At 30.4% G+C, this 67,868-nt stretch overlaps 5 protein-coding genes across 11 annotated transcripts; 2 read left to right on the forward strand and 3 right to left on the reverse strand.

Moving 5' to 3' along the window:
* The first annotated feature begins 1,710 nt into the window (after window positions 1–1,710).
* On the forward strand, window positions 1,711–9,049 carry LOC114178052 (calmodulin-binding receptor-like cytoplasmic kinase 3). The gene is made up of 7 exons (XM_028063732.1): window positions 1,711–2,746; window positions 2,884–3,096; window positions 6,769–7,028; window positions 7,213–7,378; window positions 7,461–7,550; window positions 8,039–8,337; window positions 8,444–9,049. Exons 1-7 carry the CDS (start codon window positions 2,485–2,487, stop codon window positions 8,651–8,653), a joined length of 1,500 nt encoding a protein of 499 aa, XP_027919533.1. The 5' UTR covers window positions 1,711–2,484; the 3' UTR covers window positions 8,654–9,049.
* A 371-nt stretch (window positions 9,050–9,420) lies between these two features.
* On the reverse strand, window positions 9,421–13,997 carry LOC114178050 (putative chloride channel-like protein CLC-g). The gene is made up of 7 exons (XM_028063731.1): window positions 13,682–13,997; window positions 13,370–13,570; window positions 13,091–13,268; window positions 11,941–12,203; window positions 11,045–11,314; window positions 9,809–10,940; window positions 9,421–9,692 (listed from the first exon to the last, which is right to left on the reverse strand). Exons 1-7 carry the CDS (start codon window positions 13,834–13,836, stop codon window positions 9,585–9,587), a joined length of 2,307 nt encoding a protein of 768 aa, XP_027919532.1. The 5' UTR covers window positions 13,837–13,997; the 3' UTR covers window positions 9,421–9,584.
* A 17,226-nt stretch (window positions 13,998–31,223) lies between these two features.
* On the forward strand, window positions 31,224–40,248 carry LOC114177991 (synaptotagmin-5). Of its 4 annotated transcripts, none has more exons than XM_028063636.1 (12): window positions 31,224–31,526; window positions 31,615–31,660; window positions 31,749–31,869; window positions 32,667–32,788; window positions 33,302–33,403; window positions 33,915–33,989; window positions 35,540–35,619; window positions 36,033–36,183; window positions 36,278–36,508; window positions 37,395–37,691; window positions 37,768–37,881; window positions 39,852–40,248. In XM_028063636.1, the coding sequence occupies exons 1-12, from the start codon at window positions 31,312–31,314 to the stop codon at window positions 39,996–39,998; spliced, it is 1,701 nt and encodes a 566-aa protein (XP_027919437.1). In that variant the 5' UTR covers window positions 31,224–31,311; the 3' UTR covers window positions 39,999–40,248. The 4 variants fall into 4 exon arrangements, with proteins under 4 accessions (XP_027919437.1, XP_027919436.1, XP_027919439.1 ...); XM_028063635.1 differs by having other exon boundaries at window positions 31,225–31,521; window positions 31,610–31,660; XM_028063638.1 differs by lacking the exons at window positions 31,224–31,526; window positions 31,615–31,660; window positions 31,749–31,869 and adding an exon at window positions 31,908–31,928.
* Window positions 40,249–43,228: 2,980 nt separating this feature from the next.
* On the reverse strand, window positions 43,229–49,838 carry LOC114178372 (bifunctional purple acid phosphatase 26-like). Of its 2 annotated transcripts, none has more exons than XM_028064226.1 (10): window positions 49,635–49,838; window positions 48,966–49,194; window positions 48,585–48,785; window positions 48,261–48,372; window positions 47,858–48,084; window positions 47,110–47,248; window positions 45,525–45,745; window positions 45,260–45,381; window positions 44,923–45,084; window positions 43,229–43,564 (listed from the first exon to the last, which is right to left on the reverse strand). In XM_028064226.1, exons 2-10 carry the CDS (start codon window positions 49,149–49,151, stop codon window positions 43,492–43,494), a joined length of 1,443 nt encoding a protein of 480 aa, XP_027920027.1. In that variant the 5' UTR covers window positions 49,152–49,194; window positions 49,635–49,838; the 3' UTR covers window positions 43,229–43,491. The 2 variants fall into 2 exon arrangements, with proteins under 2 accessions (XP_027920027.1, XP_027920028.1); XM_028064227.1 differs by having other exon boundaries at window positions 43,229–43,629.
* Window positions 49,839–54,184: 4,346 nt separating this feature from the next.
* Window positions 54,185–60,141, reverse strand: LOC114179756 (bifunctional purple acid phosphatase 26-like). 3 transcript variants are annotated; one of them, XM_028066201.1, is made up of 10 exons: window positions 60,015–60,141; window positions 56,898–57,097; window positions 56,600–56,800; window positions 56,406–56,517; window positions 56,110–56,336; window positions 55,877–56,015; window positions 55,566–55,786; window positions 55,207–55,328; window positions 54,966–55,127; window positions 54,185–54,455 (listed from the first exon to the last, which is right to left on the reverse strand). In XM_028066201.1, the coding sequence occupies exons 2-10, from the start codon at window positions 57,069–57,071 to the stop codon at window positions 54,419–54,421; spliced, it is 1,395 nt and encodes a 464-aa protein (XP_027922002.1). In that variant the 5' UTR covers window positions 57,072–57,097; window positions 60,015–60,141; the 3' UTR covers window positions 54,185–54,418. The 3 variants fall into 3 exon arrangements, with proteins under 3 accessions (XP_027922002.1, XP_027922004.1, XP_027922003.1); XM_028066203.1 differs by lacking the exon at window positions 60,015–60,141 and adding an exon at window positions 59,851–59,892; XM_028066202.1 differs by lacking the exon at window positions 60,015–60,141 and adding an exon at window positions 57,220–57,291.
* Between the last annotated feature and the right edge of the window lie 7,727 nt (window positions 60,142–67,868).

A 67,868-nucleotide genomic window follows, 5' to 3' on the forward strand; every position in this document is an offset into this window, starting at 1 on the left:
TTCACAGGAAGGTAATATTTTTTTTCTTGTTCTGAAGCCTAATTTAGGTACATGCCGAGAAACAAAACAAATTAAACACAAGGAAATTTCTTCTGCACCCCATACTTTCTGCACCCCTTGTTTTCTTTCTCCACCCCATACTTTTTGCTAAGAAAACTCCCCACTGGAAACCCGTCATTAGTACTGGTTGATAACAACTTTAAGCAATTTACCAATAGTAATATCCAATGTAAGCAATATATTTTTATCAAAGCAAACTTTACCGAAGTTTGGAAGTCAAATAAAAGCAAATCTTAAGCAATAAATAATATATTTTTAATTATTTAGAAAATTATTAGAAATTTATTTTCATAATAAATAAGTCAAGAAATTAAAACAAAAAAGTATTTGATTCTTAAGAACTTGAACTTAATGTGTTGTTGGATAACTCTGAATGGGCCATAAGCCCGATACCTCTGACTGCACAGTACATCTTCTTAGCCCATAAACTAAGCCCGGTATGAGCATTCAGCAGCAGCTCATCTTACAAAATGGGTTCCCACTCCAATTTCTTCCTGCACCCAATAAATTATAATATGTGTACGTTGGATCTCTAGGGCATGCTTACAAATATGTTTTTTTTTTTTTCATTTTTTTAAAAATTTAACTCAAGTCAATTAAGTCTTGTCCTCGTTAAAAAAAATAGTCAATATGATTTAATTCTATTAATCATTTTTATTTTTTCAAAATACCTTTCATTAAGTTTAACATAAAAAAGTAAAAAAACACACTCATTGAAAATAAATTTCAATTAATTTAAAATATTTTCTGATGATACTCTTAAATATGACAAAATAAATTAATTTTCATTCAGATGAATTTCTTCATCAGTTATTATTATAATAAAAAAATTATATTTTTTAATTTATACACAAACAAAATTTTTCTTGCAAAAGAATTGTTTTAACTTTTTCTTTTCTTTTAAGAATACTTGTGAAATTTTTGACCTAAATAGACCCAAGCTCAACTAATCTTGGACTTTTATTACTCTTAATTAAGTCTTAAGAAAACATAACAAAGTGAGTTAAGATTTAAATCTTTCACTGAAAGAAACATTCATACCTAATATTTGACCATGCCTTCACACGATTTTACTTCCCTTTTTGAAGTTGTAAAAGTTACAATTAATATAGCTTGAGAAGAACAACATAAGAGATGTTTTACTTAACTAAATTGGAGTAGCATTTTCAAAGACACGTGAAAACCCTTTTCTCAGAATCCCCAAAATGCCCTCCAGATACTTTCCAAGCAATTCAAGAACCTTTCCACAGCAACTTCGTTTTCAGCCTCAACGGTCAACCACGGCATCTTCACACTTTATCCCACAATAAGCTTAAAAATACATATTATGACAAATATCTGGGTGTTAAATCAACATAATACACAAAGTTTGGTAAAGAGAATTTTTTTTTCTAATTAATATCTTTGTTTATAACATTTAATGTTAGTTTCTATTTTTTGATGATTCATTGTTACAATCGAAAGATAAAGAAAAACCACACATAATCCACTATGGTGAATGTTAGAAAACATTAAATTGAGTTTTATTTTGAGCCAACAATAATGTTATAATTATTATCATGAAAAAGTTTATCTCATTTTCTTTTTGCATATGAGATGAAAAATAATATTATTTAAATAGCAGTATATTAAGTAGAGCCGGCAATTGGCTTTGCGTCAGAGTCCACAGCTGATTCTTTATTGTCTTTCTCTCTCTTTTCTTTCTCACTATTTGTGTGTTCAAACTAAGCTTGATATTTATGAAAAATAGTGTTGATTCTTATCTGTTAGTCTGCTACTGCATAGAACAATTGTGAAGTGTAAACCTGGGTTTACTTTTATTAATTATTATTTTCATTTTTTCATAGCCGCCTCTTCTTGTTCAGCTCCCAGTCTCTTCTTTTGCACGCCCCAGATTCCTAGAAACCCACCTTTCCTTGGTTCTCAGTGGAAAGTTTAGTTCTTTTGTCTTTTCTTCTTTGTGGGTGGATTGGGTAGTCTGAATTCTAACAACAATTGTTGAGTTCCATGGTCTTGTCTTGGATCCCTTGCCAGCTGGCACCTTGAGGCTTTTTGTCCGATTGGGTGGTCGAGGTTTTGGAGAAATTTAGGAAATACCGTGCAGCTGTAACTTCATCTAAGCAACTTTTTTTTTTCACGGTCATCTTTTGTAACCACTGTCAGAATTTGATCTTGCCTTTTTTCCATTCAGAAATTCAATTCAATTCATGATGGCCCAATTTGGTGAATTGGGCCAACACCTTTGATTGTTTGCTGGGTTCTTCTGGTCAATATTTTGGAACTGTGCAGATGGTTTGTGTTTCAGGCTAAATATGATGCTTGATCAGGACTCTGTCGGTTTTGTTAGGTAGTTTTATGCACCTGATTGCTTCTGTGCTGCTACAAGGAGATGCTTTCCTATTGGATTGCTGTGTTTAGTTAATAATGGCTATGTCTGCGTTATTCTTGGTTCTGCTGCTGCAACTGTCAACAATTTTTGGCTCGGAGGTTGTCTTACAGTCAAAGGATTGTGGCACTGATTGGGTGGCACATTCATATTCTAGTCATAGTCAGGAACTTTTCTACATAAACGGCAATGTAGTGGACAAGGTTGCTTTCTGTGAGGCTCTCCAATCGTATACTGAAAAGGGGTGTGATGTGAAGGACTACTTTGGAAGTGTCAAATGTGTGACGGATGTTTCTTTTGGTATGGTCTAGTATGATGTTAATTTGAGTTTGGTTTGAGAGATGGTTATGCACATTTTCTGTACATTTCCACTTGTAATGTCTATCCTTCACAATAGCGTTTCTTTTAACCTTTGTGTTTGCTTTTATTGTTTGCAGTGGATTTTCCTTTAAAGGCAGGGAGGAAACTTCTGAAAGAGGATTCAAATACCGAATCTAAACCGCAAGGAGATTCTAAGCCTCTGCCAGCCCACGTGGTTGGTATTTCTGCCGGGGGAGCTCTGTTTGCATGTTGTCTTGTTCTTTGTCCTTGTTTCTTTAAGAGAAGGAAAGCAACTTCTCATGCTGTTCTGAACAAGGACCCCAGTTCAAGTGAGTTGATGTTTTTGTAAACTTTTACCACCTTTTTTGTAGTTTCTCTAGATAACTTACATGCTAGGCATTTGCGTTCATGTTATGAATTTGAGAGATGTGTATTTTGACATGCTGTGATAAATAATCTATTCCAATGTTAACATAAAAACGGTTGAGGTGTAATTCAGTTTCAATTTTTCTCTATAAATGTGCAGTACATCAAACTCACATCATACTCACAGGTGTGAGACTATTACCATCAGACTATTGTGAACAGTGTATGACGCATTGTGCATTTTTTACAATTATTTTGTCTCTCTTTTCTCTCTTCTTCTATTTGTGTATCCCAACAATTGGTATCAAGAACAAGGTTTGGAGGGGCTGAGGTTGCAAGAATAAGATGACTTCCATTACTACCAATCTTCCAATTCTCACAATGAAGAACTATGACAACAAGAAAATACAAACACTGAGTTGTTGTGATTGAAAAGAAAGATTGCAAGGCGTTGTTCATCTTGTATTAGAGTGTTGACATAACAAACTTTGAGAGGATTGCACAAGCAAAGACATCAAAGGAGGCCTGGAGATTCTTGAAAGGGTTCATGGAGGTGCCACGAAGACCATGAAAGTGAATCTTAAGATGTTACGACAACAATATGAACCTTTGTCAACAGAGAGTAACGTGACAAAGGCTAAGTATATTACCCATGTTCAGACGATGGTAAACACAATGAAGGATCTTGGAGAGAAGATGGTTGAGTTCTAGGTGATTGAGAAAATATGTGTGCTTTACTAACGAAGTTTGATCACATAATTGCTATAGAAGAATCAAAGAATCTTGGAAGAGTTGAGTCTTGAAGAGCTTCTGGGTTCTTTAGAGTATTGAACAAGGAGAAGAACCGAAGAATGAGGAAGCTCTTCAGGCACATACCAATCCAGAGGAAACTTTCAATATGAAAGGTAAGAACAAAGAAAAGTGGAGGAAAGAAGTGAACAAAAATAACGTGAAGGAGGATAGCAAGAAGTGAGTTGATTTTCAGCAAAAAAAGGGACGCAATTTTTGTAAAAAATGTGGAGTTTTATAATTGTAACAAAATGGGAATTGATGGAAACCAATTCCAAGGAGGGGATGAAGTCCAAATGGCTCGGGAAGAAAGGGATGACGATTCAGAACATGCGTTGTTAACGGTGACCACTACTCAACTAGAAGGACTTGAAAATTATTGATACAAGATGCTCAAGATATATGACAGGAAGGAAAGATTGATTCACAAGTCTTGATGGATCAACTGAGAGCAAGGTGAAGTTTGTTGGATGATCGTGCTTTAGTGGTAGAAGGGGTGGGAAAGATAGTGATTAAAACGAAGAATGGTGGCCAAGGTTGTATTACAACTGTTTTGTTTGTTCCTAGAATGAAGAGAAATTTATTAAGTCTTGTTCAATTACTTGAGAGAGGATAGACTTCAAGATTAGAAGATAAAATGCTTCGAGTGTATGATAAAAACACCATTTGGTTTTGAAATCACCTCTAACCAATAATCAAATTTCAATTTTGAATCGGTGTTGTAGATCACGAATGTTTTGCAGCTATGATATATAAAGAGGATTGACTTTGGCATTATCGTCTTGAGCATCTTAATTTTCGAGATATACGAAACTTGAAGATTAGAAACATGGTACAAGGTTTACCTCATATTTTCCCCCCAAAGAAGTTGGTAAAGAATGACCAAGCAGGCAAAAAATTCTTTTCAGCGATATGTTTTATCAAAAACAAAGGATAAGTTACAAGTGGTCTACTACATGTTTGTTGTCCTATCTAAACCGAGTGCTCGGAGGTTACAAGTATTTTGTTTCATCCATTGATGTTTTTTTAAAGAAATCATGGATTTACTTGAAAATTTGTGTATTTTCAAAGAAAGAGTGATGTTTTAGAAATCCTTAAGAAATTTAAAGACATTGTAGAACGAAGCAATGGCCAAATTTTCAATGTTTTGAGAACATATGAAGAAGGTGAATATACATCAAGTAACTCCTCCATAACATAATGGTACTGTAGATTGGAAGACTTGAACCATTATGAGCATGGTACGAAGTATGCTGAAGACTAAGAAGTTACCAAAATATTTGTCGGGGGAGGCTGTGTCAACTGCTATTTATATTTTGAATAGATGTCCATCTAAGAGATTAGAATAGGTTACTCCAAAAGAAGTTTGGTCCAACAACAAGCCAAATGTGAGTGAGAAATGATGTTGTGTTTGATGAGTTCAATCTCATTAACAAACAAATTGTTAGTGAGAAATGATGTTGTGTTTGATGAGTTCGGTGATTGGAGTTAGACGTCATATGAACAACATAGAGGGGTTGTTATTGAGTCTGAAGAGGCTGAGACTAATGAAGAACAAAATGTTGAATCAAGTAAAGCATAAAGTACATCTATTGCTTTAAAAACCTAGTAATAATATGTATATATGTGGATGATCTTTTTATTATAGAGAATCATGAAGGTGAGATTGATGCCATTAAGAGGGAGTTGATGAATGCATTTGAAATGACAAACCTCGAAAAGTTGTCATATTCTTTGGGTTTTGAATTCACAAGAGTAAAGGAAGGAATGGTGACAACAAAGGAGGTATGTGATGGAGATGTTAAAGAGATTCAATATGCTTAGTTGTAATTCAACAGCTACTCCAACTGAGACTATTTTAATACTAGAGAAAGAAGGAACTAATGAGCAAGTAGATGAACTGAGTATAAGAAAATTGTTGTTGTCTCTTTAAGGTATCTTTGTCATACACTACCTAATATAAAATTCGTTGTAGGAGTAATATAGACATACATGCAGAATCCTATACATGCAGAATCCCAAGGTATCTCATCTTCTAGTTGCCAAATGAATTCGCAGATACATGAAAGGAATTATGGCAAATGATATTCTGTTTCCACAAAACACTACTTCAACTCCGAGAATTAAAGTTGTTCGATTCACATATGCAGATTGAGGAGGTGATAAGGATGATCGTAAGAGTACTGAAGGTTTTGTGTTCATTTTAAAGGGAGCCTCGACCTCTTGGAGCTCGAAGAAGGAACAAGTGGTTGCGCTGTCTACACGTGAAGCAAAGTACATAGTTGTTGCTATGCTGCATGGCTAGAACAATTGTGGATGGAGTTGAAGCTAAAGCATGATGTAGGAATGAAGTTGATCATTAACAAGTCTATAATAAATTTATCAAAGAATCCTTTAACTCATGGTAGGAGTAAGCATATTGTTCACTATTTGAGAGATCAAGTGAATGAAGGAAAACTGGATTTGATATGTTGCAACACTCATCATCAAGTTACAAATGTTTTCACCAAATCCACGAGGGCTGAAAGATTTAAATTTGAGAGATAAATTGAATGTTTTCAATGTTGAGAAACTGAATTAAGGAGTGATGAGTTGTATTTCAGTTCCAATTTTTCTCTATAAATGTACAGTACATCAAACTCACAAGTGTGAGACTATTGCCGTCAAACTATTGTGAAAAGTGTATTTTTCACAATTACTTTGTCTCTGTTTTCTGTGTGTGTGCATCCCAACAAAAACTTCAGTTTCTATGGTTATTATATGCTTTCTTTTTCTTTCTTTATTATTATTTAAGACTATGTTTCCAGTTACACTTGAATAAATTATGGACAACTTTGATCTTGTAGTGGATTCAGTTTCCTCCTTTGAAGCCTCCGTTACTGACAAGATTCCAGCCAGTCCACTGCGGGTGCCCGCTAGTCCATCAAGATTCTCAATGAATCCAAAACTCAGTAGACTTCAATCATTGCATCTCGATTTGAACCAAGTTACAAGAGCTACTAATAACTTCTCAGAAACATTGCAAATAGGAGAAGGGGGTTTTGGAACTGTCTACAAGGCCAAGTTGGAAGATGGTCTGGTCGTGGCTGTAAAACGTGCAAAAAAGGTAAGTAGCGCTGAGTATGTAGTTTAAAAGTCTGCACCTAATCTTAGAATGCTCAAGTTCTGGATTCTGTTTTGTTACAAAATTATGCATCAAATTTTATTATGAAATGCTTTGACTGTCATATACCACTGAAATGGTAGAAGTACTTACTTTCTCCGTGCTCTGATATGGCTAAATCGTATAGGAACATTTTGATAGTTTGAGAGCAGAATTCAGCAGTGAAGTTCAACTTCTGGCCAAAATTGATCACCGAAACCTGGTGAAGCTACTAGGTTATATTGACAAAGGAAATGAACGCCTCCTTATTACAGAATTTGTGCCAAATGGTACCCTTAGAGAACATTTGGATGGTAAGACTATGCACTGTTATCTGCCAACGTCTGTCTTTGAATATTGAATCTAATACAGAATATCATGTTATACTATTTGCAGGCATGCGTGGAAAAGCACTAGACTTCAATCAGCGCCTTGAAATTGCAATTGATGTTGCTCATGGCTTGACCTATCTACATCTGTATGCAGGTAGTGATTACTGTAGTACGTATATTTTGTTCTCCAACATTTTCTTTTTCCTACAAACCAACTGCAAGATTGTTCTTCACGACATCTTACACAACTATAGTATAAATAGATGCTTTGAAATCTTGAGTTTATGGAAAAATGCCTTAAGTAGGGTTTCATGTGTTGTTTGTTTATTGAAACAGCATTGACACGACATTACACTCTAGTAATGATCACCGAGTATGTTTCCAACGTATTACAGTGCAATCAATCTTATATTAGTGGCATATCTAGTTAGAGGTGGGGAAATTTAATAGCCTTATATTAACCGTTATGATTGAGATTCATTCATCATTCTCACTTCATAGTCTTCCTCTCTCTCTCAGTTTTTCACTTGTGTTAATTCTAGTATGTTCAAGCTGCATGCTTACCATAGTCTAATAATATTTAATATTTATACATATGCCTATTGAATCTTGATGCGTAGCCTTTGTGATGTCTTGGAACAGAAAAGCAAATTATCCATCGAGACGTGAAATCATCCAACATTCTTCTGACAGAAAGCATGCGAGCTAAAGTTGCTGATTTTGGATTTGCAAAGCTAGGGCCTGTAAACACTGACGAGACACACATTTCTACCAAAGTGAAGGGAACAGTTGGTTATTTGGATCCTGAGTATATGAAAACATACCAACTCACTCCCAGGAGTGACGTTTATTCGTTTGGAATTTTGCTTTTAGAAATCGTGTCTGGCCGCCGTCCCGTGGAGTTGAAGAAAACTGTTGAAGAGCGTGTTACACTTAGATGGGTAAGCTCATACTTTGTTTTCATGCATTGTCATCACAAAAGAATTACTTTGTGAATCTATTAAAAATTGTTAGTTTAGGTATAAAATGTGTTTGATCTTTATGCAGGCCTTCAGGAAGTACAACGAAGGAAGTGTAGTGGAACTGGTGGATCCTTTAATGGAAGAAGCAGTAAACACAGGTGTTCTGATGAAGATGTTTGATTTGGCATTTCAATGTGCCGCACCCATTCGAGCAGATAGACCTGACATGAAATCGGTGAGCGAGCAATTGTGGGCAATAAGGGCAGATTACCTCAAGAGTGCAAGGAGAAAATAAGTAGTGCTTTTTCATGATGATGATATAGTGAAGTTGGTCTTTATCTCTTTTTTCTCTAAGAATTTTCTTTTTTTATCAATCCTACCTAAGTATGGATAAAGAAATGATGTGATGTCATTTGAATCTTTCTCGGTGACTTTGCCTAATGAGTCATTATTGTGAAGTGTGAACATTACTTAGGAAGTGGCAACCAAATGCAACTGGCTCAGAAAGCAAGACCTGAATAAACATACTTCCACAAAAGAAAATATAGGGCGAGGAACTTCCTTTTCTTGCCACTGAAGTATTTGTCTGTGTAGAGTTGACAGTGGATTTTGTAAAATATGAACTTGTTCTTAAAGGATGGAACATATATTGTGTTACTTTTTATGTCCTAGTGAAAATCGGCTTCAAAAATGGGCGAGTTCCAGAACTTAGTTCAACACAACGAAATTTTACTACTTCTGAAATTTTACTCCTAAACATATCCATTGAAAAACTGAATAAACTACTATTTATGACTGCGAGGAGAAGCACCTTCAGACAATCACGATTAAATTATTAAGACAATATAATGAAGTTAAAGTAAAACGAAATCCCTTGATGAAAGGCTATTAATTACTGTCTTAAGCAGCTTCATGCAATTGACAATACACAATTTTATGGCAGGCAATTATATATCACAAATTATGTACAAAGTGCAACAATGAGCAATAGTTGAAAAAAGGGCTCACTGAATCATACAATTATTATTTTGCAATATGACTCAGCTCTGTATTCCATGGAGATGGAAAAAAAAAACTATTACTAGTAATCTGGTCTCATGAATAAGAATTGTTTCTGCAACATAAGAATAATTGAGCTGGGAAGCCTTAGTCAGATGCCCTAAAGCTTAAGCAAGAATATGTGAGCGTTGCTCTTTGACCAAATTTGTGTTCCCTAGACAAGGGTGCTAAAATCTTAGTATTTTCCCTGCCTTTCTTACCAGAAAGGGATGCAAACCCAAAATATGTTCCGGAATGAAGTCGTGCCGTGTGAGTATACCAACCACAGGTGATCTCTGCAGTTAGCATGCACAAAACTTGGATGAGTGAACATTAGAGAACAGTAATAATGAAGTGGTGACACAATTAACTTTCTTGATCAAAATTAACAAGGCATGAGAATTTTACTTACACTAGAAATCTTGGGTATCACAAGCAAATGCCTTAAACCAAGCGCCCGAAAAAGTGTAAGGGCCTTTCCCAGTGACATTGTCTCCACAACAGTATAAGGAGAAGTGTTAGTAAATGGATGTAGATCTATGAACATGTCCATCTCTTCCTCCAACAACTCTATATCCTCTATCTTTAGACGAACCTTGCTTGAACCCTTCTTTGCAAAATCATTGGCTGCAAAATTATCAAAGACGGCTCCACTGGTTGCCGAAGGCGAGGAAATGAAAGCTTTCTTCTTCAGCAATGTGAGAAGATGGTCGCGGAGGATTATGCCAAATAACACCGGAGCTTCCGACATAGGAGGCTCGTCAATAACAGGAAACCCGTTATGTCCTGTACTTTTGAGAATAAACACGATGTTACGAACCTTTTCGATGCCATTAAATGTCTGCAGTGGACCTGTTACTACATCACCTACTGTTAGCTGCCTCATATAAGGTTCAGCATGAGTTTCTAAATATGGCAAACCTTTGGCTTTCATTATAATGTCATATATATTTGCGTTGAAAGCATCTGCGACAGTCTTAGATATGAATAACACCATCATGATTAAGGGTAGCAACAAGAGGTTGTTGGTGAGTTCTAGAATAATTACACACAGAGAAACTGTCGTCCTCATGGATCCACCAAGAAAAGAAGCAGCACCGAGTACAGCATAAAGACCATGGTTAAGATTCGAGTTTTTGCCAAGCAGCATTCCAACAATGCGTCCATAAGAAGCACCAGTAACAATAACTGGCACAAAAAGACCAGCGGGAGCAACAACTCCATAGCTGAAGATACTTAACAGAAAACATGTAACAAAAAAGATTAGCATTGATGTAACCTCAAACTCATCATCGGTGTTCTTGCTAAATAGATTTCTAATAGCATCATCGTTTGTGTTGAAAATGAGGCTTGCAAGATCATTGTAATGATTAGGAGCGCACTGGAACTTCTTGTAGATACCAGACCGGCCGATTGTAGGACACGGTTCAGTCGGATTAGGTGGACAAGGTCGGCAAGATGTAAACCATGGCAAACCAAAAAGAAGGCAGGATGTACAAACGGAGATCACACAAGCAAGCAAAATTTTAAAAATGGTTCCTTTCCTGCAAAAGTAAATGATGGAAAGAATGAGCTTTGTATAATGTACCGTAAAATGTTAGGAGAAATTCAAATTGCTGAATGCACTTAAGGCTAAAAGATAGCTCACTCATTGATAAAATTGTATATCCGAAGAACTTTGCTCAGCAGCAAATTAAATAAGCTTCCAAGTAACCCCCCTATAACACCAAGAATAAACACTGGAGGAACATCCACCAAATGATATGAAATACTCGCTGAATAAACATCAAACATTATCAGTCCCCCTTTACCAAATAGCCCACATTTACCACTTAAACATAGGTCAATCATGGCACGGAGCAATATTGCAACTATTGCAGCTGTGAAGAAAGCTCTCCACAGAAGGGCACTTCTCCACCTGTAGAACAGAAATCAAACATTTACTAAGGGAACAAATAGACTTATGGAGTTTAAGATTGATAAGATAAAACATAACAATTCATCCACAGTAACTAAAGGAAAACCAATTCTAAAAAACAATAAGAGAAGACATTTATAAGAAGACAACTATGGGGAAACTGGGAGAGAATGAAAAGAAGCCAGTGCAATTGTCATCTGAAAGCTGAAGGACCTCAACCAGCCCTTGTAAAGAAACACATAGATCCGAGCCTGAGGACAATTAATCAGCAGCCTAACAATATATGCCTAACAAACCACCCAAACCCAATGAAAGTTATGCTTGATAAGAAAAAAGAGCTATTATAGTTTTAGAGGAGTTTGATTTAACATGTCTGTAAACAAAATGGTGCAGAATAAAATTATATTGGATCAAGTTTGGCCACAATATGCAGCTGAAAACATACAAGAAATAACATAATTCAAGACACATTTTTTGTCACTAAAAATAAAGGTAAGGAGGAAATAAACATCATTGACAAAAACCATTCATAAGAAAAAGTATGATTCCAATTCTCAAGAAAAAATCATGAAAAATTGAGAGTTTATAGGAGAAAAAATTTAATGTGTATAGATAGGCAAACAAACCAAGATGCCATCTCTTCTAGAGCAAACAACACACCACCAACAGGGGAGCGGAAAGCAGCAGCCATTCCAGCCGCTGATCCACATGTTATTAGATCTCTCCGATCACGGTCATTCTTAAAAAACTGTAACCATTTCCACGATAACCCATATCTCTTTGACCCACCCTGACCTACTAATGCTGCTACACATGCACCTGTATGCACCATAGGCCCTGCCTTCCCAATAAGAAGTGATGAAGAAACTGCTGTAATGCTTCCAATAATCTGTAGAAAGAACCAACATGAAAGTAAATATCTTCTCAGGGAAAACAAGAATTCCGGTTTGAGGATGAATTTAATAAAGGCATCCAGAGTACTTGTTAATTAAGAGACAGTGTTACCCATATCATGAAACAACATGATGTTGGAGAAACATAAAAATTTAATATTAGTTTCAGAATCCTATCACAACAAGTGCTCCATCAATTAAGGGAGGAAAATAAAAGAGAGAATATAGAAAGCACCATAGATGGTGGATAGGGGACAAAAATGATGGGTAATATGGCTAAAAATGTACTTGGAAAGATCATTTGCACACCACAAAAGTTGCATAAATTTTTCATCACTTCACAGCTCTTAACAACTTAGTAGTGTATGTTAAAAATTTTTGAAATGTGTTACTCAACTAACATTATCCAGAGATAAACAAAAGGTTATGTAAACAAAAATTAACAATATAGAATGGAAAGTTACTGACTACAGGAAAATGTTACAATATTTACACCACTTTGTGAAGTGCCAATAGCAATTTCAATGAATGATAATAGGAAAGGGAAGTGGCTTCCGTTTTGCACTTACAAGTGACTTCAACCATGGGTCCACCTGGCACCTAGAACTTTTAAAGTCCCCTGTTCCAAGAAAAATACTAGCAATATGCTTCTCAAAACACTCTTAAACTATTGGTTGGAATTTAATAAAACCTACTTCATTAATAATTGTGTTTTAGAAAATGTGTTGCTATTGTTTTCCTCTATAATTTAACTACATTTGCATGCAAACATAGGTCAAAGAAGAACATCAAAATCATATGAAATATGATCATCATAGGGACCAAGATCACATTATTGTACAGACAAAGCACTAAATAAGTGTCGTGTTAGTTCATAGTATACCTTAACAAAAAGAGTTTGCACAGTAAATATTCCAGGTGCATCCACCCCATTTAGGTAAGCCTTCACCTCAGGTATACCCGAACCTGTGGCCGCAGGTGCTATCAAAGCCGTAATTAAGGAGGCAAAAAGCGTGAGACCCAAATTAGAAACAAAAAATATGAAGAAGGCCAACTGAAACCTGCGAGAAATTCCAAGCTTCCAAAAGTCAGCCAATCCATGAAAATAAACTATAAATCGTCAGAGAGACAAATAAAACAAAAGAATGTAAAACATTGTTACCTCTTCTCCAACATCATATTAGAGGTGACCACAAACTTGATGCCAGCGAGATTCTCCACCGCGAGATTGTTGCAGAAGCCAATAAGGCTAACGATCACGCCAACGATAAGGCACAAGAGCCACTTCATAAAAATGTACTGAAATATCTGAGTCTTCCCTCTGCTCCTCCAATCCTGCTTGAAGAACTCGTTCTCAAAAATTCTGCATACCCAAAACAGAAAGAGCGAGACTTGAGAGGTGGGTCACGGAAAAGATTTTACCTTTGGACAAAAGCGCCACACCCAGATGAAAAAAAAATGAGAAAAAACTTACTCATAATCGAGACTCTCAATTGGGCTGACATTGACGCCGACAATAGCAACCTGCGATGTTGAGTTGACAATGGATCTCTGTGAAGAAGACAGTAGAGCTTGACGAAGGAGAGGTTCAGAATCTCCATATCCATTCCTGAGGTGGTTTGTTGACATGGCAGAAAGTTGGTGAGAAGTTAAGAGTGTTAAATTTGGAGAGTGAAGTGTGAAGCATGCGAGTTTGACTGAAACAAGCCTAAAGAAAATGGAAGAAAGACTCAACTAACCAGTGTGCAAGGGTAAGAATAGAGGCTGGAATACAAGTATGGCAACTTGTTCAGGGAAGAAGAAAAAAAAATATAAAAAATGTAATTTGTTTTTTCTTTTTCATTCACATATAATACCTCCAAAAGGGAAATTTCTCCTCCGGAAATAAAGGTTAAATAAGGAAATTTCCCTTCACAAATTCTGACGTGGCATGGTTTGAGGTCGTTAATGGTGTTGTGGAGAAGGCTTAAGATGGGAAGAGATGTTAATATGATATACTCTTTGATATTCTTTTATGGTTAAATTACTATAAATGATTCAAAATTTAAGAGTTTTATATTATTTTATTGTCACTTCCTCCTATTTTGTTATAATTTTAGAAAACTATAAAATGTCTATCAAAAGGATTATATTTGTTAATCCTCCTATAAGGTAAATTTATATATGTACTTCAACTTTTCTTCTCAAAAAGATATTGAATTTAATTGGTTTAACATGCCATACAGTATATTTATTTATTTATTTATTAGGAGGAAGTTTGAGTAATTTTGAATAAGTTCTTTTTTCTAATGTAAAAATATATAATATTATTTTTCCTATATATAGACCGAGTTTGTTTTTAGATTTTATTTTTTAATATTAACAGACATCAAAAATATATGAAAGAATAATTTTTTTTGTTTATTTGAATTTTTTTAATTGGTAAAAAAAATTACTTAATGTTTTAAAATCAAATCAAGATTTCATTTATATTAATTAACTGAATGACAGTTATTAAATCCTATACCTTCACTTTCACAGATTACGTTAGTGAATATTATTGCTGAGTAATTGGACAAGAATGACCTAATGAAGTTTTAAATTGAAGAAACAATATTAAGTTACTTAACCAATAAATGCACCAAGAAAACTAATTTAACTTATATCCATTTATTAGTGTAATATATTAATATTATTTACCTTGAAAATATATTGGAAATATATTTTGTAACATATATGTTGAGTTAATAAGTGTTAATTAAGATATAACCTTGTTTTGTAAATTTGGTATTTGTTATCAATATACAATCTGAGGTTAACAAATTGTTGTTAAAATGGGAAATTTTATATAATATGAAATAAATAGGTATAATATGAATGTGTGCTAAAAATAGGTGGGTGATTTTTTAAAAACTATGAAAAGCAAGTTATGTGATATGAAAATATATTGTTTATTTACAACTTATAATAATATACAACCCTATTCTGTATATATTCTATGTTTTAATTTTATCTTTAATTATATTTCAAAATTTAAATACTTTGAATTTTGAAATTATGTTTCTTATTTTTCTCTTTTATATAAATCGGTAATATGTATTACTTCTTTAACATTGTGCTAATCCATATTATAAACTGAATATCAAATATAAAAAACAATATATATATATATATATATATATATAATTAATAAATGGATTCATTTATTTATTTAATGATAACATTTTTTCTAATTTTATTCTCCTAATAAATATTTTTTTAAAATTATATAATGACTTATAATACTTTTCAGTTTTAATATTTTAATAAATATTTATTCATGATAAAAAATTATAAAAAATTTTATTTTTATAAGAATTTTTGTTGTAGTAAAAAAGAAGTGGACACATTTGCACATAAATATATGTAATTATATTTCAACTTATTTAAATAAGATAGTATTTGGTAAAAAATATGTATATTATCTTTGTTTCCACTAATTTTTATTATGTGAATTTTATAATGCCACCTAAATTCAAAATAGAAATTCACTCTAAAATTAGTTAAGTGAATACTTAATTTAGTGTTATAAATCCCATCAGAGTTAATTTGTTTCTTTCAAAATATCAATTTTATTTACACATACTTACATAAACATTTTACCAGGTAATTAATTTTGTCATGTAGATTTGTTAAAATAACGATAGTTAATTTGAAGTAGTCACTGCAAGATATCATATAAAAGCACGTGATGTGTTGTGAATAATCCAAACTTTAGTTGTCCTTCTCCTGTTCAATCCAATGAGGTAAGCAGAATGAATGCGAGACATCCTTAAAAGAAAACGAATTGGAATAAAGTTGACATTATTATTAGAATTTGAAATTATTCTTTTGAATCAATTCTAGTTTTAATGGTCAATTGCTTGTGTAACAGAAAAAGTTTGCTGATGAAATGCCTTTATAATAAAAATAAAATTATAATATTTTAAAAATAAGTGAATGCAAAAAATTGTTTTGAATTATAGACTAAATTGATATATTATTGAATTTTGTAATGGTGATTAAGATTTTAAATTGAGAATAAAAAATTGAATTCATTTCAAATATAATTACGATCGAAATTTGGTTTGGTGGTTTTAAAGTTAAAGAGGTACATGTAATTATTAAGAGTGAAGGATTAATTTAAAGTTTTTCAGATAGATCGAATGATTATTTTATTGTAAGATATCGATAAATAATATAGGTGTGACTATTATTTGCTTTAAATAGAAGTTGAAGTGATAACATGGTCAAGTATGCTTAGAAATGAGAGAGAGTGATGTCACATTTATCTTTTATCTTCTACATTTTTTTATCATAACTTAAGTATTGTAGTTAGTTTATTTTTAAAATTTTTAAAATCTCTTGAGCATGATTGTAGTTGGAGTAAATATTGACAGAATTAATATAAAATAACATAAATAAACTGAAGCTATTTAACATTCACAACCTGACTTACATTAAAATGTTCAATATGGTAGCATAATTGAAATTTGTATGACACAGGAACATTGTTGCTGAGTATCATAATCTTTTAAAAGTTTTGGTGCAAATAACCTATATAGTTGTGTAAAAAAATCAACCCTACAACAAGGGTTACTCGTTAAATGAGATTTCGTGAAGATAAGGATTAATATTTTGTTATGTATTAAGTTGTCTTATAAATTATATAAACAATTTAAATGTTAGGTTAAAATATTATTAATATTTTATGATATTGAATTAAAATGATTATATTAATTTATTTTTAAAAATTAAAAATTAAAATGTATTAAAATTTAAGACAGACTCAGATTTCACTTTTACATAAATTGTATAAGTTTAGAGACTACAATATACATATACTTAACCTATTCTTTAAAATTACAATTTTATTTAACAAGTAATATATTTAAGTGATAAAACTTGAATCCATTAATAATTTTACAAAAAAGCATAAAGAAACTTATTCTTTTGTTAACACCATATTTTTTTACTCAACTTTATTAAATAAAGATGGGAGAGGGACTTAATTTTTTCAAATTCTCTAATTTTAGTTACATTTTGTAGTCAGCATTTTTTCTTCTCGAGTTTTGACGAAATCATAGAAAAGATCTAACTCTTCTAATAATATTAATTCATAGTTGAATGTAAGTTTATTTGAATACAAAAAACACACACACAAGCTATTAATTTCCTTTACAACTTGAAAACATATCTTTGGAGAAGTTTTTTTTTTATTCTTTTATATCGTTTATTTTAATTAGCCAAATCCTTCATGTTATTTATTGTTAGCATAGGTACATGGTTTAATTTCATTTAATTGTGATTTTTAGTGTTACTTTATATATGTATATATATACACGCCTCTTATAATTAATATATATATATATATATATATATATATAATACACTTTTTTTTTATACCCAAATAATTATGAAAGATATATATATGAAGAAGAAGATTATCTCGTATTAATTGTGTATAAAATATTACAAAAGATGTGTTATATATATACAAAACTAATCTTACAAGTCACAAGTAAATAAGTCTAAAACAGAATTTATGCTACAATTTATAAAAAAAATAAAACATGTAACCATTATAAACCAATGTTACTTAACTATAACAAGTAAAAAAAGTTATAAATTAAAAATTATTTATATTAATAATATTAAACTATTATACTTCTCAATAACATCACACTAATTTAATATCATTAACCTATTGTTTTAATATTGGTGCAATTATTGTACAAAATCTAGTTTTGCAAAAGGATTGTCTTTAAAATTGATTTGTTTTCTCATGCGTAAATTTAATTTATTATTTTTGTTATATTGCGTGTTAATTGAAACATTCATTTAAATACTTACTGTTATTATTAATGGTGAATAAAAACAGATTCAATTTTTTAAAAAAAAAACATGTGTTTTATATTTCTTACTAAAGTGGGAAAAAGAAAACAATATATGCATCACATTACAAATTGTCTCAGGTAAAAACAATGTCTTTAATGTCACATGAATAATATGGGATTCTTTTGTGCTTTTTGTTGTCCCACCTTCTTTGATATTAATGGATATGTGGTTCACAATATTTACGAGCATGAACAAAGACGCAATTACACTGAATAAATAAACACTTTTTGTTTTTAATTTTTCCATTTTTAATTAATTTATAAAAAATTAAATCAAATTACAATTGGGAGCTTATGATCCATACAAATTTGAATCATATCATATCACTTTCTGCTTCTTCAAGTTCGACTCACATGGTGTCTTGATGCTCCTAATATGTGTTCATGTCAGTAACATGTCAAAAGTTTGAAACATCGTACACTTCGCTTCATAAGTTTTTCCCAAATGAAATGCTCACATTTACTTAACCATAGATGATGTCACATCGAGATATTATTTTTCCAACTCGATATTCTTCAGATTTTGGACTAATGCTCGAGTCATAGGAATAGGAATATGAGGTGATAAGATTGCAATTTTTTTACGGTAATAAAAGTTATAATGTACTACTTTTTAATAAAGTTGAATAAATAATAACAATTACAATAATTAAAATTTAAAAATTGTATTCAAGTTTAAATATATTTTAAATATGGATAAAAATTTATAATAAACTATTTTATTATATTAAATAAATTATCTTAAACAATTTCAAAAATAAGATTATACTTACAAAAAATAATTTTAGAAAAAATTTGTTACGCTGTACATAATCAAGGGAATAAGACATAGAAGAAGAAAACAATACCTATTTCAAAACCATCAAAATAGTTTTAAGAGTGAGTTGAATAGAATTATAAATAACTTATTTCCATTTTATTGAAAAGTAAGAGTCATATGATACAAAACATTGTTGAGTATTTGACTTTCTTTTTACGTAAAAAGAACGTAAAAAATAAAAAAGAAAATATATGAATAAGAAGATTATATAGTATTAATTGTGTATAAAATATTATGAAAGATGTATTATATATATATATATATATATATATATATATATAATTAATTAATTAATTAATTTTAAAAATTAGAAATAAATGAATTTAAAATATGTGTCTATATTAACATATTTTGTCAAAATAAAAATTAAAAATATAAAACAAAACACGATCGGTAAATATACATGCAATTTATAAGAGTGAAAGAAAGTGTTTTGATGTGTAATTCGGTAAACAAATTAACTTAAAATTACTGGTAAAAGTATATATAATATTTTTATTACTTTTTTAATTTATAAAAGTACAAATATTTTTAAAAAAATTATTTTATTTAAACTAATATACTGTGGTACAAATTATTCAAATTTTTTTGTTTAAAGAAATTAATTATATTTGTATAAACATTTTACTGTATAATTTTTTTAAAATTATATGTTAGAATTAAATTTAATTTATGCTTGAAATTTAAAAATAAGTTTTAAATACTCTTATTTGGAAATTATAAAAAATAAACCCACTAGATATATTTTAAATGGATAATAAATCTGATAACAGAATGATTTTTTCAAAACTAGATAAGTAAGAAATGAGACTTCACACCTCGGGTAGTGTGCCTGTCCAAGGGTATCCATACATTGTCATCCTAGTGCATGTACCGTAGTTGATTGTGATTATTAGATTCAGAAGGTACAAGATTTTATGGCATTGTTTCTCCTTGGATTTCTTTTTTTATTACTTTAGAGTTTGTTTGGTGAACAAATATGGATGTACTATGATAAATAATCAAAGAAAAGAGAGGTCAAACAAAAACAAATAAATATTAAAATAAAATAATCCGTATTTTACTTTAATTATATATATATAATATTATACAAATTTATAAATAAAAATATATTAAATTATATACGTTTTTGTATAAAACATGATATATTTTAATATACATTTTTGTTGGGTTTATATATAATTTTTTTTATGGTTATAGTTATTTGAGTGATTGTGGTTTTGGATATATACATATATATATATATATATATATATATATATATATGAGTCTCATATAAAATATTTGACATCACTATTTTTTTATATGATATATTTTTCTTTATGTGTATGGTAGCCCTTTTTTGGTATAGTTATGTGTTCATTCACTCCGAACCATCGGCTCTGATACCATTATTGGATTTATATATATTTTGAAGTGAAGTATTTTGGAGAGAATTTGGGAGAATATGATTAGAGTATGTCATGTGTAATGTAATATGGCTTGTATTTTTGAAACATGCCTATATTTAACTGCAACTATAGGTCTGTCTCTAAATTTGTTGCAGTCATATTTCTGCGGAAAAACAAACACATAACATGTTGTGTGTACAAATTTTCTATTGAAAATTGTAAAAAAAGGATAAACACGATAATTTTTTGAAAGTACCGTATAATATTGGTATTCTATATCTATATAGATATGAATAAGATACTCGATTAGATAATATATGTGTAACAGATCAAATTGATATTCTAGGATTTACATATAGTGAAAGTTGCTGTTATAATTAGAATGAACAAAGTTAAAAAAAGAAGAAGTAATATTGAAAAAGTTATAATTAGAATGAACAAAGTTAAAAAAAGAACAAAGTTAAAAAAGTTTTATTTTCTGATCTCACTAAGAAAAAAACCAATTTATATTAAAATATTCAAGAATAATTCATAAAAGAATAGTTCACGGTTCATGTGTATGATGATCCCTTTTTGTTATAGTTATGCGTTCAGTCATTTTAAACCATCAACTCTGATACCACTGTTGGATTTATATATATATATATATATATATATATATATATATATATATATATATATATATATATATATATATATCTTTATATGTGGTTATAGCTATTTGAGAGATTGAGGTTTTAGATAGGGTTAAGTATGTTTTTAGTCCCTGAACTTTAACCAAAAATTGGAATTCGTCCCTGGTCGAAACTTTGATAAATTTTGGTCCCTAAACTTTAAAAATGAATGAATATAGTCCTTTTAACCCAATTTTGTTAATTTCTTTTTAGGTTTCAAATACATTTCTCAGTAAATATTGAGTTGAGAATGTGTCAAACGGCGTAAACAACTCCAATATTTACTGAGAAATGTGTTCGAAACCTAAAAAAAAGTTAACAAAATTGGGTTAAAAGGACTATATTCATTCATTTTTAAAGTTTAGGGACCGAAATTTATCAAAGTTTCAACCAGGGACGAATTTCAATTTTAGGCCAAAGTTCAGGGACTAAAAACATACTTAACCCTTTAGATATATATGACATGAGTTTTACACGACATTTGACATCACTTTTAACCGCAAAATCTCAAGACTTACGGCAATGGTGTTATGGATCTTTATTCTTACATAAGGTTTAACTTTGTCTATTCTATCAAATGTGAGACTTTTGACTCACATTTGAAATATTAATTCCCAACAAATTTAAATATACAAAATATATATACGTATGAATATCTACACGTTAATGTTTTTGCTATCTTCAATATATTCACTTATACTTTGAAAGAAGAAAAAGATAAGACTATATGTACAAAGTTATATATGTGAAATAATTAATTATCAAGATAATTAATTATGAATATTCTTGTATGAAATCGATTTGTGTTGCCAAATTCAGTATGTACTTACTTTATTGTCTACATATGTCTCAACTTTATTACTTGATATGTGCTTACTTCATCCTTGAGTGAAACAAAATAAATTAGGTACCTGCAAACACTTATGGTTAAATCAGATGATGTGAGCTGAATATTCAGACCGAAGATAGATTTTTTTCCTTGAAGTAAATCACCTATATTATTATTTGAATTTTTACTAATTGGACTAATTATCTCTATATTAAGAATGTAATCCAATTTTTAGAAATGTGGTATTATAATATTTTTAACTTAGAGAGATCAAAATAATATCAATTGAACAAACTCAACATGATCTTAACTTGCATACTACACGGTACAAAAAGTTATTACATTTTTTTGTATATTTTTTATTTTTTACTTCGTTTTCCATCCATCAAAACAGTACTCTCCCTCCCTACACTTTTTATGTCCACTTATGGTATGTATGTATCTATATTTTTATTTTATTTTTTGATAAACTGGTCCGTGTTTAATCATTAACCTATTGTTCCACGTTTGGTATGGGTTGGTGATCGATCAGACCAAACAGTAGGTGAGAGAGGATAAAGATAAAGAAATTGTAATACAAGAGTGGAGAGAGAATGCAAATGATAAAAAAAAGAGAGTTTATCTTCATCTAAATATTTTTACAATCTCATTATAAATAAGGTGCTGGAAGGAGAAGGAATGGGATCTAATGATGAGGATGGATGTGAGATATGTATCTGGATATTAAATTATTCAATGATAAAAAAAGTAGTACAACATAAATAAATTATAAATGTTATTTAATGAAAAATAAAATTAGTCTTTTTTTCAAAAATTTATTCTAATTCAATTCTTTAACCTTAAAAATAGGTAGATTAATAGGATAAAATGCTATCACTAGACCAAAAGCTATGGTCATTAATCAAAACACAACTTTTTTTAGTTAAATTGATTGTGATTCGGTCAATTGACCTCTACCATGAGACAATTGATATCATTTGCAACAATAGAACAATCTTCCCCTTAAGAGTTCTCCCGCTAGGAATCTCACTCTTTTGTGACTTGACCTACTTAGCCTTCGTTATTGTGCAATCCGTAACAATTTTTTCCTTAACAATTGGTATTAGAGTCAAGATCACGAGTTTGATTTCGGGTGGACAATTATATTTTAACTAAATTTTTTTTAGTTAACGTTTTAAACGTATTTATTTTATGATAATACACGTCTCTACTTCAATATTGTTTGAGAATTAAATTTAACAAAATTTAGTTAAAATAACTAAATTCGCACATTTTTTAAATTATGAGACTAAAACTAAAAAAAAAAAGTGACTAATTCAAATTTTTATTAAAAATAAAAATATATTTATCCTTATTATCGATTTAAACCGAAAATAAGTTAACGTAAAGAAAAAAATATTGAATAATATACTTTTAACGGAATTTTTATTGCTTCTTAAGTATAGCCAACAGTTAGTTATGGGGTAATAGATTAAGTCTCAGGTTTCAGCTCTTAACTAATTACGTTATTTGAAAATTGATTGAATATGATTCTTCGATTATTAATGGTCCCCCAGCCAAAATAATTTAAGAATAAAGCAAACAAGTGAATAGGATTGAAGCCCAACGCAGACACGAAACATTGTTGCCAACTACAACACTACAGTGGGAGTGAGGACCACACAATAATTTTGTCTTCTGTACCGAGCAACTATTTGATTACTTAGATCAGATATATTCAATGAAGAGGTTAATGAACTTAACAAAAATAGTAAGATGTTATAAAAGAAAATAAAGCTAATTATATTTTCCTTAAACTAGTACTTTAACTTTGGAATTTTACATACTTTCTCAATATGTTTCTCATCCATACTCCTTGACACTCACAAATTACAACATTCACAAACTTTGTTTTGTGGTGGATAAGGTTGCTATTGCCTTTCTTTTCTTAAGATGACCAAGTCATTGTAATGCTGCTTAATAGAAACACATGACTAAAATAACTTTTCCTATGCTCAAATAATTCATTGTTAATATATAGTTTACTTTCTTCTTTTTCTTTTTCTTTTAAAAAAGTTATATAGTGTCTATTTTTGTGCTCATCCTCCCCACTTTATTATGGTGTATAAAAACACTAGGTTTGATGAAAAATGGCTTAATAAGTCAAAAAAATTTGAAAAAATGGAGAAAAATACTTATGAACATTAGCATTCCGCAAAGTTCAAACAAAAAATCAAAATTAATTTTTAATTTTATTGTAAAATTATTAAAACATAGATAATAATTCAAAATATCTCACATATATTAAAAAAAACCATATACATCTTGACAAATTGTTAATAAAAGAGACAAAAAGTTGAGATCCTAAATTGAACTTAACGACTTGGGTCTCCAAATGTAAAAATGAATTAAGACAAAAGGAGACAAAGTATATTGTGAAACATTTATAAGAAAAAAATATTGTTTTCTTAATTAACATGCCTTATTAGACAAACTTGATAACTTAACAAACTTGAAAAAGTTGTTGCATATTGGCAAGACTAGAATGATCAAATTGAGGATGAATGAGAGAATTCATGACCTGTAAATGACTTGTTACATACCTGACATATTGGTTTAGATCTACCTCTTCCTCTACCTCCTCTAAAGTTAGAGCCCCTCCAATTACCTTGTGTCCCTAATTTGCTGCTTCTGAAATCAATTTTGCTTGCAAGGTTTCCTAAAATATTCATTGAAAGATTATTGAAACTTTTCAGATGTTCTATTCTGCTTTCAAAAGTCAATAGTTGGGCTTGTAGATCAACCCAACTAAGGTTGATTTGATTAGATAATTTGACCACCACCGGATTATAATTAACATCAGTCAATTCAACTTTTGAATCATCAAATCTGAGTTGGAGATTGGTGATCCTGCCAGCTTTAATTTATTAGCAAAGTTCTTCATTTTGAGAAGATATTGATCCATCTTCATTTTGAGAAGATATCGATCCATATTCAATTCTCCTTTGTGAGTGTTGTGAAATTTTGACTTGAGGTAGATTGTCCTTCATTTGTTTTGTGCACCTGCTAGGCTTTGGGCTTCATCCAAAAGTTCCTTGGATGTTTCACAGTGCAACAATTGTGTTGGAATATCAATGGCCATTGAATTTCTTAGTCACCCTAAGAGAGCTTGATCTTGTGCAATCCATTCTTCATAGTCAGGATTGGTTTTCTGAGTTTTGTCACTTATAGTGACAAACAGTTTTGGGTATATTCTTTTATTCCTAGTATATAGCCATCAAGTTTGCAACCTCTTATCAATGAAAGAACTAGTGATTTCCATAAGAGATAAGTATCTTTGTCCAACCTGAGAGAAACAATTGTGGATAGGTCATTTTTGTGATTTGTGTTGGCTGCAGAATACATGATTGGATCGAGAGTCTTCAAGCTTAAAAGCTTTGATACCAAGAAAGATAAAATGGAGGAATAATGTCGTGCATTTCTATACATTCCTATTGCAGATGTTGTGTTTATATAAACACAATACAATACAATCATAATCTCTATAATAAAGTTATCATTGAATACAATATATAATATAGAAAATAATTAATAATGATGTCTGCACACATGACAAATAATACATGGACAAAATATCAGGGATATTGGAAAAATATTATTGACATAATATCTCTGGTATTGATTATAATAATTTGAGTCACAAATTTCTCTAACTATGATAATGAGTTAGAAAAGAAAAATAATTATATAAAAAATCCAACAAAGCAATATTCTATGTGATGAAAATAAACAACAAATAAAAATATTAAAAAGAAACAAAAATGATTAAATGTGTATCCTAAAAATAATTTGATACACCATTGAACGAAATTTCACAAAAAAAAAACAAATGTAATATGATAAGATGAAAAATATCTTTAAGATATAATAAAAGTTTTCATATATCAAATTGTTTTAGCAAAAATTTTATTTTTCAAATAAAAAAATTAAGGATAAAAATGAATGAAATGATAAGTTTTTTATATTAACTAGTAAATGAAGATTTTAAGCGATTGAAGAATTGAAATCGAAAGTTAAACATTTTTATATAAGAAAAATAAAATAAACAATAAACACAATATTCAAAAGTACTATAAATATTCAAATATGTGATAGGAGGAAGAGTACCTTAAATATGCGCGTGAAATTCATAGATATAGAACACATCAAACCATTAGAAGAGAAGAGGAAAAAATTGTAGTAAAAGAAAATTAAGTTATAAAACTAAATATTAAGAGAATTATATATATATATATATATAAAGGATGGCAATGGGGTGGGATAGGGATGAATTTCGCTATCTCATACCCATCTTCGTAGAAAAAATTCATCCCAATGTCAAAATCTAACGGATATCAAACTTTTGTTCCATCTCCATCCCCACCGGATAAGGGGTATAATCTTGCGATTTCTTACTACTTCAATATTAATTTTAATTGATTTTTATAAAATAATAAAAAATTACGGTAAAGAAAACATAATATTATCAAATATTCAATATTAGGAGGATGATTGTTTCTTCGATACCAAATACTTTGAAATAAATTATAATGGTTTACATTTTAGATTAGAATACCAAATAAAATTTAATGAGAACCAAAACGTTTATTAAATTTGCAAACATTAATGAAACCTAGTTGATAAAATTTAAAAATATTTTAAAAAAAATATAAAAGGAAAATAAATATTCAAATTAAAATATATTTTAAATGTTTGTTTACTTAATTTTTTAAATTCTAATGAATCTCTTTTCAGTAATAAAAGTTATAATACATCACTCGATCAAAATAATGCAAAGAACAAATAATAAACATAATAATAAAATTTTAACATAAATCTTGTATCTTTTGAACTCCAATATATGTTAGATGGTGATAAAAAAATATTCATGACAATTACATTAAATTTTTATATTGTAGTAAATAAAAATTATTTATACAATTATAGTGAAAAAATTACAGTATGATTGATAATTAGTTAGAAAAGAAAAAATAATTAGATAAAATATATCGAAATAGTATTCTACATGATGAAAATAAACAACAAATAAAAATATTAAAAAATTAACAAATGTTTAAAAACAATTTGATTGACTAATGAAAGAAATCACACAAAGAAAAAATAATGTATAATTAAGGATATGATAAGATGAAAAATATCTTAGAGATCTAAGAAAACTTTCTAAATATCAACATATATACTAAATGGTTGAGAAATAACAAAAATTATTTTAGCGAAACAAAAGAGTTATTCAAATGAAACAAATAATAATAATAATAATAAGTAAATATATTTTTATATTACCTAGTAGATGAAAAAGTTTGTGCTATTAAACACTTAAATTGAGAGTATTAAACATTCTCGTGTGAAAAAAAAATACACAATAAATAAAAATATTAAAAAATAATACAAATGTTCAAATTGAGACATATTTTTTTTTTAATTGACATACATCATTTTAACATAATTATATAAATGTTATGATAAGATGAAAAATATAGTGGAGATACAAATGAGTTTCATGACAAAACCAAATAATTAGAAGAAATAAAAAATAAAAAATAGAAAGTATATATATATATATATATATATATATATATATATATATATATATATATATATATATACGGGGTTACTTGATTAATTGTAAATATTTTAATAATTTAAATGGGGATGAGTATTATGGCGGGGATATGTACATCCTCATACTCATCTCCATACCCCCAATTGAAGAAGTTGATGATTTCCCATACTCATACCTATACCCAATTAATACAAAGATTTTTCATCAAACGGAAATATGGAAATGAGAATGAAATACCTGTCTCATTTACATATCCAATTGTGAAAAAAATTAGATATTATCCATACACACATTTGTATTCACATATTTAATTGATGTAAAAAAAATTTATCACAAAAAAAAAAAATTTACAGAAACAAATTTATTTTTCATCCCTAAATTTGTGCTTATAATAAATATCCTGATTAGTAGATTGATCCTTCACCTTAGTTGGGATAACTTTTAAATGACTGAATGTTAACTTTCAACCTCTTCTTTCCGAGTCTATATAATACTAAGTATATTGTAATTTGTAACATTGATACAACAACACTTTGGTAAATTGTCCGATGTTACCCAATTGATGGTCCAATTTTTTTTTTTTTTAACTTATGCATAACCTGGTTTGTAAAGAAAAAAAAACATTTCTTTATTTTCTCTTTAGCAATGTTTATAAAGAAATTTATTTAATTACATTTGACACAATTAAAGATGAATATTTGATGTAGATTAAATTTGGTCTACTTTGTTGATATTTAATATTAGATTCATTTTAAATTGTAACTTCGTATTTTATAATAGATTTGAATAATCATGGTTCATCTTGACGCTTTTCTATATAAACTGTTTTTTTAAGTGTTTTTTGTCATTTTAATACAGAAGTTAATAAATTTTAGTTGTTTTTCTTAATCAATTAAAACGTTATTGATTTTAACATACTTGTTATTCTTTTTAAGGTTAGATATGTTTTTGTTCCTCAAGTTTCAGTCAAATTTGGAATTGGTTTCTCTTTGAAATTTTGACCAATTTAGTAATTCATTTTTAGAAATATATGGATTTAGTCATTCTAACCAGATTTCGTTAAGTTCATCTAACGTTTCAAGCACATTTGATGATAATATTTGAATTGTTTATATCACTTATTTTTGCTTAAATGGTAACTCAAATATTATCATAAAACACATTTGAAAATTCAAATAAACTTAATAAAATTTGATTAAAAGGACTAAATCCACACATTTCTAACAATGAATGACTAAATTTGTCAAAAGTTTTGATTAGGGACTAATTTCAAATTTAACTGAAACTTGAGGGACCAAAAAGATAGTTAACACTTCTTTTTATTTAAGAATGACAATAATCTAAGTACCACGATTTTTATTGCAACTTTGTTGGAAGTTTCATATCGACTCAAGATAAAGATAAGACCAATTTACACTATATAAATGGGTGCAATCCTCATTGATTTTGTGGGATTGAGTTAGGTTTAAAACACACTTTTAACTTAATAATATGGTTTCAGATGAAAAAAAAACTTCCGCATTTACACCTTTCTTGTTGATTTCTTTTTTTTTTTCAAAATTGCGGGCCTTCATAAGCTTCATGCCCATCTCCATCTTGAGAGTGAGTGTTATAGATATGTAATATCTCTTGGTTTGAATTATATTGATGGAGATATAATATATTTTATTCTCCTTTATTATTATCAAATATTATATATTATGATGATATCTTAAGTTTTACTTTTTCCTTTATATCATGGGATACTGTATTCTATATATTGAACAAGTTTATAATAGATCAATATGAGAAGAAGTAAGAAAGCTCTTTGAGTTATTTTTTCATCAAACAACTCTTGTAAATATTTTTTTTTCTTTTTTTGTTCTCATGGCTCATACATATCTAATATGGTATCAGAACCATTGTTTAAAAAAACCTATTCTAGCAAAATTTCTTGGACATTATGTTCCACCCGCTATCGGACCGCTAACGGATCACTCACTAATTTCTAGTCCCACGCACGAGATGAATATACCTCTCGGTGTGAAGAGGTGTGTTGGAAGTCCCACATTGACTAGAGTTAAGACCAATTCACAATATATAAATGGGTGCAATCCTTACCTTACAAACCGATTTTGTGGGATTGAGTTAGGCTTAAATCTCACTTTTAACATATTAATAAGCTTGACTTACTTAATCTAAGTCATGGGACAATTGATATTACTTGCAATTGTTACCTTGTCTTTTAAGATCACCAATAACTATATTTTCACAACAATCATCTTGTACCTCATTGTTCCATTTTATCTTTCTATGGTAAGATTTCATAAGATCAAGTTATAGATATTGTAGAGTTCAAGATTTTGTATATATTGTTGTATTTGTTGTTTTTCTTACAATATACTCATTTAAAATTAGTGATTGAGATTAAACAATTGGATCTAACATTGTAACGATGGTGAATAAATATAAGTTCTAATTTTTTTTCTTGATCTTCTACTTATTATGTTATGCTTGCTTACATTACTGGTTAATATTTGTTGCAGGTTGCACGATTGTCCCGAGACGAAGGTCAGATGGGCCAAGTCACAATCCAAGTGAGATTTCTAGTAGTACAATTGGGGAGGGGGAGGTTGTTGCATGTGGCGCCCTTGACTATTGGCTATAACTTTTGACTTAGTGGTAAACACTTAATCCTAACTATCGGTATCAAAGTCAAGGTCGAGTTCAAATTTCTGGTAAACAATTATTAAGGGGGAGATTGTTGCAGATTGCACGACAATTGTGCAATCCGCAACGATATTGAATATAAATAAAGTGTCTCAAATATAAGTATATTTTCTTTTGAAGAAAATAACAAATTTTTCATAAGTTTAATTCACTTTTAGTCTTAAAATTCATGCCTTATTGATCGTTCAGGAGGAGGAATATATGAGCAAAACTAACCCTATGAAATGATGTAGTTTTGATAAAATGTTTATCCAGATGTTTGCGAGTCATGATGTGAAGGAAGAAAGTGCACATGAAAAATAACATAAAATTGAATATGAAATATGTTTAATTGTTATGTATATGAGAATGATAAAAAGTCAATACAAGTCTAAGCTACATTTGTAATTTCAAAAAATATTTATCTTAAATTTTGTGATTTGTTGCATGATTTCATTACTATCCTGGAATGTAACTTGTAATATTGACATGTTTACTTACACAATTCCGTTTTGACTGGAGACTGATACCTTTTTAACAATATTTAAAAAATGGACAATGATACTTTAATCCACTTTTTTTGACCCACTTTTAACTTACCACTTCAATCACCATTGGATCATATATCACATCACTAAAAAGAATAAAAAAAGATGATCCAATGGTGATTAAAGCAATGGGTTAAAAGTGGGTCAAAAAAAGTGGGTTAAAATATCATTTTCCTTAAAAAATATATCGTCAGAAATCATTTTAAAAATTTAAATTTAAAAGAACAAAATGATATTTTGTTCCTTTTCATATCCGTTTTAATGTTCCCAGATTTAAAGGGTCAATCATTTGTTGTTAACGAATCCCATTCATAAGTACCTTATCCGAAGGACCAAAATTGCCACAAGGAAACATGGGATTGGTTGGACGGCAAAAATAGGAGTAAATTCACACTTAAAAAGTGAAATAAAAAAAGAAAAGGAAAATAAAAAAGGTGAAGTCAATGCGGTAATTCGACACTATTTGACTTTCTCTCTTCAGACAAATCAAACCGTTCATGTCCTTCCAACAACCTTCAAATAATCACCACAGTAACTTCATTGCTTTTTATCTTCCCTTCTTATCACTATCAGACAAACGGTCGCAGGTTCAACGCTTCGGATTTGGTTAAACCCAACACAAGCCCACGAGTCTCACGCTTTTTTTCACACTCTCTCGATGGGCTTCGTTTTCGGAGTGGTGGTCGGAATTGTCGTGGGCCTGGGCATCATAGTAGGCTTCGTCCGCTGCGAGAATGCTCGGGCCGCCCAACGCTCCCAGCTCGCAACCACCATCGCCGCCTTCGCCCGGATGACCGTCGAAGATTCTAGAAAGATCTTGCCGCCTCAGTTCTACCCTTCCTGGGTCGTTTTCTCTTCCAGCCAGAAGTTGAGCTTTCTTCTCTCAACACGCACTTTCTATTATCTTGTTGTGTGGAATTCGGTCTTGGACTAACGCTCTCGTGTCGTTGTTTCAGTTGACCTGGCTTAACTCGCACCTCACCAAGATCTGGCCCTATGTTAATGAGGTAGCTCCTGGTTTATGCTTCAGATGTTGCTTTCGTGGTGGTTGTTCATTTCTTTTTTGTTATTTTGTTCATGCGTCGGTTTTGCTAGGCTGCTTCTGAGCTCATAAAGACGTCGGTGGAACCCATTCTTGAACAATATAGACCCGTGATATTGGATTCTCTCAAGTTTTCAAAGTTTACACTTGGTACTGTGGCTCCACAGTTCACAGGTCCGTTCGATCCAATTGCTTTGGATTTTTGGGAATCCGCATTTCCTATGCTGCAATTGGTACTGTTGTCATCTGACTGGTTCCCCTCTTTTTGGTTGAAAAAAGCTTAGTAGACAGTGCTTACTTAGACGTATTTGTGATTTGCCGACAGTCCAAGACTTGTTTGCTTTTATTTGATTTCCCATTTTTCATTTCTTTAGCTGGGTTTGGACTGTAGGGGAACTGGCTTGCAGTGCAGAGTGGAGTGGTAACCGAGTGGCTGGGAAATGGAAATGCAGACAATATATATTTGCTTAGTAAAACAAAAATGTAGATGAATTATCATGAATCAACTATGCTAAAAGTTCAAGAGCATACACGTAAATGATTTGATAATTCTATAACACGCGTAACATATTTTGAAAATAGGACAACTAGATTTCAGTTTTTTCACCAACCTTACGAGCTTTGGCCTCTGCTTCTATGACATTAAAATGTTTTTCTAATTTCCACCAATGGTGAAGCATAAAAGAAATGATAGCCTTTCCATTGTGCTTCATTTTTACCAGTTTTATTTTTCAGCTGCCCCGGATGGCATGCCCTCAAACTCGTATCTTTTTAATTGCAAAGAATTCTAACAAGTTCAAACTTGAGGTTATTTGTTGTTCCCTTGCTTCTACCTTATGCAAAAATATTTAAGTGGTTTCTTCTGTTTACCCATTCATACTAACATTTTTACTTTATTGAGGACCTCTAGCCAAATTTTTTGACGTCATACATTTCTTTGGAGCTTCTGATTTGTTGATGTTCTTCTTTAGGTGTGTCTATAATTGAGGATGGAGGGGATGGTGTTACAATGGAGCTGGAAATGCAATGGGATGGAAATCCAAGTATTATACTTGATATTAAAACTCTTCTTGGTGTTGCACTACCGGTGCAGGTACTTCTTTCAATTTTGCTGCCACTGCATGTCTGGTTGCTAGTTATTACCAGTATCTGGTTAGATGATTTCAAATGGATCAGTTGTTTAGGTTGTTGTATTAATATTCTCCCTGTCCTTATCTTTCAAGGCTCCAAGCCAAACTGTGCCTTTTCTTTTCACTCAAACTATTGTAAGACCCGATTTCTTCAAATTTAACTAGAGATCTTATCCAATTAGCTCCTAAACTGAATATTATATTGTATTTGTTTGTTGTTTTATATTTCATTAGTGGCACACCATTGATATGAACTATGAGGATAGAAGACCATTTGACTAGTGAAGGAAAGATTCTCTTCTTCCTTCCTTTGTCATGATTATTAACATGCATAAAAAATTATATAGTATTTGTGAGTGAAAGCTTTCTGATTAGAATTCTGTAATTTTTTGCTTAAGTAATATACTAAGTTTGTGAGGTTTATTCTTTGAAAGAATATATAGTTGATTTTGTGATATCATACTCTCTCTTTTCAGGTAAAAAATATTGGATTTACTGGTGTTTTTAGGTTGATCTTTAAGCCTCTAGTTGATGAATTTCCTGGTTTTGGAGCTATTAGCTATTCATTAAGGCAGAAGGTATGTATCTCTTCTTAAATCTGTTCATTTCCTACTTTTCTCCGTGCATCTACATTAGGATACACTTTCAATGTATATATTAATTTTTTTTGTCTTACAATGGTGCCAAACACTCTCTTAGGGTTCATTTTTAATTAAGCAAACATATGTTATATGTTTTGCAAGATGTAGACAAAGAATTGGCTAAAAACTGCATTAGTCTCATGGATAAAATCTGATTGAACTTTAGATTTGTATTTATTTATTCTTGCATACTAAGTGAGTCCACGCTCAACAGCAAGGTTTCCACCTTGTGACTTGATGGTTATAGTTACTAATTATGGAAATGGCCCCTGTCCTCGGAACATCTCTCTCTTCAATGTGCTCTAATATAGCAGCCACGTGCAATGCCCTCCTCTGACATTTCTTTATGCATGCCTGTAACACTTATCATGCCATACTTCTATGAAGAATTATACCTTATGCACCACATGTGATATATATAACCATTTAAGAAAATTTTAACTTTCAGAAAAAGTTGGATTTTACACTTAAAGTCATCGGCGGTGATATATCAGCAATCCCTGGATTATATGATGCAATTGAGGTTTGGACTACTCCCACTGTCTGTTAATGATACCTGTTTGTAGTTTTTCATGATTCTTTGCTTTTTAGCTTAGCATCTATCTGACTCTGATGATGAATATGTCACGTTAGTTGTCATAGAGCACACTATGTTATTTGAAAGTTTTTCCAGTATTGATGCAGAAACTTGTAGCTTTAAATTATTTTTTTCTTCCAACTAGATGTTATGTTTTTATTACCCTTTTATTTGTAGAAGCCATGGTACAAATCTAATACGCAACACATGATTGTTTGCTAAAGAATTAATTATGTCAATTCCAGTAGATATTGAGGTTTGCTAGAAGATTGTTTTGCATTCTTCACCATTGTTTGAAAAAAATGGCCATAACTTGGCGTTCCTTTTACCTTGGTATAGAAATGGCTATTATTCTGAAGTGAATTTTTGTAACTGAAGTTCAGCTTTACTCACCAAATATCATTACTGCTATGTATTAGTGAAGAAATAAACATAGGTTTTCATCTCACTTTTTTTCCAAAAAAAAAAAACATTCCAAAAGTCTTTTATGTATTAACTTGTTAAACTAAATTAGGAAAGATGTTGAATTATGAATATGAAATTTAAATTATAAACATGTAGCTTATATAATTGCATCCCGCTTTCTCTCCATCAATTTTCCTAACTTCAACCTTTTATATATATATATATATATATATATATATATATATGCAAACGTGAGTTCATTTGTAAGTTTGGGCTCACTAGTCAGGTACTTTTTGTCATTCTAAGTTTGTGAAATCTTTTGAAATGAACTTTTAAGTGTCTATATAAACAATATTTTGTCAGTATGAGGCGTTATATGTAATTGTTTTTATATGTAGAAAATGTAAATAAAGTCATTATTGTGTTCATTCCTCTGTGTTTACATGTAACTCTGTTACTTTAGGTGGCTGCTACTGTATATATTTGTTATTGCGCTATCTTTCATATCATTTATAAAATTTATTATTGTAATCTACCCTATTTAATCTTTCATAAACAAAATAATCACCTGAGCTCATCTTTCTTTATGATATGAACCTTGAGAGAAGCAGCTCATAAAAGCTGGTCATTATAGCTGGAGAGTTTAAGATTTATAAACCTTGCATTGTAATCCTATACATACAATATGAGACTAAGTCTCACTACTTACAATTGGTTTTTAATCATCCCACTGTGCTTTACAGCTCCAGTGCCTGTACAAATTGATGCCACCACTTGCGCCTCTTGTTTGAACTTGAGAGACATAAACATGGTGGAAAGTTCTGATACCAATTAATAATAACTTTAAGAGACCTCATTACAGAAGCTAGTCATTGTAGTTGGAGAGCCCTATGCCGAATAAACCCCACATTGGTCCACATTAGAATCCCATGCTTTCATTGTGGGACAAAAGTCCCATACCTTGCAATTGGATTCCAACATGTTCCTAAATCTTTTTATGCCTTTTGTCCCTTTCTCTCTAATTAGATGAATTAGATAGGTTTCTGAAATTCAGATGTTTTATAATAATTAGGTCTTGTAAATTATTACAGGGGGCAATCCGTGATGCCGTTGAAGATTCTATTACATGGCCTGTGAGAAAAGTTGTACCCATCTTGCCTGGAGATTACAGGTAAATCAATCACAGTTTGTTGTTTTTTTCCCTTCTAGTTCTTATATTAAAAAATAGAGGGTTTAGATATAGAGGTAGGAAAAAGGTACTCAGAATAAGAAAATTATGTTGACATTGGTGTGAAGGATATGATTCACAAGACAAATGATGAAGTCCATGACCCTATTTATATTAATAACGTTCTCACTTCAACAACAAAATACTTGATTCCTAATCCAAATTAAATTTAGGTAATCATGAATTTCACCAGAACTAGGATGTACTAAGAGACCATCTGAGATACTCTGTTCTTAAGATTCCATAACAAATTATGTGACAACTTCTAATTCAAATGACTTGATCACGGGACTACTTTCTCAGCTTATTAAATCACAGTTTTTCATTATGAACCTCCACTGTATTTTCTTGTTCAGTGATCTGGAGTTGAAGCCTGTGGGAATATTAGAAGTAAAGCTTGTGCAAGCAAAGGAATTAACAAACAAGGATATCATTGGAAAATCAGATCCATATGCTGTAGTATACATACGACCTCTACGCGACAGAATGAAGAAAAGCAAGACAATTGTATGTTAGTTTCTTTTTCCTCTCTATATCTTCCTATGGAAGTTATTGGATTTCAGTTACGGAAGAAATAACTAATTTTGTTTTTTCCCTCCAGAACAATGATTTGAATCCAATTTGGAATGAGCACTTTGAGTTTATCGTCGAAGATGTGTCCACTCAACACCTAATTGTTAAAGTTTATGATTCTGAGGGTTTACAGTCATCTGAATTGATTGGTTGTGCTCAGTTAGGACTTGCTGAACTTCAACCTGGTAAAGTGAAGGATGTTTGGTTGAAGTTGGTCAAGGATCTGGAGATCCAAAGGGATAACAAGAACAGGGGGCAGGTGAGAAATACATGCATGACTTGCTATGTTAAAACTTAAAACTATTGAGGGCTAGAAGTTCTTGGTCGAGGGGAGAAATTTTTTGTTGACTTTAGAGTTTGCCTTTGAATCTCCACTAACACTATAATGCTTAGCTATACTGTGTTATCTGAAAATATGTTAGCAAAATGCAATTGTTTTAGTATACCTTGAGCTGGGTAAAGCTGAACTTGAAACACTTATTTGTCATATATCTCCTATTTCCACTTCTATTTGAAATTACTGTTTCAAATTGGTCATTTGCTAAAATTGTTGTACAACTAAATATTTAATAGTCTAAGCATGAAAGCACATACACATATACGAAGATATAGGGATGAATATGTGCAAAGTGCATTAAAAAGATTGTGTGGTTCCTGGTGTCAAGTCAATCAAGCTTTGTCATCAAGAGGGGAAGTGCCTTAAGCTTTTGGTTAGGCTGGTCTTGTCATTCACGCTATGCCCCTGTCCATATATATCGATCAAAGAAGTGGTTAACTTTTATTTTTCATTGTATAATATCAAAATTTAATTCCTGAAAATACTGTTCAAACTTCAAAGTTGTCTGTAGGTGGTATTTGTTTGCACCCTACGTTTGACAAAACCAACTTCTCTCTTAAAAATGTTGGTGCTTTGAATTTCATACTTCAAAAGTACCAGTAAATATGGATTTATAATAATTCCCTACTTTGTATACAATTGGGAACATATTTTCAATTGTATGCATGGTATAATAAATATATTTGCTTCTTTGTTAAGCTTGTTTGTATTAGCTTAATTTGAGTTCGAAATAACTCTTGAACAAGGTCAAAATTTCCCTTGATTAAATGAAATCTGACTTGCTACATTTATTGTTCTTTCTGCGTAGGTACACTTGGAGCTCTTGTACTGTCCATTTGGCATGGAGAATAGCTTTACAAATCCATTTGCTCCCAACTACTCAATGACATCTCTGGAAAAGGTTCTTAAAAATGCAACGAATGGAATAGAGTCTAATGCAAATGAAAATGCAGCTACCCCGAAGAAAAAAGAGGTTATTATTAGAGGAGTCCTTTCTGTTACTGTAATATCGGCTGAAGACTTGCCTGCAACAGATTTCTTGGGGAAATCTGATCCTTTTGTTGTTCTTACCTTGAAGAAAGCAGAAACAAAAAATAAAACCAGGGTATTCCCAGTTTTTGTGGTTTAATTAATTATTAACATATTACGATCTTGGCCCTAAAAGTTTGTTAATTTCTCAGGTTGTGAATGACAGCTTGAATCCGGTTTGGAATCAAACATTTGACTTCGTTGTAGAAGATGGATTACATGATATGCTAATTGTTGAAGTTTGGGACCACGACACATTTGGAAAGGTAAAACATTTGCTTTATGTTGAATTTTGTTTCTAAGATTATGCCGAGTGCTATTTATATATTATCAGAACAACTGAACGGAGGTTAGAAGAAGTCTATGGATGTCTCAATTTATGGGTCCTCAACTATTGAATTAATGAAACTCTTAGACACTTCTACGTTGAATAATGTGGGAAATATGAGTAAGGGCAACAATAAAGATTTGGGTTGTAGCAACACTGTTCATATGACAAATAGGGTAAGAAAGCAAGGATAGAAGTGAGAAAAAGGGAAGGGAGATAACATTAAGTCATTGAGCCCTATAAATGTGTGTGAGTTCGGGGTGTTTTAGGTAGGGAAGGCTTGAAACAAACACCCCTATAAATGTGAGAATATAATATGATACCTCAAATAACTAACACTTCAAAAAAAATTGTTTTATTTCTTTTTTTCTAAGTAATTCTGGTTTCTATAATAAGGGGATATCGTTTTTCATAAATAAATGAATTTCTAGTTCCTATAAGAAACATATGTTCTCTCTTTACCATGTATATGCATGATAACTATTATGTATGGATTTTATGTTAAAAGAGATTATAATTTTACAGCCATGAGAGATTCTGTCGGGTTAAGATTCTTTTAACTAATTCACACTAGTAAAATATTTGTTAATTTAGTTAATATTATTAAATATGTTAACGATTTTTTTTTTCTAGAATTACCTTTAAAATTATTGGGATTCGTTTCGTTTTCTAACTCTGCTTAATATTTTTCACTCAACCATTTACATCTTCTCCCATTCTTGCAAGAGAATAGCTTTATCTGAATAACTTATACCATTTATCGTAAAAAGAAACAAAAAAATTAGAAGACTCTTATACGTTGAAAAGGAGATAATATTAAACATTATTAAAGCGGCAATATATTTAAAGATTAAATACCCAAACCTCTTTATTCTGTGTGTTTTTCAAAATCCTTGCTGTGTTTTAAATTTACACAAAACCTCTTCTCATTTTGTAAATATGATACTTCAGAGGATCTGTCAAATATAAGAATTCTATAGGTTCTTAATTCTTTTTTAGTGGATAGCATATCGCCACGTATGGTTAATTACTTCAATAGTAGAATCTAGTTTGAGTTTTTAACTTAGCTTTAGTAGGTCTCATTTTATCTCAACTCGCAAAAATCCCTATTTCAATTTAGAAATTATTTTAGAATAGTTAAGCGACCTTGCTTATTTCTTATGTAAGCAACTTCTATGAAAAGTTTAAGTTGTCATTTACTCCAATGATATCTATAAGTTGCGTAGCTTTAAAAATAGATATAGGTATCCCCATTGGAGATGCTATTAAGTGTAACTTTTAATAGCAAACTCTGCGAAGTTGTTAATATATGAAATGATTCAAGGTTTTCAGGTGTGCACAATAATATACAGGCCTGTTTCATTCATTCTTTTTCCTACTCTTAACCTTTTTTCTTACTTTGCCCACCAAACAAGCCGTTAGTTATTGAAATTAAGATGTTTTGTCTAAGGTTTAAAAATAGGATACTATATATTGAGTCAAAACATGTATGAAGCTCTTTTTTAATTCATCCTAAAGTAACGGTGAACTATTGGACTATCATCAGTCCATGAAGTGTATCATAAAGAATTAGTCTAATGTAATTTTTCTCGTTTTACAAGTCTTCTCACTTTTAAGGAATTTGGATTCTTTGTTGATTTTTTCTGTGCTGTTTATTTGTTGTGTATTCAAAATGCACTGATAATAGGTATTGATTTTGATGTTTTAAAATATATTAATATTTTAAAGTATCATAGTATACTTTTAATATTCAACTGAGGATAACACAAAAAAATAGTAGAGAATCTTGACTCTACTTTCAAGAGAGTTTATAGAAATTGTGTCATTTTGTGAGAGGTTTGAAAATATAGTTTGAGTGTATATTGGATGCTTGAGTTGTGATAGTTTTTGTTTTGGTGGGGCATGCAGGATTATATGGGGAGGTGCATATTGACGCTTACTAGGGTAATACTGGAAGGAGAGTACAAAGAACGTTTTGAGCTAGATGGTGCTAAATCTGGGTATTTGAATTTGCATCTCAAATGGATGCCGCAACCAATTTTCCGTGATGCGTAAAATTCCTATCCATTGTACGTATTCTTAGCCAATGTATATACTTATCAAACATAATGATATACAATTTTTTCTATCGTATTATTATTTTCCATCAGCCCTGTGATTTATTACTGTTCAAATGTAAAATCAACAGCACGTGGTTGCATAGTTGTTTTTTAACTCTAGTTTTGTTGCTTTTATTATCTAGCATTGTTAAATGTTACCAGCATTAAATGTTTTAAATAAATATGAACAGAAGGTGACAAGTGAATTCCACGCTCGATGGTTATTATCTGAAAAAGAAATATTGGAGTCATTTTTATTACTTTTATTGTATTATATATAAAAGGTAGCCACTTAATATATGGGTATAATCTTTACACTTAATATATGTTCTGGTTTCGTGCAGATATTATTTAATGTCATTCTGTTCTATTTTTTCTGATTTTAAATTTGAACTGTTTTCAAGCTTTGGTCTGAATACCTAAAATATTAGTTTCTAAATGACAATTTTTTAGATTTTAGTCCCTAACAATTTTTCCTTTTTTTTTCCTAATCAACACCTCACCTTCATTTGACCAATTTTTCTTTCTTTTAAATTCTTTTACATAAACTAATTTCCATTGGAAGGAATTGCATAGCGTCGAGGCTGTGATGTCAAATTAACTTGTGCAAGATTAAAAATAGCATGCGATTAGTAGTAATGTGCGTGGATTGCTCTGTGACTTGTTATATTGTTTGAATCATTTTATATCAGACACTTGGAATCATGGGACGTGCCATTGCATTCAGTTTGTATCTCATAATGGAACTGATGGGTGCAGCGCCAAAATTAAATTACAGTTTGTAAAAAAGTAAAACTCTCAAAAACAAGAAGGGTAGGATGACAACGAGGTGGAGACGAGTTTTGCTATCCCATATTCATTCTCGTAAAAAAAATTCATACTTATCCTTATACCCAAACCCAACGGGAATATCAAAGTTTTATCTCATCCTCATCCCCACCAGGTAACGAGTATAATCTCGTACTTATACCCGTTTCCTTACTACTCAAATATGAATTTTAATTCATTTTTATAAAATAATAAAAAATTACGGTAAAGGAAACATAATACTATCAAATATTCAATATTAGGAGGATGATTGTTTCTTCAATATCAAATACTTTGAAGAAAATTATAATTGTTTACATTTTAGATTAGAATACCAAATAAAATTTCATGAGAACTAAAAAATTTATTAAATTTGCAAACTACAAACATTAATGAAACCTAGTTGATAAAATTTAAAAATATTTAAAAAAAAAATTAAAGGAAAACAAATATTCAAATTAAAATATATTTTAAATGTTTGTTTATTTCAATTATTTAAATTCTAATGAATCTCTTTTTTTATATATTAATAAAAATGATAATACACCACTTAATCAAAATGACGCAAATAACAAATAATAAATATAATAATAAAATTTTAACATGGATATTGTATCTTTTGAACTCCAATATATGTTGGATGGTGATAAAAAAATATTCATGGCAATTACATTAGATTTTGATATTGTGATAAATAAAAGTTATTTATACAATTATAGTGAAAAAATTACAGTATGATTGATATAATGAGTTAGAAAATAAAAAATAATTAGATAAAATATATTGAAATAATATTCTACATGATGAAAATAAACAACAAATAAAAATATTAAAAAAATTAACAAATGTATGTCTTAGAAACAATTTGAGAAACTATTGAAAGAAATCGCACAAAGGAAAATGAATATATAATTAAGGGTATGATAAGATGAAAAATACCTTAGACATCTAAGAACATTTTTCAAATATCAAAATATATACTTAATGGTTGAGAAATAATTATTTTAACGAAACAAAAGAGTTATTCAAATAAAATAAAAATTAATAAAAATAAGTAAAGATTTTTTTTATATTACCTAGTAAATGAAAGATTTATGCTGTTAAACACTTAATTTGAGAGCATTAAACATACCCATGTGAAAGGAAAATATACAATAAATAAAAATATTAAAAAATAATAGGAATATTCAAATATGAGATATGAAAATATTTTAATTTACATATATCATTTTAACGTAATTACATAAATGTTATGATAAGATGTAAAATATATTGGAAATGCAAATAAATTTCATGACAAACCAAATAATTAAAAGAAATAAAAAATTGAATATATATATATATATATATATATATATATATGATTACTTAATTAATTGTGAATATTTTAATAATTTAAATGATGACGAAGATATGGCGGGGATATATATATATCCCCATAATCATCCTCGTACCCAATTAAAAAAGTCGGAGATTCCTCATATCCATACTCATACCCAGTTAATGCGGAGATTCCCGTCAAAATGGGGACGGATTCGGACAATACCCACAGAGACGGATTTGTTTGCCATCTCTAAGGGAGAGTGTTGACGAAGGAAAAGAAGAAATCAATAAAGAAAAGAAAAATCTAAAAAGAAACCTAAAATTTAAAGGGTTTTGTCTGTGTAATAAATTGCTATGATTCATATAATTTTTAAATATATAAAAAATGTTTAATGCTTCATTGAAATACAAAAGGGAAAATGACATTTAGAAAATGTCTCATAGTAATATGATATGCAATATTTTATGAACTAAAATGCTTGGTTCCATGAGTTTATTGATTCTGGAACCAACCTAACAAATAAAAAAATTAAAAAATGATAATCTGTCTGTAAGTTGTAATAGAGCACTACTAATGAAGAATATGATGAGTAAAAAATAACAAAGTGAAAAAACAGACAACATATTTTGTAATGATAACACTAAATTCGTTACATTGATACATAAACGTATTCACAAATTTAAATATTTCATCCAACCATTTGATAAAATGAATTCAATATGTTCTGTCCTGAACCAAACTCGCATTGTTTTTACTGAAAATTTACTTTCAAAGACTTATATCTCTGTCCTTACTCAATTTCCAAAGTTTGAATAGTGAAAAATCGACCTAATAATTTAAGAGAAGTTGATAATGTAAGCTTTTGTTTATAATAGCAGAAAGAACTAGACAAAAGGAATTAAAACCCCTAATATGAGAAACTCCCGTTTTAATGCGAATACAGGTATTGCCACGTCATAATGTAACTGTAAAATGAAATTAGAAAAACGGAGTTTTAAGATAATTAATTGTTTCTTTCGTACAAAAAACAAATTTTGTGAATTTTTTTCTTTGAGTATAAGAAAAACAAATGTTGACCTGATATAACACAACACAATGCCATACAGATCACTGAAACGGAAGCATAACAATATGCAGATAATATCTGGCTCCCAATTTTTTCCTCCTGCTAAAAGCATATGTTCATTAAATACTCTTAGCAGCGTGGTAACACAACAAGCACACAAGGCAATACACATAGCATTTCCATGGTCTTTCATTTTGCTCACTCGGATACTATTCATTCACCTGCATGAGAACACTGCTTCAAAGTTCCGAATTACATGTTGGCAACTTCATCTATAACTGTCAATAGAAAATGTTTCAGCTTTCTTCTTCTCCGATTGGTTCTCCTGCATGCATTACCAGAACTCAACTTGGTTGCAATTATTCTTTGAATGTGCGTCAAGCATCATAACTACAGATTACATCATTGGTTTACATATATCTTCAAAGAATCAGAGTAAAAGGCTACTCTTAACCAGGTTACCGTTTTATCTCTATTAAAAGGATTAAAAATCAGTACTTTTAGGTTAATTTAGGAACAACCTCTTTTGTCGGAGTTTTAAAAGAAATAATTCTCTAAATAAGCCATGCTTTAGATTTAGAATGCATGACCCATTAAATGTGAATGCATATTTTGAACATGATATATAGGACAAGTTGTCCCATACCGTGCACTACCATGTACAATCATCACAGAATCAATCAAACAAAAATAAGAATATTAAACCAATTATCATTCCTAAAGAACAACTAAACCAAGATTAAGAATGACATAGACACATCTCCAAGTTCCATACAGGTAAAGATCCATTAAAAAAATAATATAATTAAAAAATAATATAGATAGACCACTACCCCAAATATTTACTACTAATACTATTGCGTATTTATTACTAAATTGATTGTAACTCTTTAGTACTAACTTCGAAGTGTCTTCGCAGAACACCACCTCTTCCGAACCCAATGAGACTGAGGTCCGTCACAAAAGACTGAAGACCTCTCTAGACATCTTAAAACTAATCAACAAGAGATTACGTGATTTTACAAGTTTTCTTAGCCACGTAAGAACAGTAAATATTTTAGAATATGGGGTTTTCTCTTATATACTCTTCTCAATCTCTATCTATAATCTTATGCGTCTTGAATTTTTCTCAATATAATCCCTCACTTCTAACACTAATGTGTTTGGTACATAAATAGTATAATAAGACTGCTTTAATGAATTAAAGATAAACTCTGATAATATCTGAAATTTAGACTTAACAAAATTAAAAGGTAAAAGTTGTTACCCCAATCATGTACTCTATTCAGAATTTATCTCTAGTCTAGGTAAAAGTCGAATTTTTTTCAATAGCACTCAGCTAAGTTGTATGTATTGCATATCTTGTAATTCCTGTCAACCAAAATAAGGTTTGAACTCCCTGGGGTTCAGTTAAGCAAGTTTGTTTGTACCCTTCCCACATGTACGAATAGGAAAACATCACTCAAACCAACTCTCAAAATTACTATTGGAATGCAGGCAACGATTTTAAACTTCTACAATTATCATCTTCAATATAATGCATGTAGTGGAGAATGTCTACTTTTTGTGTCTCGCTATTTGTTCAAATGCAATTATAACTTTAAATTCCTCACAACAGCAAGATAATCACATATTTTCCCTGCCACTTGATAGCTATGACAAAAAAAGGTGGAGTGAACCTACCAATACTGGTTATGCAATATGAAAGAGTCCGTTGGTACTTTCTTGCCATCATCATTGCGGTTCCAGTGATAGATAGCATGAGTCCTATTTTTTATCTCCAAGGTAGAGTGTCCATAGCTTGCTTCACGAAATGCAGAATATTCAGGCTGTGGATCCAAAAACCTGCACGACCAAGATAGAATTAAAACTCATATGACAAGACATATATGACAAATGGTAACTATGGATCTTAACCTCTAACGAAAATTGAATCTTATTAATAAAGGATTAAATAGACACCCAACCCAAAATAACCATGGTAAAAAATACGATACTAGATAGAGTTTGTTTAATTTACGTTGCAGCAAGTCCTTCTTGATTTCCCCCATCTCCGACTGTTATATAAACAGGTGCTGATTTGTCAGGTGACGGATACCTGTTTCCGCTCGTTATGTTGTAGTCCATATTGGAGTATCGATACTGAAAGCATGACAGAGTAATTATAAGAATCCACTCCGACATTAGATGACTGAAGAAGTATATTGCTCAAGTTGTAAATACCAAGAAAACATACAAGAGTCTGAATAGGACCAAAACAAATGAGTAGAAAGTGAAAAACATACTGATCTTTCATAAGCATGGACATGTCCAGCAAATATCACGTCAACTTTGTATTTGATGAACCAGCTCTCAAACACTGATCGCATGCTCTCACCCTCCATATAGTGAGCTCCGTTACTGTTGTAGAGTGGAATGTGCATGAGCACAATGAGCCAAGGAGTCTTTTCCCTATCAACCCGCTTCAGCTCTTCTTGAAACCACATGTATTGAGGCGTGTATTTTACTGCAATGAAATATCACTATCACATAGAATACCACACAAGAAAGCATTAAACATTTTCAAGAGACCAAACACACGGCAACAAAATGTGTTATACATAATGGTAGTGACTTTTCAACCGAAATAGGTACAGCTCTAAGTAACAACATCTAACATTCTTAAGACTTGGAAACTTAAGAATGCTGCTCTCCACTATTCCTAAGAAACTGGCACCAGAATCCTAATGTAAAGAAGTCAAAGCCTTTTTCTTTTCTTTTTTTCCTATTCCTGTTTGGAAAAATCAAATGTTCGTTGCTTATATTGGTACCATATTCCATCTGGACAATTTTACTTGTATTTGGGATATTATTTGTCTTCATTCCTGTTTTTATCAGAACAATGAAGCGGAGACAAATACAAGAAAAATGTCTCTCTTGAACTATGAAGCACTGATTCCAACAGGAACGCCACACTCAGACATGATTAATACCTAAGGTATAGGACACAGTAACATATATATATATATATATATATATATATATATATATATATATATATGAGTTGTTTTCTTTCAAATAATGATGACAGTGTCCAGGAATAGTTTAGTCAATAACAGTTACGACTTATATTTTGTTAAATCACGCTCAAACTTTGAAAAGATCTAAGATATATTGCCAAGATAAATACTATGAGAATAACTCTTGGCCCGGCTACCCATTTTTGCTTGGTTTTGCAGCAATGTGATGTTAAAAATGTTCTTTCCTTCATGGTGACGTATAAAAGGAAGTCTTTATCCCATATTTGATTTATTGTGGACAGAACAAGGTCTCTAGGCACAAGAAGGCTTTGTACGGTTTCAAACAGTCTCTCCAAGCATGATTTGGAAGATTAGTTAAGGCTATGACATCAGTAAGTTATAGACAAAGTCAAGGCCCCAAATGGAAATTTCTCTCTTCTCCCAGTTTATGTACACTTTGTAAGTGATGATTAGATAGAAAAACATGCTTTGAAGGAGACGCTTTTGAAATGGAGTTGGTTGGGGTAGCTAAAGTACTTCCTTGGGAGGCCAATTGGAAATTATTGATATCAACATGAGGTATGTAGTAATACAAATATATTTAAGATAGAAAAATATCTTTCAATTTCTATTGTAGACTATCTTTCATAATTTTTAGTTTACTTTTAGACTGGTTTATCTTTTAGGTAAAATATAAACATAAAGATAGCTATTTTATCTTTTACTATCATAGATTAAAGATGTTCTTTTATTTGTGTGTATGCATATACACACACACACACCGAGTTACATGTGCTGTAACCTGAACAAAATTCAATTGAAACAAATCAACATGTAAGGAATATTAATAGATAAAGTGGAAATTAGTTACCAAAGGGCGAATAGCTGGATAGCACAATTATATGAGCAGACGCACGCCTCACTGCATACCAGAGGGGGCTGCTGCTATTGGAGGCCAAATAGGGAGTGGTATATCGGTAAAGAAAGTTTCTGAAAGGAACAACTTCTCCCTGACAAAGTATATTTGTGTAAGGACATTGGAGCCAAGTTAACATTAGATGCAAAGTGTACGAATTTCCGACGTAAGCAACGGGAAAAGATTAGCATCTTAAAGTGAATGTGTTACAACCTCATGAGTATTTACTTCAGCATCTGTTCTTGTGCCAACCATTCATTGAGAAATATCTTATTATATACAAAACAAGTAGTTGTTTGCTACTTGAAATTTGGGATATATTAAGAGCTACAAAAATAGTCTATTTTTTCATGGCGTATAAAAGATGTTTGATGCCGTATCAAAGAATATATCTAGTTCACACCAAATAGTTTAATGGAGCTGAAAGTCAGCTAACTCATATTTTACAAGATGATCATGCATAATTCACGAAAAGGAACAAACCAGCTCACAGATAGTTAAGAAGAATAAAAAGTAAACATGTTTCTTATACTTTTCATTTCAAAAATAAAAATAAAAAGAAAAAGAAAAAGAAAAGAAAAGATGAAACCATGGTGATGGTTTATTATTTTATTGGTCCCGTAATAATTAGTCCAATTCATTCTATTAATTTAGTGCAACAAGAACAACTAAGACACATGATAGACTAAGGTCAGTATATTACCATTTCAGGCATGTACTCTATTTCGTGGTTTCCTGCAGACCATATCCATGGATGATATGCTGTACTCCTTTCAACAAATCGGCCCCACGTATCCCACCGCAAACCAACATCACTGTATTGGTACCTATCAGCGTAAGAAAGATCTCCAACAAATAAGACAGTCTCCGCTCCACTCTGTATATAATGCTCAAGAGTGGAAAGAGAATTAAACGTTTGGCCCAAATCGCCTGCAATATTTGTGCAATGATTCGTTTATGAGAGCGACAAATTAAAATTTATGGGAAATCATAGCAAAAGAACATCCTGATAGACATTTTGTGGAGCAAAAATAGAAAGAAACTATAATTGAGGATAAAGAAAACTATTTTGTAGAAGAACGATCGTGGGAAAGCAGAAAACTAACCAATTATCCCAAATTTGTAGGAAGCATCCGGGTCAACTTTGGGAGGTGTTTCGAACCAAAATTCTCGAGAAGAATCACCGCTTCCGATTCTGTAGTAGTATTTAGTCTTATACTGAAATGGGGGTATCATTGAATTTAATTAAATGAACACACATTCTACACACAGCAAGATGAGAATTAACAAGCACAAGATTAATTTAAAAAAGAAAAGATATTGTGTATTATGCGTTAGACTTCACTTTTGAATTGATTTTACTCTTGACATTTCAAGTATAATGCCACTGATGATCATAACTCTACTATCGCAACTTGATCAACAATTACCTCAAGCCCTTCAATAACACAATGATGAATGTATCCCGACTTGTATTCATGAAAAGTGTAGTTTCTAACTGTGCCTTCTAAACTAGTTTGAAATTCACTCTCTGATGTGCCGTATTGTACATGGCTGGGTCCTGGTTCATCTGGGGTCACCCATGAGATGATTACAGCTTTTCCATCGTAGTCACCTTGCGTGATGTGCACCTACAGTGGAATTAGTCAATACAGCAGAGTTTACTCGAATAAAAGGAAAAACATTAGAATTTGAACATGCTTCACATATCCAATACGGTTTACCAAGGAGCAGGATCCTCACCAGAGTTTCATTAAATACTATTAGCGAATAGATAATAAAATCAGCCTTGTTATTCTTGTATCACTTACTTGCTGAGGTGCATTATAACCCTTCGGAACTGCAAATGCTTCATGATCAAGGGGGAGGTCAACTGCAGGCCACTCTGACCGAATGAAGGAGCTAGTGATCCTAGCACTCCCATCTCTAATAGAAACCAAGAAGACAAAGGAAGCAAGAACAAAATTCAGCAACATGGTCTGCTCTCTTCTTTTCATCGGCGTGAATGTTGTCTTTCTCTGCCTACAGAGTCCTAACCATCTGCATTCAAGAATCCAAACGATTGTCACTCATGCTTTACATATAGTATACCAAATACATTGATGTAATCTACATTAAAATAACTTATTTCAAGGTAAATCTGCAGTATCCTGTTCCCATTCTCTCTCACTCGTTTATTTATTTTCACACTCTTTTATTTGGATCCGCTGAATATCAGATCTAAACGAGCAATCAATCAAAACATAAGCGAACAACTTGCATTCAAATGCCAAATCAATAATAAAACAGGCGAAGTTACACTTGCAGAAGGCTTTCCTAATTACCGTCTTGATTTTGAAAAGCGGTGGTTCGTGAAGATGAACCACACCCTCCACAACTAGTTATGATTAACCATAATCCTTTACTATTAAAACTAAGCGAGTGATTTATGACCTAATGGTAAAATTAGTATCCAAGACATGTTAAAGAGAGAGATTTACCTGTATCTGCAGAGAAGACAGCGACGGGAAGGCAAGCAGAAGAAACAAAGGGAAGAAGGGAGAGACGCAGAAGTGAATGATTTGTGATTGATTGAGTTTGAAGGGAAGGTTATGTAGAGGGTTGGTTGGTCCACACGATAACTAATGCATTTTCTCTGCGTTGTACTCTTCTCCTTCAACTCTCAATCATTTCATTTTAGTTTAATTTCTTGTTCGGTAATTATAGTTTAATAAAACTAGTACTGCTTTGTCCTCTTCTCCCTCAACTGTCAATCATTTCATTTCAGTTTAATTTCTTTTTTCGGTAATTATAGTTTAATAAAACTAGTAGTAGACTCATCCGTGTACCCACGGCTTATATATATATATATATATATATATATATATATATATATATATATATATATATATATATATATATATATATATATATATATATATATTTATATTTATATTTATATTTATATATTAAAATAATAAAATAATGAAAATATTATATAATAAAATATTATAAAAATTATGTTATATTATTATAAATATTATTATTAAAGTATTTAAATAATAAATTTAAGTGATATAATAATAATTTTAATTTTAAATATAATAAATAAATTGATATTATAATATTGTGTAGTTAATTAATTTTATGAAATAGTTGTAATAATCTTTGATCCGTGTGTGTAAGCATTTTTTTATGTTTTTTATTTCAAATCTTTTTAAAATAATAATATAATTATTATTATATTTATTTAACTTTTATAAATACTAATATTAATATAAATTATAAATTTTTAAAAAATTAAAAATCTATTTAGAAAAAGTATTTAGTAAATAATGGTTTTTATAATGAAAAAAACACTTCTAATAATAATACTACTACAGTTAATCGAAGTAATAATAATAATAATAATAATATCAATAATAACACACTAATAATATTTATACCATAAATGTTAATGTCAATGCTAATACTAAAGCTAATGTTAATGATAGTAATTTATAATTATATATAAAGATATATATCAACAATAAAACAAATAATTGAAATATGATCATATAGTACATCAAATTAAGATGTGTATCTAACTATAATAATAATAATAATAATAATATCTTGTAGTAGTAAAATTAATAATAATAATAATAATACAACAACTATATATATATATATATATATATATATATAAAAAGACATATACATATTTTTGTGTTCTCTTTTGTTTTTAAAATTTTATTCTCTTAATTATTATTTTTTAAATTTAAATAATTTTTTATAATAAAAATTATTTGTCAGTTTTATTATTTCACTAATTTTGGTAATTATTTTTTAATTCAAATAATTACACATATATTAAAGTGAATAACAAAACACATAAAAAAATGTAAGTAATTGATATATGATTCCGTAGTAAATAAAAGTTAAATGTGTATCTAACTATAATAATAATAATAATAATATACTACTATAATAATATCGCGTAATGATAAAAAATATTATTATTATTATTAATAATACAACTATACATATAAAGAGATTTTTTGTGTTTTTTTTTTGTTTTTTCAATTTCATCCTCTTAATTATTAAATTTTAAATTTAAATAATTATTTACAATAATTTTTGTAGTTTTATTATTTTACTAAATTTGGTAACTATTTTTTTGAATTAAAATAATTGTTCATATAAAGATAAATGAATAACAAAACAAATAAAAAGAGCAAAATTGAAACATGATCGTACATAGCAGGTAAAAGTAAGATGTAGCCATAATAATACAAACAATAATAATATAATAATAACTATTATAATAATTATAGTTCTTATTATTTATAATAATAGTAATAGTAATGATAATATAATAATACTTATATTATAGTCGATATTAATAATGATCATAAGAATGATAGTTGATAACAATAATGATAATAATAATTATATGATTATATTATAATTATAGGTAGAGTTAGGGATGACAACAGGTCAGATACAGATAGTACCTACTCACAATCCGACCTGCAAAAAAAATTTCACCTGTTATCTACTCGTTTACTGGTTGGGTACTCGCTTAAAAAATATACACGATTTTTTTTAAAACTCGTAGATACTCGTGAATACCCACATACCAATGAATATTATATATATATATATATATATATATATATATATATATATATTTTAAGTATGTCTGTAGTACCCGAATTCTGACGTAAAATTGTAATTCATATTTGTCCAAAACTTTGATATATTTTGGTCCTCAAACTTTAAAAATGAATATATATAGTTATTTTAACTCAATTATGTTAAATTTTAACGTATCAAACACGCTTTCTAATTGACATTGAAAGTTGAACAGTATAAGCAACTCAAATGCTAACACGCAACACATTTGACACATCAAGAAAATTTAACGTAATTGAGTTAAAATGACTACATCCATTTATTTTTTAAGTTTGATGGACCAAAATGTATTAAATTTTTTGACAAGAACAAATTATAATTTCACGTCAAAATTCAAAAATTAAAAATATATTTAATCATTTTTTTTAATGAGGGGTAATTTGAGTGGTATCACTTTTATAAGAATGTAGAAAGAAAAATAGAGAGGAACAGAAAGAAGTACCCTAAGTTGCAAATTTAAGTGTATCGGTCCACCTAAATTCATTGTTTGTAACTTATAAGAAGTGTGAACCAAAGTATGTACAGTCGCATACCGTAATTTACACTATTTTTTATTTTTTATTATAGATTATTATTTTAGAATATAATTAAATATTGTTATTAATTATTTTAGGTTACTTAAATTTAAAATTTTATGTAAATTTGAATATTTTTAATTAAATTTGTATAACTTATTGAATACTTAAAAATTTTATACTTTTTAATTGATCTCCATATTTATTTATTTTTCTATTCATGGAATGATATGTCTTTATTATTCAACTCATTTTCAATAAAATTCACTCATTATTTATATTAACTACAATATAATTTTATATTGACTACAAAATTTACTACAATATAATTTTATATTAACTACAAAATTTTTCATTTTTCTATCATGTGAAAACAAGTAAACATGATAATGACATGTGTGGTTAATGAAAAAAATTAAGCAGCATATACTTAATTGAAAAGAAATAAAAAGGTTTAAGTATTTAATAAACTAAAATAATTTAATAGAGATTCAATTAAAAATATGTAAAATTATGAAAAACTTAAAACTTAGTTAAGTAATTAATTAATATTGTTCTTGCTAAATCTAGAAATAGATTTAGTTCGGAAATACACTGTGTGTATGCTTTAGTGATAGTGTAGTGGATTTTTATAAAGACAAAAAACAATTATTTTCTCTTCCATAACTTAGGAATCATAGGGTAGTGATTCTGTCATTAGTGTTTATTGTTTCACATAGACTCTAAGCATAATATCTTGTACTCGTATAAATATCGAGATTCACACTATTCACACTACAAGGCAAAGAGCCTAAACATCTTTTACTCGTCTAAATACTGATATTCACATATATTTATAAATATAAATTTAGATTTTATTTTACAATCTACTTTAATTTTTTTTTATAGAATATCTCCTTAATTATAGTTAATAGTATATAATTTATTTTTAAAATTTTCTTTTCTTAATCATTATATTTACAATAAATTTTACTTTTATAAGATAATTAAAATTTGCTAAGTTTTTTAAAATGTAAATCCACAATTATGTAAACTTATTAATAGACAAGTTTCATGATGTCAGTTTACCTCAACTTATCTTATGTTTAAAATATTAATTACTTAAAGATATTTTAGAAAAAAAAATTAATGTGTCATTCAATTAAAACAACATTTTTCAAATAGCAATAAAATTTTGTATATCTTAAAATTAGCAAAGAGTAAAAGTAATATTAAAATATGACATTCAATTATTTTATTTATAAATATCATATTATAAGTAGATATCTTTATTAAATGAGTTTCATTTTACAAGTATCATTGTCTTTCTATTTTCTTTTTTCTAAACCTCTTCTTTACCTTTTCTTTAGATCATCAGCTTCTTTCTTCGTTTGTTTCAACATCATAGTATGTCATTGATTTCGTTGACTTTTTGATATATTTTGATTTTCAAAATTTAAAAATAAAAGAAAATAATTTTTTTAATTCAATTACGTTATTTTTTTTTACACATCAAACATGTTTTTTGATTGATATTAAAGTGAAAAGATGTTAAACGGTATAAATAAATGTTAGTATAAAAGATTAATTCTTTTAACATATTAAACTCGTTTATCAATTGACATTGAAATTGAAATGTATCAAATGGTATAAACAAATCAAATGTAAATATGAAAGATTAATTTTTTTACCTATCAAATATATTTTTCGATTGATATTGAAAGAACGTGTCAAACGGTATAAACAAATTAAATGATAATATAAAAATTAACGTTTAAAAGATTATATTCATAATTTTTAAAGTTTAAAACCAAACTCTATAAAAATTTCGGATAATAATAAATTTTAATATCGCATTAATTAAAAATGGAGGAATAAAATCATATTTAATTTATCTTTTATAAGGCTAAAAGCGTTTATATAATAGTGTGGATGTGGAATACAAGCATGGAAGCATACAAGCCAAAGTAGCCATTTCTGCCAAAGTACATATATCCATTTCTGACAAGCTTTCTTTTTCACACCGGTAAACTATAGAAGTGCATACATTATCCACTCTTTTTATTTTTTCATAGTTACGAGTGGTTCAAGTTCCTATTCAATGCCCAACTTCATCAATAACTCGCCCTCTGTTTTCCATTATTGTTTCCCCTGCATGTACCACAATTCCCTCGTCTTTCAGTTATCCTTTCAAGACAAAAAATCTCTATTACATTTTCCAGGGGCTTTTATACCAAATTAGTAGTTTCCAATATTACTAGATAATACATTTATAAATTTTTTTATATAATTATTTTATGCAAAAAACTAATAAAAAGACTAGGATTCACGCATCAACACGAGTTATCTCTGTTTGCCTCTGATGTTTTTAATTCTGATGATTAGTCTCCACCAGACAGAGGTTAATTTGTGGAGAAAACCATACGCACCCTTCCCAACATGTAGAAAGAAGGAACATCACACAACCAACACTCCAAATTGCATCGAAATGCAGGCCATGAAATTCATGTAGAACAGAGAATGTCCGAAATTTGTGTCTCACCATTTGCGAAAACGAATAACAAGTTACAGTTCACCACAACAACGAGAGAAAATGACATGCATATTTTTCCCTGGCACTTGATGAGAGGTGTACCAAAGAAAAAGGGGAAGTAAACCTACCAATACTGGTTATGCAAAACGAAAGAGTCAGCTGCTACTCTGTTGCCATCATCGTTGCGATACCAGTGGTAGATTGCATGAGTCCTGTTTTTAATCTCCAGTGTCGCGTGTCCATAACTTGCTTCTCTAAATGCAGAATATTCTGGCTGTGGATCCAAATAACTGCACCACCAACTATGAATGTTAACCTCTTACAAGGACAAATACTAGCCTATACAAGACAATGATTTGTTTACTTCACCTTGATGCAAGACCTTCTAGATTTCCTCCATCTCCGATTGTTACGTAAAAAGGTGCTGATGGGTCTGGTACGGGATACCTTCTACCTCCTGTTATGTTGTAGTCTATGTTGGAGTATCGATGCTGAAAGCAAAACACAGAATTTCAGCACAGATCCAAGATGACGTATATAAAAGAGTGTTGTGTTGTGAAGGGTGTGTTAGTAAATGAATTTTAAGTCTAACCAACACAACAAAATCAGTTTATAAGTGAGATATACGTCTACTTATATATTATATTAGGAAATTATCTTGTCTCTGGTGATGTAAAACTTCTCTAATAAAAGTAAAGGAAATGAGAAAAAGGAGAAGAAAAACATACTGATCTTTCATAAGCATGGACGTGTCCTGAAAAGACGGCATCAACTTTGTATTGCACGAACCAGCTCTCGAAAACTGCTCGCATGGCTTCACCCTCCATATAGTGAGCTACATTACTGCTGTAAACCGGCTTGTGCACGAGCACAAAGAGCCAAGGAGTCTTCTTTCTATCAACCCGTGCTAGCTCTTCTTGAAGCCATATGTATTGAGGTGTGTACTTCACTGTTCACAAATTAAGATCACCGTTATAGTAAACAATACCATGAAAGAATTAATGTAGTTAAGGAACTAATATTAACAAGTAGAATTTACCAAATGGAGAATAGCTTGATAGCACAATTATATGAGCAGATGCACGCCTCGCTGAATACCAAAGGGGGCTGGTGCTTTTGGAGGCCAAGTAAGGAGTAGTGTATCGGTTAAGGTAGTTCCTGAAAGGAACTACTTCTCCCTGAAGTTTTCAACAAATTTTTTAACGAAAGTTTAGAAAAGATAGAATTTGTAGAAGCATGTAGATAACATAAAGAATAAGGTTAGTAGTGTACCACTTCAGGCATAAACTCTACTTCGTGATTTCCTACATTCCAGAACCATGGCTGATATGCTGCACTTCTTTCTGCAAATCGCCCCCATGTATCCCACCGTAAACCAACATCTTCGAAATCATGCTCATCGGAATAAGAAAGATCTCCAACATATAACACGGCCTGTCCTCCACTCTCCAAATAATGCTCGAGGGTTGAAAGAGAATTAAACGTTTGCCCCAAATCACCTGCAATTTTTCATTCAAAATGTGTATGTGTTTGTGTGTACGCGAAAAAACCAGACAAACTAAACTTACCAAGGATGCCAAATTTGTAGGGAGTATCTGGCCCAACTGCGGGAGGTGTTTCGAACGAAAAATCTCGAGCAGAATCACCAGTTCCAATTCTATAGTAGTATTTAGTGTTATACTGAAATGGTTGAACAAACCAAATGAGCCCATTATTCTACTTTTTGGGATCTACTCTCGTAATTTGATGAACAATTAATTACCTTAAGACCTTCGACAAGACAGTGATGAATGTAGCCAGACTTGTAGTTATAGAAGGTGTAGTTTGCAACTGTGCCTTCTTTACTAGTTCGAAGCCTGCTCTTTGATGTGCCGTACCGCACATGGCTAGGTCCTGGTTCATCTGGGGTGATCCATGAGATGATCACTGCTTTTCCATCATAATCACCTTGCGTGAGGTGCACCTGCAATGGAATTAATCAATCACTGAAAAAAAAGGGTATAACTTTAGAATTTGAAACTGCTTGATAAAATAGGTTTTGTTATCTCTGAAAGACTTACCTGCTGAGGTGCATTGTAACCCTTTGGAATTGCGAATACTTCATGATCGACGGGCATGTCCTCTGATGGCCACTTTTTCCGAATGAAAGAGCTAGTGATCCCTGCACTCCCATCTCTGATACAACTCAACAAGACAAAGGAAGCAAGAACAAACTTCAGCAACATGGTGTGCATCCGTTTGTTTCCAGAGTCTTAATTATCTGCATTCAAGAACACCATGAGTGTCATTCAATCGTACAACAACTATTTTACTCAAGTAATTCACTTCCAAATGACAAGTTTCAAGGTAAAACTCTATGATATTATATTCCAATGATCTCACCCATCATCCAACACACGTTCTTTGCTATCAACAGCACCAGCAAAGATGGCATCACACATTCTTTGTATTGGAATAGGGGCGTTATCGGATAGAATATTTTAAAATAAATTTTGAAACTATTTTAACTCACTTTTGTAATTAGATTTCTTTTTTTGGAACTTTTAGAAGTAATCGTGGTATTTATTGAGTAATGATACTTTAACACAACATTTTTTTAGTAATTTCACACTGTTCTTAGTTACTTTTTTTATATAAATAAAAGATGCATTTTTTTTTTTATGATTATGTTAGTTTTATGATGTGTTATTAAATGAATGTAATGTGTCAAAAAAATATTTATTCTAAGAAAATTATTCTTTTACACAAAATTTTATAATAAAATATTATATTAACATAATAAATATAAATATAAATACAATATTATAATAAAGTAATAATTTATGAGCAATGTAAGTAAAGTGTTAGAGAAAATTAGTATGACAGCTTTGTTTTTTTCTGGCACCCTTCTCCACCGCCCGATTTTTTTTTGGAAGATAACAAAATGAATTGTTGGATTTATTTTGACCATTCAATGGAATGTTGGACCCATATTTTTTTTAGTCATAATTAAATGTTGTCCTTTTTAACTTAATTTATCATGATTAGTTCAATTTGGGTTTAACTCAAAATAAAAAATAATAACAACTCATACAAATAAAATCGATATTATTGAATTCTGAACTTTTTCATAAAAAACAACTTAATAATAAAAGCGCACAAAATTTAGCGAAAACCTAACTTATTTTTTCAATATAATAAAGTATTTTGCTTAGTAAACCAAATTTATTGGTTTTTCTTTGTAAACAGTGTGGAGAAATGTGGAATCTACTTTCGTTTTTAGAATAGTAATACATATACTTGTTTCTTGAAACAAGCTCTTATTAGTGGAGATATAATTGGTGTGGATTTGATCAAATTTAATAAATAAGTTAAATAAATTAAATTTAAGTGGGTTGATTTGGATAAAGTTTTTATTTATTTATTTAGCAATCCAACTTAATAACTAGGCTGAGTTATCACTTCAATAATTTTGATAGAGCAAATATTTATCAGAAAGTTTTAAAATAAATATTTTTAATGCTTATAATGTATGCACAAACAATACTCACTAGCTGGAAATATAGATATTATTATACATGTTTAACAACTTATCAAACTTGATGAATTTTTTTTTTATCAGTATCTATTATGCATTAATTTTCGAAAAAAAAAAGGTATATATAAAAGAGTAGTAATAGAAATATGGTTTGATGATTACATATATTAATATATAAATTAAATTATAATAAACTAGCTGTATTGCAATTACTTATTTTTAACAAAATTTCTACAATCATAAAAATATCTTAAAATGTTATATACAAAATAGTGGTATCAATTTTGTATAGAGCTGAAAGTGCGATGGAATAAAATTTATTGTAAATTTATTAAAGAAATTATTTTCTATTATAGATTTATTATATAATTAAATCAAAGAAAAAACAAAACAGAAAAAGAAAAGTACAAAATACAAAAACTGTGCAAACTTCTCACCCACCAGTAAAAAAAATACAATAATAATTTCGAAATAGTTAATTGTATCGTAAAACTTTTATTAGTATTTATATATACTTATATTACATTATAAATATGTTATTAATATTTATATTTTATTATAATAAGTATAAAATAGTATTAAAATAAAAAATATTATAAATAAATATATTTATGTTTTAATGTTTTCTATTTTATTTGTATAAATAAAACATTTTTGAGACGTTGTCACATCATTATGAAAGACAGTACAATTATTAAGAATCTCGAAAAAGAATCTGAAGAACCCAAACTATATATATTTTTATTTCGTTTTGCTTAAAATTTTGTTTTATTATAAACTTATTGTTTCTTAAGCAAAGTTGAATAAAAACAAGTGTATCAGTATCACTTTGAATTTCTTCAATTATAAATTTTAAAAGATTGGTTTCTTCAAGTTAAAATAATGACGAGGAAACCATCACAAGATAAGTTCTTCCTCTGCAACTGTTTCCCATCCATTATTTTACCACCCACATAACTAGTGAGTTCTTTCCCTGCTATTTTCTTCAGACAATATCTCCAGTTAGTGTCAAATCCTTCACATGTTTTTAGTTAACTTCTTCAAGAGTTAAAGCAATGCAAAGTTTTTTAGAATTGAAACTATGCATTATAAGAACTTAATAACGATCCAAAGTTCTATATCGACTCGAGATAAGATCATATATAAGTGGGTACAATCTTCACTTTACAAGTTATTGTGGGATTGAGTTAAATTTAAAAGTCTATTACTAATATGATATCAGAGCCAGGTTAGAACTTATCCTAACGAGATTTTTTGTATATTCTGTTTCACCAACCACTAAAGGATCATCCACTAATTTATAGTCTCACGCACGAGATGAATATACCTCGGCATGAGGGGTGTGTTGGAAGTTCCACATTAACTAAAGATAAGGTCATATTTAAGTGGGTACAATTTTCATCTTACAAATCGATTTTATGGAGTTAAGTTAGACTTAAAAAACCACTTCTAATAAAAACTAAGTTACAGTTCATAATTCTTGTGATTTCTTTTACCATTAATACTTGATTTGTCGATACTCTTCAACCAATGTGTTAACCTTTCAACAAAAATAAAAACTCAGAAGGAAACAATGACAACATTGTCATTGTCTAAACAAAAATAGTGATGAAGCATCATGAATGGTAAGAAGAATAAGAAGTAGAGAGGATTGGCTTACCTTGGAATGAAGCAATAGCTGAGAAGACAGAAGCTCAGTGATGCAAAGAGAAGAATACTGTGGAATGATTTATAAAGGGAAGGGAAAGGAAGGGTGAAGTGGTTGGTGCATTTGGAGCCACAATGTTCTTATCTCGTTCCTATACTTACTTCATTTTCTATTTATCTCTTATTTCTGTGAAAAATTATTCATCATAATCATGCATTTAACACTTAACAATAAATTTATTACTTATATATATGAAAAAAAGTACATCAATGTGTAACAGATATAAATAAAATTAAGATACATGTGTAAGGTTGCACTATTTATTAATAATAATTAGGAAGGAATGAGGCTACAAAAACTTTATTTTAAATATATTTAAATTTAAATATTTGTAAAAAATTTAATTATGTTTTATATACAATAATATTTTATTTAAACTTTTAAATTTATTTTTAATTTTTTTATAAAAAAGTTAAATTTATTATCTTTAATAAAAGTTATATAATAATTAATTATAAAAATATGTCATGCCACATCTCAGCGTGAAGTGTCCTATTTCATATTATTTTTGTCGTTTAATGCTTTTTAATTCCCCACGTGATTAAGATCATTGTCGGTTTCTAAATCAATTCAATGATATTTTAAAAAATAATTGACTGAACACATGTTGTCTTGTTCGATTCATACATTTATTTTATTTTAAATAATCTTATCTCTAAAATTTCTTCATTTTAAGAAATTACTCTAAATCATCAAATGTTTTTGTCCGTACTATTACAAGGTTTGGTGCTAATTTAATGGTTAAATGAAGAAAATAAGTGTTCTGTTTATTATAAATTTACAGAGTGGTATTTTTTATTTACTATAAAATTACATTAATTTTTTTATTAATTTTATTACACTATTAAATTATTATTTTTTTATTAAATTTTCTTATACTATTACATAATTTTTTTATTAAATTTTATAAAATTACAAGTGTTTTTTATTAAGTGTTCTTACTTTTTATTAAATTTTTTTATTTTAAATTTCAAACTTCATTGATACTTAATATAACTTTCTTTGAAATATTTTTTCTCTTAAATTATTATAAAAATTTTATTTAGTTTATAATAAATTTGTTCCGGTCTAGGAATGATGGCCAAACCAGAACAATAATTCTCTTTCTCACTCCTGAGTTCACCCCATTTTCCCTTTCTTCATCACACCACCACACACACCCCACTTTTTTCCTTAATCCCCTATGTATATATAGAGTCCTTCAGTTTTTAAACTGCTATTTTAATGTCAGATCTTTAGCTAACCAACCTACTCACTTCTCCACTATTCTCTCCTGAAATCTCGCATGTGGGTAGTTATTCCTAATCCAGTGATATTTGCTCGTCACCTCGGCCACCTCGGCCCAAGTGCTCGTCACCTCGGCCACTTCGGCCCAAGTGCTCGTTACCTCGGCCACCTCGGCCCAAGTGCTCGTTACCTCGGTCACCTCGGCCCAAATGCTCGTCACCTCGGCCACCTCGGCCCAAGTGCTCGTTACCTCGGTCACCTCGGCCCAAATGCTCGTCACCTCGGCCACCTCGGCCCAAATGCTCGTCACCTCGGCCTATGACTAAAACTCGTTGTTTTATGAAAAATATTTATCAAGTCGGAATCCTGATGAGCACGTTGAGGTCGGCCATTCCCTGGACGGTATACAAAATTATAACATTCTTTGTGTAATTTATGAAAGTCAATGTAAAATATTATTTTGGAAAAACTATATGTGAATGTTTCACATAGGAAATAAATTTTCATATAGTTTCTGTAATTTATGAAAATCAGTGTGAAATATTATTTTGAAAAAATTATATGTGAATGTTTCACATAGGAAATAAAGTTTCATATTTAATTAAAATATATGATTAAAAGTATTTTTAGTCTCTTAACTTTAATAAAAATTGAAATTAGTTTATCTTTAAAATTTTGGTTTAATTTAGTCATTTAACTTTAGAAACATGTAAATTTAATTATTTTAACTAAATTTTATTAAATTTATTTATCGTTTTAAATATGTTTCATGATACAAATTTAAAATAAATTTAACAAAATTTTGTTAAAATGAATATATTTATGCATTTATAAATGTGGGGACTAAATTAATTTAAAGTTTCAAATATCAACTAATTATAATTTTTATCGTAAGATAAAAATATATGTAACCCCAAAAATATATAACTTCACAACAATATTTTACACGATTTTAGTAAAATGAAAGGACAAAATATTTTATAAGTTAATTTAGAAATTATACATTTTTTATAATAATTTGAGGATTAAAAATATAGTTATCTTCTTTTTTTCTTATAATTATATTAATTTCTAAAAATAAATACTATCATAGTCATTGAGATTAAAATTATTAGGTTTACAAAGTTGAACATAGTTAAACTAAGGAGTCTTTTAACCATCATTTTACAATTCATCCCATGGAATAAATTTTGACATCTTGAAGCATAACTAAGACAGCAACCTTGTTTTGAAAAGATTAAAAAATGTACTCGTTAAAAATAAAATTTTGAATAGATTATTCTTCCATCTTTTTAAATATAACATTACTGGTTCGTACTTAGTGTTGTGTACTGTTCTTGCCAACGTCGGTCCGATTTTAAACCGATTAGGTGTCTAGCAAGAGCATAAAATTTTGTGTGTGCTCCGACAAAAGATTGAATATTTTTACCGAAGACAAAGTTATAAGAACCTTCCTGACTTAACGTACAATAAAGAGCACACTAAAGCCAGAAAATTGTCCCCCTGACCTTGAGGGTTAATCTCTTATTTATAGGCAAAACAGTTACAAATATCATAATCGACTGACCCAAAATATCTCATATCAAAAATATCTTAATAAAAAATATCTTAATAAAATATCAATTAGGCCCAAATTCCTAGGCTCATAGACTTTCATGAATTGGGTCGGGCCTTGGACGACCAGGACGGTACACAGCTCCCTAGCCTTGAGCATCAGTATCTGAGGCGTAAAGGCTGAAAAAAGAAGTCATGCTTTTTGCGGGGTCATTAATGCCTCTTCACCGTCTCCCAGCCGAGTTTGAAGTTTGTCGTTTAAACGACTCTTCACCGCCCCCAAGCCGAGCTTGAGGTTTGTCGCTTTAGACGGCTCTTCACCGCCCCCAAGCCGTGCTTGGGTCGTCGCTTTAGACGGCTCTTCACCGCCCCCAAGCCGAGCTTGAGGTTTGTCGCTTTAGACGGCTCTTCAATGTTCTTGCCGATGTCGGTCCGATTTTAAACCGATTAGGTGTCTAGCAAGAGCATAAAATTTTGTGTGTGCTCCGACAAAAGATTGAATATTTTTACCGAAGACAAAGTTATAAGAACCTTCCTGACTTAACGTACAATAAAGAGCACACTAAAGCCAGAAAATTGTCCCCCTGACCTTGAGGGTTAATCTCTTATTTATAGGCAAAACAGTTACAAATATCATAACCGACTGACCCAAAATATCTCATATCAAAAATATCTTAATAAAAAATATCTTAATAAAATATCAATTAGGCCCAAATTCCTAGGCTCATAGACTTTCATGAATTGGGTCGGGCCTTGGACGACCAGGACGGTACACAGCTCCCTAGCCTTGAGCATCAGTATCTGAGGCGTAAAGGCTGAAAAAAGAAGTCATGCTTTTTGCGGGGTCATTAATGCCTCTTCACCGTCTCCCAGCCGAGTTTGAAGTTTGTCGTTTAAACGACTCTTCACCGCCCCCAAGCCGAGCTTGAGGTTTGTCGCTTTAGACGGCTCTTCACCGCCCCCAAGCCGTGCTTGGGTCGTCGCTTTAGACGGCTCTTCACCGCCCCCAAGCCGAGCTTGAGGTTTGTCGCTTTAGACGGCTCTTCACCGCCCCCAAGCCGTGCTTGGGTCGTCGCTTTAGACGGCTCTTCACCGCCCCCAAGCCGTGCTTGGGTCGTCGCTTTAGACGGCTCTTCACCGCCCCCAAGCCGAGCTTGAGGTTTGTCGCTTTAGACGGCTCTTCACCGCCCCCAAGCCGTGCTTGGGTCGTCGCTTTAGACGGCTCTTCACCGCCCCCAAGCCGTGCTTGGGTCGTCGCTTTAGACGGCTCTTCACCGCCCCCAAGCCGAGCTTGAGGTTTGTCGCTTTAGACGGCTCTTCACCGCCCCCAAGCCGTGCTTGGGTTGTCGCTTTAGACGGCTCTTCACCGCCCCCAAGCCGAGCTTGAGGTTTGTCGCTTTAGACGGCTCTTCACCGCCCCCAAGCCGTGCTTGGGTTGTCGCTTTAGACGGCTCTTCACCGCCCCCAAGCCGTGCTTGGGTCGTCGCTTTAGACGGCTCTTCACCGCCCCCAAGCCGTGCTTGGGTCGTCGCTTTAGACGGCTCTTCACCGCCCCCAAGCCGTGCTTGGGTTAATTGAATTAATTAGGATTATTCATAAGAGATGAACTTTAAATATAACTGCCAAAATGTTAGTCCTTCATATAATATAACTCAAATTATATATAAGAATGATAATATTCATTGAAATAAATTTATAAATTAAATTAAAAACATCTTGCCAATAATAATTATTTAATTTCAACACAAATGTTTGTGAGATAGATCCTTCAAACCGTACACTCTCTAAAGCTTAGTGTTTTATTTGAATTTTACAATCAGTTAGTTGCTTAAAACATAGTTAAAGTATATCCTTATTTAAAGTGAGTAAAAAATTTAATCAGTAGAAATTACCATGACCATACCGAATACAACAATCTTTCAACATACATATGAAAACATATTTACTAATGAAGATTCAGAAACACATATAAAATAATTTTTAACCTAAAATGACACGTTTATAAAAGAGACATTTTTTAAAAGTAACAGTTGATATAATAATATTAAAATAATTTCTAACAATATTCTTATATAAATAATTCTTAAAATAAGAACCAGAATATGTATATGTAGTAATAATATATATTGTTCTGAAAGATAAGTGATAAAGAAAAACAATTAAGAATATTTTTAATAAATACTTATATATTAAAATCCAGAGTTGTACAAAGGTATGCATGCATTCTTTATTTTGTATTATATTAATTATTGAGTAATAACAAACAAATATTATCAAACTTGTTCTAATTAAAATTATATTAAATTAATATCAAATTTACCAGTGCAAGAGTGGTTGAAACGGACTAAAACTACCTCCCTCATTTGTAGGACTTTCACGTTTGAATTTGAACAATTGCAAGCCAATGAAGATAGGCGTGTCAGAGGCCACGTTCTAGCACATCTCCAACATCACCATCCACAACATCCAGATTATTACGCGCTATTTGTCACAGTGGGGTGGTTATTTTGATGATGCGTTGTCATCATGGCGAAGGTGAATTTGCGAGGGCATTCGATGTCGGTGAGAACCTCCTTTATCCTGTTGAAGAGTTTGACGGCGCGAGCAGATTCAACGTGTAAATCAGGGTTTTCGAGATGCTCTAGGGCGTCGAAGTCGAGTTGCTCGTTGTCTTCCTCAAGAAAAACGTCGAGGTGGAAGAGGACGCGGGTGTAGAGGTCGGAGATCAAGTCAGGGTTGGGTTTGGCGAGTTCCTGCTCCGTCACATTGGCGATCTGAAACTGCCCTAAGATTGTGACTATTTCCGGCCGCTGGAGCCTCGGGTATTCGTAATTCGATGCCGCCATCTTCTTCCTCCACTCCAAAAGCCACCACGAATTCAAGGTTTTCTTGCCGTCGTGTGATCGCTTTGTTTGCTTATAGGGCCTGGGAATCTGTTTTACCGAGACCCCACGGTGGGCGCCAAATGTTCTTGCCGACGTCGGTCCGATTTTAAACCGATTAGGTGTCTAGCAAGAGCATAAAATTTTGTGTGTGCTTCGACAAAAGATTGAATATTTTTACCGAAGACAAAGTTATAAGAACCTTCCTGACTTAACGTACAATAAAGAGCACACTAAAGCCAGAAAATTGTCCCCCTGACCTTGAGGGTTAATCTCTTATTTATAGGCAAAACAGTTACAAATATCATAACCGACTGACCCAAAATATCTCATATCAAAAATATCTTAATAAAAAATATCTTAATAAAATATCAATTAGGCCCAAATTCCTAGGCTCATAGACTTTCATGAATTGGGTCGGGCCTTGGACGACCAGGACGGTACATGTACCATTCAATATCACATGTTTTTTTTTAGTAAAGAGAAATATATTAAAGGAAAAGGAACTTGATAGGCCTATCCTCTTTATTAAGGATTTAACATCACTTCTACTTTATTGATAATTCTTTCTATCTTTTTTTTTTTTATTTCTTTCATGTTATATATTCGGTCCTTATCTTGTAATTGTATTCATGCATCATTTGCCTATAGTTTTTTTTCTTTTATAATTTTTAGGAAATTATATTGTTAGTAAATTAATACATTTAAAATCTTTTTATGTGATTATTATTCTCTCCTCTTTTTTATCAAATGAATATTTTTTATTATATTTCTCTTACAAATACAGTATTAGTTGTAAAAATATTCTCTTCTATTCTCTTACAAATGTATGATTTTTATTATATTCTTACACTGTAACCTTTCCTCTTCTGTTCTTACAAAGACAGTATAAAAGTTTGATTTTTTTTTAAATATTTGTAAGATAAAAAATAAAATAAAATTATATTTTATTAATAAGTTAATATTAGTTAGCATACAAATTTAAATTTATAATATGTGAAGTGTGCATAATTTAGTTTATGTATACATTTATTTTATTTTTTATTTTAAATGTCACCTTCAGATAATTGTGTGGACACAAACAATATTAACTTATGTGAAAAAATAGACTGGAAAGGAATCATTCGCAGAGAAAACTGAAAACCAATGAGACGCGGACAAAAGACAATGGTACCGTAGTGTCTTTAGATCCATGGATTTAAGTGTTGATGTTATATTTTTTAATTTCTTCTTTAATTGTATATTAGAGTTAAAAATCTTTTTTCATTAATATTTGGATTTTAAACGAAATGAGATATTTTCCTTAATTTTTAAGGTTAGTTGAATCTAACGAAAAACTAAAAAAAAAAAATGTAAACGTTACCACGAGCTGCACACACAGTTCTGTCTATCATTCTGCCTACACAAAAAGAACAAAGAGAATAATATGTTTTCAAAAAATTATTAATTAAAACACCACGTATTATAAGTAACACTAAAATACTAAATATAAAGTTCACACATATAATTATCCCATGCGCAGCACGCCGCATCCTATATATAATATTTGTGTATTTATATTTTATTTTATATTATATCTTTGTTACGCTGCGCCCAACACACGACCACTAATTTAAATTTAGCTTAAAAAAAATATTATTCTACATTCCTTTCCTCCCATCAAAAATTATTTTTAAAAATAGTTATTTTGTATAATTTTAACTTCTATTCATAGTTAATGTTGGAACCACCAGTTCCTTACCCGTGATGTGATATATTGGTGAGCCACAGTGGCGAAGCCACATAGAAGCAGGCGGGGGCCACGGCCCCCCAACTTTTTTAATTTTTTTTTTTAAGTTTTATGTATTTAAATATTTTTAAATTATATATTTTTAATTTTTTTAAATTGTGTGTATATTTTAAATTAGATAGTAATATACTGAAAATTAATAAAAAACAAATTAGATATTTTTTTATAAAGTAAATTATTTAATTTTAATAAATAGTACAATATAAAATTAAATATAATAAAGAAAACAATTGATAAGATCACTTTTCTTTTTTTTTTTCACATTATTTTTTATGTTTTTTTATATGTTGTATTCATTTCTTACTTTTTACCCGATTTCTTTTGTTACTGAAAAAACAAAGTTAAACAGAAACT

This window comes from Vigna unguiculata, chromosome 3, assembly GCF_004118075.2.
Source record: "Vigna unguiculata cultivar IT97K-499-35 chromosome 3, ASM411807v1, whole genome shotgun sequence".
Classification (NCBI taxonomy): Eukaryota; Viridiplantae; Streptophyta; class Magnoliopsida; order Fabales; family Fabaceae; genus Vigna; species Vigna unguiculata.

What these genes read in the sequence shown, in the direction of transcription:
- LOC114178052 (XM_028063732.1), top strand. Translation starts at nt 2,485, where the DNA reads ATGGCTATGTCTGCGTTATTCTTGGTTCTGCTGCTGCAACTGTCAACA. An exon ending in CCTTAGAGAACATTTGGATG is followed by an intron (nt 7,379 to 7,460) that starts GTAAGACTATGC and finishes TACTATTTGCAG; the next exon opens with GCATGCGTGGAAAAGCACTA. An exon ending in AGCGTGTTACACTTAGATGG is followed by an intron (nt 8,338 to 8,443) that starts GTAAGCTCATAC and finishes ATCTTTATGCAG; the next exon opens with GCCTTCAGGAAGTACAACGA.
- LOC114178050 (XM_028063731.1), bottom strand. Translation starts at nt 13,836, where the DNA reads ATGTCAACAAACCACCTCAGGAATGGATATGGAGATTCTGAACCTCTC. An exon ending in ATATACAATTTTATCAATGA is followed by an intron (nt 10,941 to 11,044) that starts GTGAGCTATCTT and finishes TTACTTTTGCAG; the next exon opens with GAAAGGAACCATTTTTAAAA. An exon ending in TGATACCCAAGATTTCTAGT is followed by an intron (nt 9,693 to 9,808) that starts GTAAGTAAAATT and finishes TGCTAACTGCAG; the next exon opens with AGATCACCTGTGGTTGGTAT.
- LOC114177991 (XM_028063636.1), top strand. Translation starts at nt 31,312, where the DNA reads ATGGGCTTCGTTTTCGGAGTGGTGGTCGGAATTGTCGTGGGCCTGGGC. An exon ending in GTGTTGCACTACCGGTGCAG is followed by an intron (nt 32,789 to 33,301) that starts GTACTTCTTTCA and finishes CTCTCTTTTCAG; the next exon opens with GTAAAAAATATTGGATTTAC. An exon ending in TGAAGAAAAGCAAGACAATT is followed by an intron (nt 36,184 to 36,277) that starts GTATGTTAGTTT and finishes TTTTCCCTCCAG; the next exon opens with AACAATGATTTGAATCCAAT.
- LOC114178372 (XM_028064226.1), bottom strand. Translation starts at nt 49,151, where the DNA reads ATGAAAAGAAGAGAGCAGACCATGTTGCTGAATTTTGTTCTTGCTTCC. An exon ending in CAAGAAGGACTTGCTGCAAC is followed by an intron (nt 45,085 to 45,259) that starts GTAAATTAAACA and finishes TTGGTCGTGCAG; the next exon opens with GTTTTTGGATCCACAGCCTG. An exon ending in ATATTGCATAACCAGTATTG is followed by an intron (nt 43,565 to 44,922) that starts GTAGGTTCACTC and finishes TAATGCATGCAG; the next exon opens with GAGAACCAATCGGAGAAGAA.
- LOC114179756 (XM_028066201.1), bottom strand. Translation starts at nt 57,071, where the DNA reads ATGCACACCATGTTGCTGAAGTTTGTTCTTGCTTCCTTTGTCTTGTTG. An exon ending in GTCTTGTCGAAGGTCTTAAG is followed by an intron (nt 56,518 to 56,599) that starts GTAATTAATTGT and finishes CAACCATTTCAG; the next exon opens with TATAACACTAAATACTACTA. An exon ending in GTTTTGCATAACCAGTATTG is followed by an intron (nt 54,456 to 54,965) that starts GTAGGTTTACTT and finishes TGGTACATGCAG; the next exon opens with GGGAAACAATAATGGAAAAC.